Raw genomic sequence first — 53384 nt, 5'->3', positions numbered from 1 at the left:
AGACATGCATATATTTTTAAACCAAGATATAACAGTATATTTATTTAAAATGCATCTAATATAGTTTTGAAACTATATAATTGTTCTACTCCTTAATCATTTGATGATACACTGGTTATTCAAATATAACTTAACAGATCTATCTAATTTAAAACTTTATTCACACTCCAGATGCTGTTTTTATATCTAACTACTTTAAATTCACGCTGTAGCCACACACATTATGGCTTTTATTTTTATAGTGGTTTCTTGAGAGTCCTCTTCACCGATATTTTGGTAGCTTCGAGACACTGTTACGTCATGGCTGGGTAATCACTAACATATTAATAGACTTTGGGATGAATTCAAAGCTGTAGCCTGCCAGCAGGCTCCGAGTGCAAACGTACACCCATAGATAAAAGCTAGATTCTAACTGTGTGGCATCCAGCATTGTGTTTGACAATTAGCCAATCCACTCTGGGTATCACTGGACTCATATGCCGTACGAGGTACAAATATTGTTATAAAATGTTAGTAACATTTCGTTTATCCCATAAAAATAATATATATAATAAATATATTCAATACTTCATACTACGTTATAATAAGTTTTCTGGTAATACAACCTGGTACTTATTGTGATAAAGAGCTTGTTATGGATCATTATATTGAGTGTTTACACTAGCCTAATATAAATATCGAATGGAAATACCTATTTGACAAACTTCTGATTATTCAACTTAACAATGTCGACTACGAATGGGAAGTATCGTTGTTATCTACAAAATCACTTGATACATTTTAAAATCTCACAAAATACCAAGAATAGTGTACATTCTAACAGACCACTTCTTCTGCGGTTATACTTCACCACCTCTAAACTGTTTATTTGTGGCTTGTTTAAACTTAATGCAAATTTACAACAGACAACTTTTACATATTTTATTATTTTATACCTTCATAATTTAGTTATGTATTGATACAAAGGTTTTATTACTACAGATTATATGTTCGTAATGAGTACTTTCTTCTAAGATTTAACAGTTCAAGCTAACGCCGCTGAATTATACAAAAATTCTTATCCTTCACTGCTGAAAGGAGTTATTTATATATATATATCCTTCCCCGTTCTTGAAAGGATTTTGTTTTTTGTTGTTGTTTTTTTTTAATTTCGCACAAAGCTATTCAAGGGCTATCTGTGCTAGCCGTCCCTAATTTAGCAGTGTGAGACTAGAGGGAAGGCAGCTAGTCATCACCTCCCACCGCCAATTCCTGGGCTACTCTTTTACCAACGAATAGTGGGATTGACTGTCACATTATAGCGCCCCCACGGCTGAAAGGGCGAACACGTTTGGCGCGACGGGGATGCGAACCCGCGACCCTCAGATTACGAGTCGCACGCCTTAACACGCTTGGCCATGCCGGGCCCTACTCTTCAAACGAGGTATTATGTATATATATTCTCCCCAATCCTAGGAATAAGGTATTATATATATATATCCTTCCCCGTTCTTGAAAGGAAATATTTACTTTAAACATGATAACGGCTTCTGATAATAAAACTGTAAAAAAACATTCTTATCGATTAATTCAAAAATCAATTCACAGTTTTTCATCCATTTGCTGAGCATATTGTAGCGAATTTATATTTATTGCTCAGTTTTTAGCTTAAAACCACTTTTATTAGTTTTCTCACAACTTACAACGCTAAAATTAAAATCTTGGATTCTCTTTTCTGCCGTGGACAAGGCAGAAAACCCAATGTGGCTTTGGTCAAGATCAAACAAACTTACAAGAAGTTGTTTACTATGTTCTCTTTTCGTAGCATCCAACTACGGACAGACACGTACGTTTGGTTAAGTTTTTAATTTTACATTTATTATAATCTTTTTTTTTTTTTTCTTGGTGGAAGGGATACTATTTACTAATCTTTGTACTATTATTTGCTATTAATATTTGTTAGTATTTCTTAAGTGAATCAGCACGTGTGATTAAAAATATTCTTTTTATTCTTATTTTAGCATAAAATTTGCTATTTACTTATAGCCTTGTAAAGCCTTCTGCTTTTACAAGTTCTTGAATTAGTCATTTTCCAACTTCCCTATGATCAGTGATAAAATTATTAAAAGTACGTAAGTATTGTTGTTTTATGAGTATAAAGTATATTTAATTAGTAGTCTTAGTATTAATATCATTATTTGTTATTTGTACTAATTTAAACCACCTTAACTTCTATAATCAATAAATATTTGAGCTTTACTGTAATTCGATATTTTTTTTTGTAAACAGAAGTTCGAATAATGCAAGTAAACATGTTCAGTTCTACACTGTATACCATAATGATAATATTAAAAGTATTAGACCGAGCAGTCATAAAGTAACTGAAGTCTAGATTCAGTAAGAATAAGAAAATATGGAGGAAATGTCTCCACTATGAAACACCAAGAATATTGAGTGGACCTAGAGAGATTTCATTAATTTAAATATGATGAAGACTGCCAGGAGAATGTAAATAAGAAAAGGCAGTACAGGTCAACACAACAGGAGTCATAGAATAAGTAAGTAAGCAGAGCTCAACAATGATCATAACGACGGATAGTTTAGTCAAAAACTGCATTACGTCGTAGATAGAAACCAAAACTGGGCAACCTCCAGTTCATTCTCAAGAGTTTATTTAGAAGTAGTGAAGATCATAACAGGATCATTTTTCTGACTGACTTACTAACTTTTATCACAATACTGAATACATGTCTTGTCCAAAGAAAATTGGTAAAGTTTCATGAGACTTGAAAGCTCATTTGATAGCAACCAACACTGAGACCAGAAGGCATTCAACAAAAAAGTGGACCCCATAACTTGCAAGTTGTAAACGTAGTAGAACCTAAAAAGACCTCCGAATAATGTTGTTAATGAAATATCATTTTAATCTAAGGAAACAGAAAGAGGTTGAACAGAAATCACATCGGATAATTGGAATAATTAAGGATAGAATGGCATTGCGAAGGTGAAATGAGCCCGAAGGTATATGAAATAGGCAGATGCTAGTTTAATAACTTGATCATACAATAGTAGAAATCGTAATATAATTAAAACCATCATACTTACGTTGAATACATGATGTTAGAAATAAATATAATTTTTTAAGATCAATAACTAATAATCCAATATCCAATAGACAATAGTCAAAAATATAAAAGGATCTATTAAACTGTTTAAATATACAACAATGGAATTCTATTTCATTCCATTTTATTCGAAAAATTAAAATTTAAAAATTAAATAAACCGATATCAATTTGGCCAATATTCTCCAATAAATCGTAAGGGTTTTGATGTTCGCTATCATTTATCATAGAGCAATATTATCACAAGTATTGTAGATGTAATAGTCTTGAACTTCGAACATATCCCTAAATTACATTTTTGATCATCAGTCACATACAAAGTTTTTAAAATGAGAAAATACATTACCACACATCGTTTATCTTCAACATTATCATATTATCTGTCAGGGTGTGCTTGTTTGTTTATAAATGTTTCTTGCCATTAAGATTTATGTACCGACGAGAAAACTAGCCCCAATTACTGGCTTGGGTATAATTAATGAAACATTGCTAAAGTAACTTTAGTTTTCTTTGCGACTAAAGAGGCCTGCATTACTAAAAGTATAAAGTCAATGCATTTTGTGGACAAATGGCTCGGAAATTAATTGAATAAGTTAATCAGATTTAATACGTTGATACATAATGATAAAAAGCTTATAAAAGTGTTTACAAATAGATATCTGCTGTTTCATGTTTTTAGTTATCTTAAAATAAATGAATTCATTAGACAATATTAAATATTTTTTCACTAAAATGGTTTGCACTCCAGAAACTTTTCAAAGCTAACTATATAGATTCTAACAAAAAATAACTTAAATAACGCATAAAGATAATATTGTATAGCAAAATGAATAGAAACGTCTATTGTTATAACTCAGTCCACATAATCTTAATTTAGAAAAATACAGAGAGAAAAAAGAAAAGGAACAAAAATTATTAGGAAGTTTTTGATTGGTCGCATTGCACCTGTAATCTTGAAGTATAGATTTTACTTTCTAACAGATGTGAGGTTCGGCATGGCCAGGTGGTAAAGGCACACGACTCGTAATACGAGGGTCGAGGGCTTGAATCTCCGTCATACCAAACGTGATAGCCTTCTTAAACATAGGGGTATTAAAAATTGACAGTCAATCCCACTAATGAGTTGGTGGTGGGTGGTGATGACTAGCTGCCTTCCCTCTAGCCTTACACTGCTAAATTAGGGACGGCTAGCGCAGATAACCCTCGTGTAGCATTGCGCAAAATTCAAACCAAACAGATGTGTATTTTCATCTAGTATTTAAATATTTTGTATTTCTTTGCAAATAATATAATTAGTGTAATTTTATATTTACGTAGAACCACACCATTTTTTATGCCTTCGAAAATTTGGGTTAATACAGTTTTCAGCTTTACTTTTAACCGTCTCTTACTTCTTCATTATTATTATTATATTTTTTTATGAATTTCGCGTAAAGCTACTGAAGACTATCTACGTTAGCTGTCCCTTTTAGCAGTGTAAGGTTAGAGAGAAGGCAAATGGTCATCTCCACTCACCGCCAACTCTTGTATTACTCTTTTACTGACGAATAATTGGATTAACCGTTACTTTATAACGCCACCACAGCTGAAAGGACGAAAATGTGTGGTGTAACAGGGACTTGATACCGCAATTCTTGGATTACAAATCAATCTACTTAACATTCTGGCCACCCCAGACCTATTATTATTATATATTTTCATTATTCATTAACATTTCCCAAATGGATAGGAACATTTTTATTAGAAGTACAATTATTTTCATTCTTATTTTAATACATCTGAAATGTTGTTAAATATCATGGCCTTATAAGCAGTTAATGTGTCAAAAACTAAGTTTGGTTTACACTTGCGTTAGACATCAATATCCATGTAAATTACATACATGTGGCACCAATATCATTTGTAGCCTAGATACATCCAACATCAATATCAATTAACTTAGTTATTAGTCACTCAAAAACGTTGTATCTTATATAACTTTAGGTTTATACAAAATATATTGAGTACGAATTATAAATGACTTTGGAATGTATTTAAAGTAATTACATTAACAATTTCACGCTTGAAATTTGGTAATATTAAAACGTTTAAAAGGAAGTATAGTCTAACACCAATTTAATATCTTTTATACTGTATTTGTGTATGATATAATTAGTAGTCCAAGCCCATGAGTAATTCCTAATAATGGTACAGAGGGTGGATAAGTTTTGGCTTCTTACAAGTTAATTTACTGACTTTTCTTTATGTCTTTATTTCCTGTCCAGTGTAATGTATATTGGATTTTTTCCCTACAAAGAAGGCTCCTGCTTCTATAACTATCTTACTTTGCTACATCATTCAACAAAATGATTGCATTGTGTACAGAAGTAGATAATAACTCGAGAAAAGCCAATTACCTCTTCTGTTTACATAGTCCTTGAGTTATTACTAGATGATCAATTGACAATAAAAGGTCAGTTGTTCCAAGACAATACAGTTTTCTTCGTGGAAAAACAATGATTAAAGGGATTCATAATTCATCAAAACCACAAATATTCAAATTTTCAAATTGGACGAAAGTAAAAATAGCAACTATATAGAAATAAAATTAATTAAAATATTGCTCAAACGTAACATAGAACTAAGTAAAAGCCAACATTTTGAAAATATGTGTACAAACTATAATTTATTAAACCGGTATATAGACAGATTATGTTCTTCAATGTTTATTAACTTTACCGAATATTTCCTGTAAAAACAAAAAAAAACAAACATTTCCCTTTTTCTGATTCTTTTCTGATTAAATCGTAATTTGTTTGAAACATTTTAATAACTGCTTTTTCTGCTGGTGAGATGTTATCTCTTTCTAGGTAATTCTTATGTGTAATTAGAATATTTTTTTATACGGTGTTGTACGAAGAAGATATTTTACTCTATGGTTGTTGATGTTTTGGCGGTTGATACTTATGTGAATTAAACGGGGGTTTGTTAGGTGATTTTGATTATTTATTTGATAATTTGTATTCCCTCCCCTATAGGGTCTAGGTAGGTAAAGGATGGACGAACGTTTTCTGAAGTATTTTCGAATTTTTCACTTGTGTCTTCTATAGTTGTGTGTGTGTGTAGTAGTAGTATTAGTAGTAATAGTAGTAGTAGTTGTTGTTGTTGTATCAGTAATAATCACTAACGGAACTAAACACTCTCATAGTCATAAACCTCAATTATATAGAGTCCCTATACCCCATAAATAAAATTTACCGATAAGACTCATTGTGTCAGCGTATGATTCTGCAACAGAATCCACATCCTGGTTAGTAGATAAACTGTTTAAATAATGTTTAAAATATGCTCTATCTCACAACTTAATGAATTTTAGGTTCTTTTGAAACAACAGTAAAACAGCCTGAAATAAATTAGGTAATTAAATAATGAGAGATCCCGTTTCTAAATCATTATTTCGCATGTACATATATCAGAACAAGTATTTTAAAATTACCCATATATTTCACAGATTTATTTTCAATTTTGCAAAGGTAAAAGAAAAATCTGTGGTGTAGAGTACTTTTAATTGGTGATTGATTTGCAGGTTTGTTTCATTTTATAATTTTGTGCTAGTCATCCCTAATTTGGCAGTGTAAGACTAGAGGGAAGACAGCTGGTCATCACCACCCACCGCTAACTTTTGGGCTACTCTATTACCAACGAATAGTGGGATTGACTGTCACATTATAAAGCTTCCACGGCCGAAAAGGATAAAGGAGTTTCGATCTTGCGATCCTCAGATTATGAATGGAGCGCTATAACCACCTGGCCATGTCGGCCCCTTTTTAAAACTCTTGTGTTAGTTACGGATAAACGAGTCAAAGAATCCAGCAATACACTTTTCAGATCAGTTCTAAACATAATACTTATATGGGATTGTGCTTTATTCGCTTACTATAAAAAGTTTTAAAATATATTTAAAATTCTAGAAAACGTTTAGAATTACTAAAATCAGAAACTTTTTAACATTAATATTTTTTCACAAGTACCACTTAACGCTCAATTCTATAAAATTGATCCCCGTGTTTTAAGTCATTTTGATTTAAATTTTTCGGTAGTTTCAATATATTTACATAACGGTTTATATGTATTGAGTTGTGTAATTAGCCAGATAGGTAGAATAGAATTTAAAGGTTCCTAATAGCTCAGCGATAAGACTGAATAAGTTGGCAGAACAGAGTTAACCTATGTGTAGCTTCGCTCTTAACAACAAACAAAAACTTACCTCATTTACGTTACTAAAGTAAGGTAGTTCACTTTAAGTGATACCAAACAAAAATAATATATAGTAAGAGAAAGGAAGATATTTGTTGTAGATGAAATCGTGGTGTCGTATCTGGATAACAAACAAATAGTAGATCACCTGTACCTGATTAAATGTAGAAATCTTGTATGAAGTAATAACAATACAAAATAAATACTTTAAGCGGTTACATATCAGTGAAGTATACTCTTTTCATATCTCCCATTCTTATGGAGTTACTGTATCATCTATATGCAGAAGTATGTGCTCAAAAATAAAAATAATAATAATTATGGAATATTTTAAGAAGACTGCGCCCTTCGATTTACATATCATCTCTAACTAACGCCTCTAGTAGTAACTGCTAAAAATACTCCCGAGTTTGATTAGTTTCATTTTGTTTTAAAGTGTTTTTTATGCTAGCTAAATACACAGCACGATTTGAAGTTTAAAATAATTTGCAAAATTTTCCTTAAAGCTAACTACAATGATTTTTACATTAACTACCACAGAAATAGAATTGCACTTGGATCTTTCCCTAGTCAAGTCAGCGATACGTTTATGGAATTTAAACACAAGAAAGATAATGGCTTTTTGTGTAACTTTGCTCTAAAACAGTAATAATAAGGTTTGAATATATATCATAATGTACTCAGATATAACAAAAGTGCTTCAGATGTAGTCAATGTAAAAAAAAAATCTAAGCGATCACATGGAAGTATCAAGTGGAACTGGTATAAAAAATGGTCAATTCCACCAGACTCCACAATTCGTACACGTATTGAAAAACCTACCCGTCTTGATTTATCTATTTTATATGAATTCCCAAATTTAACTACCAGCACAACTTCAGCACAGTTTAGTTTGTTCTAAGTACTGCATAATATCGTTGCATTATTTTATCCTTTGTTTATTTGATTGTCTTTTAACTTATTTCATACTTCTATTCTTTATTTACATTACTTTTATAGACTGTTTAAAATTTATATGTCTGTACCTAATAATTTACCATGTTAAATATAGCTTGATAAAGATGGAATATGTATGTTCCAAAACGTCCAAGAATTACATGTTTGTTACTGCACATACACGTGTAAAATGTTCATTGTTACTACTGTCCTCCAGTCATTCATCATTAATTTAGAAACTTATGTTTTGGGAATGGTAGCCGCTCATTTCAAAATTTTTAAATCTATTAATATAATAGATTTAATTTTTCACGTGCGTTTCTTTGCTGAGATCGCAATATACTGTACATTTACGATACTGTATTTAAATATTTGTCATTCCAAAACATGTTTTTCTTCTCATTTAAGATTTTTTGTCACTTTAGAGTGAGATCGCTCCTACTTTTAGGACCTGTGCCAATATAAGCATACTTTACAAGGGAAGCAAGACTTATTTTTTATCAGTCGTAACTCTCAGTTTATCCTGTTGTTTTTTAAAACTGCATCCTCAACAAAATCGTTCAGCTCCACTGCAATAATGCTAATCTCTTGCAAGAAACAGAACAGTAAAGGAAGTGTCAAGTTCATAGGAGACAATACTGTTGACTTGACAGCGACACTTCCTGAAGGATTTAAATAGACGTTGTTCCATAAAAGCTGTGATGTTAACAAAGGGTTTTGACAAGCACTTGGCACAACGAAATGTTAAAACCATAATAATATATTTAAATAATTGCACAGGCCTGCGATGGTTGTTATTGTCTTGAAATGTTTAGTGTTCTACAGTAATTACTGTACGCTGAATTCTAAAATAATATCCATTTTTCTCGATCACGTACAGGATTTTCACAAAACGTCATATGTACTTTTACGTAAGTGAATACTTTTCAACGAAATCGGGTCACATTTGATTATGGTTAAAATGTTGACAACCATTGTCTATAATTTTATCTAGGCTAATTGCGACGTGATAACCTTAGTGATTCTTTTGGAACCCAAGAGAATCGCACCGTACGACGCCATTTCTGAATAGTATTTGTTACTGCATTTACTTTGACATTATTTTTGCTTTTCAATATTATTTATTCGTAGCTATGGAACAACGTCTATTTAAATCCTTTAGGAAGTGTCGCTGTCAAGTCAACAATTCTTTCAGCCGTGAAGATGTTATATGTCACGGTTAATCCCACTATTCGTCGATAAAAGAATAGCCCAAGAGTTGGTGATGGGTGGTGATGACTAGCTACCTTCCCTCTAGCCTTACATTGCTAAATTGGGGACGCCTAGCACTGATAGTCCTCGAGTAGCTTTGCGCAAAATTAAAAACAAACAAACAAAAACCTTTATTTACCTATGAGAAATGTTTAAATGGAAAGTTAAAACCTTTAATTTAGTATTGAGTGTGTGTGTTTTCTTATAGCAAAGCCACAAAGGGCTATCTGCTCAGCCCACCGAGGGGAATTAAACCCATGATTTTAGCGTTGGAAATGCGGAGACATACCGCTGTACTAGCGGGGGGCATTTAGTATTGACGTGCAGTGGAACTTCATGAATATATGAAGCACGCTTACATAGGAAATTTCGTGATAATGAACAGTCATTTGCAATTTTTTTTATATTCTCATTTAAAGTTATTTTTAATAGATTAAACGTATTTTTTCTTGAGTTTTTTTTTAAAGCTATGACTGCCTGATGTAAGATATGCTTATTACATTTACTGTCCTATGTACATGATGTACATGCAATATGATATTAGTGGCAAAGGATGTAATATTAAATCTTTAAAAGCTTCAACGTGGCCTTTTATTGATTACCTTACTACCATCCTTCCATTAAAATGAGGTTCATATGTTGAAGAAAACATATTGTACTGACTTATTTGAATGAGAACCTCATTAATCATTCAGATATTTAATTAAGAAATAACATCAAAGAAAAATAGTTTTTTCCTAACAAAATAAAAATCTGACAAAAATATTATCAGGCGATTTTTCTTCAAAGAACAGTAAGTTTCCGTGGCACGTCTTCGAAGCTGTGAGCTTCTGCACCGCATCTATATACTACAATCTCTATCCTCTTGCAAAATAACCTACATCGATGGATTTTAATGTTCAATATATTATGTGTCTTTCCAAAAATATGAAATAAATAAGTATTTTTCAAACAGTGGTTTCATGAAAAAAAATCATTCCTTTCATTGACGAATACAAATTTTACGCGTTTAATTAAAAACATTTATCTTAAGCTCTTTCATTTAGTCAAAGGCAGCATTATCATAGATTTTTCCACATTTCATTAGATTGTCTTTCAATTTGTTTTTGATTCAACAACGGATGCTGCTTCATCAAACTTCTGTTTATTTCTCTACATAAAATGAAGAACTGACAGTTTTTAAAAACTTTATTGGAACAATACGAGGAATGTTTTCGTAAAATTCATCAATATTTCGTTTTCGTAATAAAAAATAATTCACTACTTTTGCTTTATGGGGTACATATGGAAAAAGATACCCTTTGTTGCTACGCGTGATAACTTTTCTATCCATAAGTCTTCCATTACAAGTGTATAAAATCTAAGCTTATACACAGAATTAGTCGTCTTACGTAAACGTTTGTGTGCTTAAAGTAATGTACACATTCGTATCTAATCAGGTATTGATGATTTTACACATTATTTCAGAGACATACGGCCAACCCAATAAATGGATTGGGAAAGTAAAATTTGTTTCTTGTTTCGTAACCCTTAATTTCTTTCTTGCTTTTGAAAGTAAGCACATCGTTAGCGATCAAAATCAGTTGTTTGTTTTCAGGTACTATGTGTTTTTTTTGTTTACAACTGAAAATGTGTGGGACTTTACAAAAAGATTTCGAGTGTTTGTTTTGAATTAAGCAAAAGCTATACAATGGGCTATCTGTGCTCTGCCAACCACGGGTATCGAAATCCGGTTTGTAATGCGTACGTCCGCAGACATACCACTGTGCTACTGGGGGGGCTGAAAATTTCGAAGAATGATTAATTTTTTTCTAAATTTAGATAAATAAGAAACATTTAATTTATATATCTTTGGTATTTCTACATCTTACGTTTTACTTTAAACACATTTATCAAATATTTTTTGTAACTGCATTTTGTTATGAGATTAATTTGCATAATCCTTGCGCAGCTGTATTGGAGAAAATACACCCACAAAACTGTTGATTTTGTTCTTGTTTTTGTGTTTGTTCTTCTCTTGTTTTATCCTTGGAATGTTTAAGCAGTCAAATCTTGAGCTTAAAATTATTAAAAACTATTATCCAAATTCATAAATATATCGCCTCTTCTCAAACATGTAAAACAAATGAGACGAACCATTTCGTCTCAGGAAGAAGAGAAACAAAATAGAAAATGTGGTTTTATATCTCATTAATTCGTTACACATTTTACTCAATTAAGTACTAATAAAAAGTTTAATAAAGTACACCAATGCAATGCTTCGAAATGCAAATAGTGAGAGACCAAGTACGCTCTTATGGTAAGAAAGAGATTAAAATATATGCTTACTATTTTGAAGCTTTTAGGGCTGTTATATTGAAAGAACATAGCTTTTCCGTTGAAAATAATACTATATCAACGAGAAACGAAGATATTATACTGATTTAATGCCTTTTCTATCCGAACAGAATTGTACAGGTTATTTTACCTAACAACTACGTCGTGCTATAAACATTCTATCCTTGCTGCAACCTACTGTAGCATGCAAACATAATTTTATATATATAGATAGATATAGACAATAAAATAAAATAGACATATAGCTGGAAATTTCAACAAAACTTATGACTTCATTGAAATATATAATAATATTTATTTATATATATATTTGATATAATATTTATTTATATATATATTTGATATAATATTTATTTATATATATATTTGATATAATATATATTTATATATATATTTGATATAATATTTATTTGCTCTATATTTAAATCCCTCGCTTGTTTGTTTTCATCTCGTACCTCGTTATATTTTACTACTGTAGATGGATGCCAGGATTATGTTACTCTTTCCTTGGATTCAACACGACGCCCCACTTGAGATATTGATATTTGTCTACAGATATATCGTTATATATATATATATTGCTTTTCTTGTGCACTCTGTGTTATTTATAACATTACTTTTTTTCTTATTTGTAATACATTTTAACTTAGTTAACATTTAACAATAGAGTAATACTTCAATCATATGAAACTTCGATTCGTACTCTATGGTATATAATTTTTTTTTGGTCTATCTTTCCAATTTTGTTTTCAGGAGTTTGGTATATCAAAATCGCGGTATTTTTCTCTCTGTTCATATAATATAGATCCCGAAACGTTTTCCCTACTGCAACCACTCTATTGGTTTTGGACATAGTGCTGTACGATAACGTTAGGGTAGCAAAACTAAAATGCTTAGAGCTTCTTTATAAGCATTGTAAAAATTACATATATTCTGAATTGAAATACCTGTCTTCAGCAAACAAGAAGAGAATCTGGCAGTAAAATTATAAGACTGTCCAGATTATTAAAATAGTTCAGTTTATGGAATAGACACCACAACCTATAGAAGACTAGTATACGTTATAAATTTTATTTTCATGCTTTTCTTGTTATATTAGAGATAATTGCATATATTATTAATTCTAAAATTTTAGATAGAAAGAATGCATAACATATCGTGTTATTTGTAGGTTTAGTATATCAAATCCAGTTAGAAGTATTTTGATTATTATTTATTTAACAGAATCAACATTTTCAGTGGTTTAAAAAAAAGCAGTTTTACATGATTAAATTGTAGAAATTTGTGATATTTTAAACAGGGAACAATCAATAGTGGATAACAATAAACAGCAACCATACAATGTATACAACCTAGGTTGTTGGTTTATGGACGTAATTTTTACTGATTTTTTTCGGAAGTAATTTTCAAGACACCTTATTTCTTTCCATAATATTAAATTTGACGGCTCATTGTCTTATTTTCTATTTTCGACAATCGACTCATCAATAACTAAATATAAATTCTAAGTCCAGAAAATATTCATAAGTATTGTATAACCTTTTCAAAATTTATAAAAGCAGTGTTTAACCAGTTAAAATTGTTTTTTGTTAAACACGCATGCGCTTATTATATAAAACTGTAGGAATCTTAGCAACGAACGTAGCTAGTCAAAATAAAGTTAATGGTATAAACTGAGTCTCTCAGAAATGGCGGACTTCAATTATATTTTATTGAATTGTCACTAGGTGATTTTATTTTGTCATGAAGAATCACTTGATGCAAAATGTATTAAAATAAATCTAAATCAGTGTAACCACAAGTGTTCACTTGAAATGTATATATGATATACGTATCACAATGCATAATAAAGGTTATAAAACCTTCAGTTGCTTAACAGTTAGGCCCACTTCTAGTACAGCGGTAAGTCTACGAATTTACAATGCTATTAAAAATATGTAGCTTTGTTTCGATGTGGCTTGACTATAAGAAACACACACAAACACAATGAACAGTTATAGAGCTACATGTATATATATATATGTATATATCATGGGCTAAAAACACAACCAGTGTAAAGATTCTGATAAACAATATTGCGAGTGCCTTAACAGAATAATAACATGAAGAAAATGTTTCTTTCTAAAATTATTCTTAAAAAAATGTAAAATATAATGACAAATACGTTCTCTGTTCGTAGCGTATGGTGAGAGTTACCTAGTCGTTATGAACCGTTCAATAACTTTATATATTCTGCAGCAGAACGTGGAATATTTCAACTGCTCACAAACTCATTGATTTTCTGAAACTCTTTCGTTTCACTTGTAAAACGCTCTTCCATTCAAAAGATAAGTTTAAAATATTTTTATGCATACTTGTTGTTCAGTATAGTCGGAAAACCAACGAAATTTGGTAATGAAAATTTAATATGGGCTAAATCTGCCTGGACTTTTAGAGTAGGATATTGTTTCTATCCTTACGCTGCCACCAGAACAGGATTGGTATACTTCTAAGCTGATATTTTGTAGTAGACCACAAAAACTGGGTACTTAAGAATCATCATTTTAAACTAACTCTGATAAGTTGATTCATAAAACGTACATAGCTCATTGTTTGCCCAAGCAACAACAGTTCTCTAGTTCTTCCAATAGTTTTCAAGTTAAAGATTGTGTATGTTTAAAGAACAGTGAATGTTTATGCTAACTTGTTTTTTGTTGATGAACAGATAAATTATATTAAAATAACAATATTTATATTACTTCGCTTTCCCATACTACTAGTTTTATTAAACGAAAGCGCAGTTCAAATTTTTGTTTTTAAAGGTTTCAAACCATTTCGGGCAGGACCACTGAAAACTTGACATATAAAAGGCAGATAAACGTAGCAAAAGTGACATAAAACAGACGGGAAAAAAAATCCAATAGAAAACTTAAAAACAAAAGTAGACTCAATAAGCCAGAATTCCATTACATGTTTGAAACTTCTGTACGAAGTCAGAAATAAATAATGGAAACGAAGGTAAAATTCCTTAGTTAAAAGTAAAAAAAAAAAAAACGATAAGAATTTGTAACATGTGAGTTTTTTTAACAAAACGAGCAATCATAACTAAATTAGAGAATAACAAAAAACAATTAAAAGATAAATGAAATTTGCAGTTAAGAAAAAGAAAACCACTGCCATAAAACAAAGTAACTCAGTTTTTCTCTTCAGTAAAGAGTGAAGAAAATCAGGTATCTGATTACCAATGTATAAAAATATTTTAACAGACAGTTTTTAAGTAATTTATTAAAATTAATATGTAGAAACAGCAGGTAAATATGATATTAAACTTAATATCACATGCAGCGTATAAATATATTACAATTAATGTGTGCATATAGTACGTAAATACTTGGTAAAAGCTTACAGGGCTATACCGATCACTATATTAATAATTTAAATTACCATTTTCTTTATTTAAATATTATTCTATTCATAATAACAATCATTTCTTTGGCTCTTCTTTTGTTTCCAAAAATAAGAAATTACTTAGAAGAAAAAAATTTGTTGTTTGTCTTATTTTTATTTTGCAATTGTTGTTATTTTTGGAGTACATAATTCATAGAATAAGTAGATTTGTCAAGAATACTTTATAGCGTCTTCCCAAGTCATTCAATGGTGTTCTTGCGAAGACGGGGTTTCGATACCCGCAATGGGCATTGCACCAATAGCCTAATGTGCAACTTTGTACATAACTACAAACACACTTTATAGCGCACAAACTTATCCATTAAACTAGAAATTTTATAGTTTGGTTCACGTAGTTAAAACCTGGCTAAAGAAACATTATCTACAAAACTGAGTCAAAGCTTTAAAGTTAACACAGTAAAAAAGGAATTGATAAAAACATGTTCAAGTACAACGAAATTCATTCCTCTGTATTTATTCATAGATAACATATGTTTGTTTGTTTTGTTTTTGGAAATTCGCACAAAGCTACTCGAGGGCTATCTGTGCTAGCCGTCCCTAATTTAGTAGTGTAAGACTAGAGGGAAGGCAGCTAGTCATCACCACCCACCGCCAACTCTTGGGCTACTCTTTTACCAACGAATAGTGGGATTGACCGTCACAGTATACACCCCCACGGCTGGGAGGGCGAGCATGTTTAGCGCGACGCGGACCCGCGACCCTCGGATTACGAGTCGCACGCCTTACGCGCTTGGCCATGCCAGGCCAGATAACATATATATACTTGTAAGACTATTTCGTCATATTTAAGAAAAGAACATTTGTTGTTCAGAAGAGAAATGAATGTAAATCTGTTTTTCATTAGAATATAAATAAGGTTTATTGTAAGATGAAGAATAATTTATCGTTTCGGGATATCCACACCTTGTAATACATTATTTGTTTTGCATTTTTTTACCATAATCTAAGAACTGAGAATGCAGTTTACAAGTTAGCTTTCTGAGTGAATTTCCGATTGAAATTGAAAACTAATTCCTGTGAAATTATTCATATATCGGTGAAAAAGTAATTTAACAGCAATATTTTACCGTATATCTTGGCTACATGGACACTTCCACTGTTTAAAGAATGAAAATCCCAAATATGCTACATGACTTACAACGGTTATATTTTAAAATATTTTACTTTCATATACGTAATCGTGCCTCCTTTTCTAAATTTAAAGTTTCTGTGGATTGTGTCTATCTGGAGTGTAGAAGTAAAGAACAATTCTATTTCTGCTAGCTAGCTTGACAAAAACATTTAGTCCCCGATGGAACAGCGGTAAGCCTACGGAATTATAATGCTGAAATCCGTGGTTGGATTCTCCGCAGTGGATGCAGCAAATAACCCAAACTTACTTTGGTCTAATGACAAACTAAAACCAACAAAACATTTGTAAAAGATAATGCAAGTTCAGGAACTAGTTTCGGACGTTGAAATATATTACTAAGAAATGCAAAGATTAGTACTTTAACTTATGAGACGTTGTATGCTTTTAGCTTTTTCGTATCCTGCAAATGCATTTTTGTTCAAATCTTAATATTGTACTGATAATAATAAGCAATGTATTCTTGTCTTGCAACCGAATCTAAGAGTATCAAAAGTGTGTCTTTTAGGTTGAAAATAAATTATTTCGGTATTAATCCTTACAGCAAGCCTATGCCTAACTGATTATTTATTTGTTTCAGAATTTTATGTAAACCTTCACAAATGCTTATCGGTTCGTAGCTCTTCTTACTTTTGAACCAGAAGGGAGCAGCCAGTCAGTGACATTCACAGTCAACTTCTTGGCTATTCTCATGGTATCAAATAGTGAGATTTAATCGGTATACTTATAGTGTACTCATGGTCCTAGGGTAACGAGTTGTTTTTGTGGCAGTCCTCAGACTCACAGCTTGAACACGCTAAACACTAGACTACTTACAACCCATACCTACTTAAATGAATATTGCGCCCTAGCACTCACATAAGATGGTTCGGAGGAGTTTTACAATTCAAGTATAAAAACATACTTTTGCAGGCCATCCATGAATTCAAATGACCAACCAGAAAAAGGGAAATAGTTCCTTTTTCCTGTTAAGTTAAGTGTTTATTCAATTTAAAATGCAACAAATATTTGATAGCTCAGATTTGAAGGATCTCTGTCATTACACCCTTGTGCAAATTAATTGAAACAAGACTAAAAATTTAGATTTCATCTTTTTTTGCGTTTTATTTCTAAGAATTCAAAAATTACTCATAAATTAATACATGATATGACCGCCTTTATTTTTCAGAAGAACATTAATCCGCTTTGGCATCGAGTCCACAAGTTGACTGCAATCTTTACTGATTTTTGGATCGCTGCACCACACCTCAATTATGGCCTCAATTAGCTTATGTTTTGTAGTACAGTCTTTTCCTTGAAGTCTTTCTTTACAAATCGCCCAAAGATTTTTAATAGGATTTAAGTCCGGAGAGTTTCCAGGCCAGTCCAGCACCTTTATTCGCGTTGTAGTCATAAAATTCTTCACCAGTTTCGATGTGTGGCACGGAGCCAGATCTTGCTGAAAATGCCAGATCCATCTGGAAATCTCTTTTTCAATTCTGGAACGACCCTTCTCTGCAAAACTTCGATGTACTGTGGTTTCGCATCATACCTTCTACGATATATAAGCCTCCTAAAAGTAGCTGAAAAAGCCCCAAAACATCTTTTTCAAGAGATGTTTTACGAACTGATTGATGTGAGATTCTTGAAGTTTCTCACCTGGAGATCTGCGAACATGCAGACTTCTTTGACCCTGTACGAAGAAATAAGTCTCGTCACTGAATAACACCTTCTTCCGTTGTTCTTGCGTCCAGTTCTTGTATTTTAGACCCCATTGATACTGTTTTTTCTTCATTGAGTTGGTAAGAAGTTGTTTTTTGACTGATCTCCTTGCCCTTCTAACGCAATTTCGAATGACGTAATATTACTCAAAATTTCGTCGTATATCCCAAAAATAGATCAATCGTACTGAAAAACACAGCTAATGACGCCGCCTGTGTGAAAAAATGACTATTAAAGGAAATCAGCGGGTCCAGCGAGCCTACACAGGCCGCCTTGTTGAAAATATTGTAAAATGACCATTTGTTTCAATTAATTTGCACAAGGGTGTATTAGAGAGAGAGTCCATTAATAATCTAGAACATATGGAACTCAAGAAAAGCTTTATTCATGACCCAGCCTAACCATAAGTTCCAACTCAACCACAAAAAGATCTAATCTGAAGTTACTAACTGTATATATCATTAAAACTTTTAAACGGCAAGTCCAACAAGCCTTAGTTAATATACGTATGCCAAAAGATAACTCAGCAATTTGAAGTACAAGCGATGTATATATATCAGGTCATCCCTTAAGTAACGTCCTGTTTCAGGTTCAGAAAAATAGAAAGGATTTCAAATGCTTTTAATATTATTTAATCAATAATGTATGTTTCATTATTATTAATTACTTCCTGCCAACGATTAACAAGCTTCTAAATGCCACTTCTATAAAATTCTTGGAGTTTGGAGAAAAAGAATGTAGAGAGGGTAATCTTCATGTGTTACAAGCTCGTTTATATTAAGATAGTTCTGCAAACTTCGGAATAGATGATAATCAGATGGAGCGATGTGAAAGTTTTTCCCATTTTAGCTTTTCAACCTTTGCAGATGTGATCCTTGTCATCTGGGACCGTGTATTATCCTGGTGTAACACAACACCTTCATGATTGATCAAAGCAGGCCTCTTTTCTTTCAGTCCAACATTCAAGCGCTCTAACTGTTGACAATAGAAGCCTGATGTAATCATCACACTGAGTGGCAGCAACTCAAAATGTATCACACCAACAATATCCCACATAACGCTTAACAAGACTTTTCTAGAGTAAAGGTCCATTTTGGACTTGCTTTAACCAATTTACCTGCACTGAGCCATTGTCTGCGGCACTTAACATTTTTATAAAATATCCATTTTTTATCTCTAGTCCATAATCTGTCCAAAAAAGGCGAATTACATTCACGAGAGTGCAGAGAAGAGCAAATGTCCACTCTTGCTATAAGATTAGCTTCTGTAAAATCATGAAAGACCCATTTTCCAAGTGTTGACACCCTTTAAAGCTGTTGCAGATGACGTTGAACTGTTGAATGGGTTGAATTAAGCTTCTGTGCTAGTTCTCCAACTGTTACAGCACAATCTTCATAAAGTGCAACCAGCAGCAAGTTATCATTAAACTCAACAGGACAACCTAAACGTGACGCATTATTTAAGCGGTAGTCACCTCATCTGAACTTCTGAAACCACCTTCGACATTTTCTTCACTGAGAGACTCTGCACCATAAACACCTTGAATGTTTCGTGTAGTTTCTGCTACACTATTACCTTTTTTTAAACTCATAAAGCATTATATGCCTAATGTGCTCTTCAGACACATCCATCTTCATAAGGGTTTATTTGATTAATGATCTGAAAAAGTGGAGTTAGATTAGTTTCTTTTATTTGTCTGAGCATTTTTATACACGTTCTACTACCTATTATAGTCATTAAACCTTTCTACAAAGACAGAAATGATGGTGCACTTTCTGTTGTCAAGCAAATTAGTAGCCTGAAACTTAACTTGTTATTCATATACGTTGTCACATGATTTAATGTATAATCAAATAAAAATACTATTTCCAGTCTTGAATGACTTCTCGGATCACTGTTTCTCAAGAAACTAGTTCTGCACATACTGTATCGTAATAAGAAATAAACTTTAGAAATCACCTGTAACTTTTACGGTGGAAAACTATAACAACTATGTTTATTTACCTTTCCTATGTAGGTTGTGATTATACAACTACCTTGGGCTTCTAGCATAAAAAAAAACACGTTTCAGTACAAAACACTGCTTATCAGTTGAACGCAAAGGATTTTATAACTCTTAAGCGCTACATAATAGTTTGAAATTCTGAAAATAAAAGATTATCAGATTGTGATTACCAAGAGTTGAAACTCAGCTAAAACTTTATTAACAACCTGGATTAGCAGAAGTTTCAACTTAACTAACTTTATTAATTACCTAAATTACCATGAGTAGCAGTTCAACCAAAACCTTATTAATTATCTAGACCAGCGCTTCTAAAACTGGGGTCTGTGAAGGTATTCCATGGGCTTCACGAGTCATGTCCGATATTTCCTAAAATGTTATTTACAGAATATAAATATGTTTTTCATAAAATTAAATTTTATATGTATTAAGACATTTAATATTAGAAAACTGTCTTTCATATAAATGATTTTTTTTCAAAACAAAAATCATCAACAGGTTTTGGGGTCTGCGAAAACATTTTAAATTAATAGAGGTCCTCGGTTACTACAGTTTGAGAGCCAGTAACTTAAGTTATAAAAAGTACTAACTTAACAAAAACCTAATTCATTACCAAGATTGTCAGGAGTTGCAACTTAACCAAAACCTTATTGATTACCTAGATTACCAGTAGTTGGAAGTCAATCCAAACTTTATTAACTGCCTATTCTACAAGAACTTTCAGCTTAATCAAAACCTTATTGATTACCGAGATAACTAGTAGTTGGAAGTCTTTTGTTTGTTTTTGAATTTCGCACAAAACTACTCGAGGGCTATCTGCGCTACCCGTCCCTAATTTAGCAGTGTAAGACTAGAAGGAAAGCAGCGTATTCATCACCACCACCGCCAACTCTTGGGCTACTCTTTTACCAACGAATAGTGGGATTGACCGTAACTTTATAACGCCCCCACGGCTGAAAGGGCAAGCATGTTTGGCGCGACGGGGATGCGAACCCGCGACCCTCAGATTACGAGTCGCACGCCTTAACACGCTTGGCCATGTCGGGCCGACTTGGAAGTCAATCATAACTTTATTAACTACCTATACTACAAAAAATTTCAGCTTAACCAAAATAGTATTAATTACCTAGATTAAGAGGTGTTTTATTTATTAATTACCTATCGTTAATAACTCGAAACTGGCTCGGCTGCTTGTACAAATATATATGTATGTTTTATACTAAAAAGAAATATTTTACAAAATTCACTTCTTGATTTTCTACACTTCATTAGTGATTTATTCATCCGTCAGAGATCTTTAATTAAAGAACTTCTTGTCCTCTAATAAGTCTGGTCAGGTAATCAGTAACAATTGAAATATCGTTAAGGAGTATGTTCTTTGTACAAACACAACAGTAGGAAAAATGGACCTTTGTTTCTACTGTGTTTGTATGTAGTATGGATTTCAATATTTGCCTTTTGCTTATCTCAGCAGTGACATAGGCAGTTTTTGCAATCATGTTTCTATTGTTTATTGCATTAAGTTCACTATAATAATACATTTTCGAACGTTATTATTCACGCTTTCTAAAATATTAAGTTTTAGATGTTGCAGATATAAAAAATATCAGCTAACAGTTTAAACAACTGAAAGTACCACATTCTTCATGTCTCACAAACAAGGTTTTCTGGACTAACTTTAGCATTGTAGGACATCCAATAGTTGTGTCAGTGTTCCTTGAGGTAAATTAACTTTACACAATATGTTTCCTCACTTCGTTAGGTAAATTGATTTTAACATTTAAATAATGGTCACAAGGGCTATGCAATGCAAATTATTAGGCAAAACACTGATAGCCCATTGTGTAGCTATGTCTTTAATTCTGAACAAACAAGCAAACTAATAATTCCTTGAAAATATATTCTTCTGTGATGGTATTTCTCGTTAATTCCTCAAACTTGAAAATGTTCTCAACAACTCAGGTTTTGTTAGGTTTACGCGTACAAAACTTATCAATGATAAAACAAACGTTCTTTTTAAAGCTCATTTTTTGTTCCTAAAATCGCTTCTTATAATCTGATTTTGCCAATACTAACATTCATAAATTTTATGTACGTGTAAACTTATTAAAGAAGTGTAATAAAGCTGAAATTTCCTGTAATAATGTCCATACAAACAGAAAAGAAAAGTTCGAAACTAGACTATCGTTTAATAGCTCTGGCTTGCTGGGCGTACATTCTCATACGTAATCAAGCGAGTCTATATACATTATGCATATGGTTATAAAAGCGGATTATTACGACATAGATCTTAGTGCACTCGCTTTCAACAGATTTTTATGTGGTATATGTGCTAAAGTTTGCCTTTCTTATATCAAAATCGATATTTTTTTTCTACCTTAACTACAATATTTGTAAATGTGTGAAATGTGTGGTGTTTTAGGTGACTCACCAGGTGTGAAAATACAACCTTAACACAGTATTACTCTTATTGAACTCATTTAGTAATTTTTAATGCATCTGTATATGCCAAACTGTTTAGCAGTATATCATATTTTCCTATAAGTTACTATGACTTTTAAACATTAAAATCCCAAACTTTATACACATGTTTCCTCAAATATATGTTTGTGTGTGTGTGTTATGCGAATGAAAATGCTATTCTAATTACAAACAAAAATAAACAGCATATAAATTCGTTGGACAGATTGATGCAAAAAGAGATATAAATTGTATATCTTAAAAAGTGGATTTTCAAAATATTCGTCCAATGCAACACTATAATGGCTTGAAGAAACTAATGAACTGAAATGCTATATTTAAAAAAACTATAGAAAAGAAAACTAGATTTAATAGATTAATAGACAAATATGTTTGCAATAGTGAGTCAGTAAAAAGATGCACACAAAAAATATATTTGATATTATAATACATTAATGTTCACGCTCTAATTTTTATTTCTATACGTTCTGAAAGTACAGGTATTCGTAAAAATACACTATTATTTAATAAAGTGCTGTTTATGCAAAATCTTTTGTACAAAATAAAAATACAAATGAAATAAATTTGGATCGGCTACCGTTACATCTCGTAACTTTGAACTCTTAAGTATTTAGACAACTTAACTATTTTATTGTATAGCAAGGAAACAAGGGTTAGCGGTCCCTAGTGCCAATGTGGTATTTCTGCGGACTTACAACGCTACAAACCGGGTTTCGATACCCATGGTAAGCAGAGCATAGATAATTGATTGTGTAGTTTTGTGTTTAATTAAACACAAACAAAACCAAGTAGCTAGCCTACCAGGACTGTAAACCTGTGGGTCCATGGTTTACATACTGTTGCTACAAAATCATGCCTTGCACTTTATTCAGATAGTTGTTGTTTTTCTTAAATAACATTCACGGTCAAATTCCACTATTCGATTAGAGTATCCCAAGAACTGACTGTGAATGCTATCACTTAGCTTTCTTTAAGTTTATTAGTTCAAAATTAAGATCAACTAGTGCAAATAGTCCTATTTTAGCTTTGCGCAAATATCCGAAACAAACAATTATTCAGTCACAACATAGAAAAAATATTAATCATAATTAATGTATAACCTCACACACATAATCTCATAGCCTTATTTATGAATAAACAAATTCCGTATTCATATAATTGTGTGATAAATATTTGTATTCATGTTTATAAAATAGCGTGAGATTCATTAGTTAAATTAGTTCACTTATGGCCAACTCTAAGTGTATACATGATATCAAATACACATTAATGCACGTAGAGTTACAATATAATATCTCAAATGAGAAAATGAGGATATATCTGCGGAATTACGTGTCTTAATTAATTTTGTGTATTAAAATAATGATTTTTAACGACATAGATTACCGATTTCTTTGTTTTAAATCAGCAAAAATATTCATTTTCAAATGAATCTTGTTATGATTTAGGAAATTAGACTTCAGTTTACTTGCTTAGCTTCTCGTAAATATTTTTAAACGCCATTGTTGCTCTATTTCAGGAACTGTCTGCCTCATAATTTATTGCAAGCATTCTTACTCATTTATTTATCTGATGATCTAAAGTATAGTATTAGAAAACACTACAAGCGCTTTGGAAAGTCTTTCATTACTGATAAATAATATTTCATTTCTAAAGCCTGTTAAAAGTGACAATGAATCAGGATTAATACGTATTTGTGATAGAAACTACCTTTTAGTAGTACAGATAATAATGTAAATATATGGGTGAGTTGGGATAAGGATTCTTCTGCGGTAGGTGTCTGTGATTTGGCGACAAATTCGACAGTAAATGAACAGCACGCACTCCGCTTGCTTTTCAAATAACATACATATTCCAAACAAGTTTACCATAAGTACTAAAATCCTATACACTTTGGAGATCATAATTCTTTCTGACACACTATGTAGTTCTTTTTTACTTGTCAAACGTCCACTTAGACCAATGCAATTGCTTTAAAGTTCAGTTGACAATTAAACTATTTTTCTCTATTTTTAATTGAAATTACAATGTCGCGTAAATTACCGCAGATGTATCCTGAACTTCCAATAATCTTCTGTCTTCGATAAAGTCCACACAGGCAGGTTCCGCTAGGGGCCCGGCATGGCCAAGCGTGTTAAGGCGTGCGACTCGTAATCTGAGGGTCGCGGGTTCGCATCCCGGTCGCGCCAAACATGCTCGCCCTTTCAGCCGAGGGAGTGTTATAATGTAACGGTCAATCCCACTATTCGTTGGTAAAAGAGTAGCTCAAGAGTTGGCGGTGGGTGGTGATGACCAGCTGCCTTCCCTCTAGTCTTACACTGCTAAATTAGGGACAGCTAGCACAGATAGCCCTCGAGCCTTTGTGCGAAATTTCAAAAATAAACAACAAACAAAGAGGTTCCGCTGGTTTGGAATACCCTTCAACAAGACAAATTATTCTCATTATCTGTTTCAAACTGTTAATTTCACTCTGACATATCAACCGTTTGGCCATTCATTCCCACGACGGTTGACTTTACACTTTCTCACTCTGACCGAACTTCTCTTTCACATGACTTTACTTTTATACTGTTTCTGTTCGTCTGGTCGCAGCTATTGATACGTCTTTCACTTAGGTCTTCTAGAAATCTCCACAGCCTCGACATCAATGGATTATAAATACAAAAATAAATTAATACTTACTACCTACACTAAACAGACTTTTGTATCTGATAATATTCATGCTAAAACAAAGTCAATACAGCTGCCGACATCGAGAAGAACATATTAGAATACTTAATTTCTTACATCACTTCAATTTATTTCCCATTAGATATTACTTTTTGGGATACTCTGTAAGAAAATCTAAAGGGTATATATAATCTTTACTGTAATACATCAGTTTAGTAGTTAATATTTGTCTGTTGTTACATGATAGAAAAATATACAAAACAACAAATCTTTATAGTTATATAAGTGTATTTATTTCTTCACTCACTCCTTGACTCCTGGTAAAAGTAGACATTAGAAATACACATCAGTTGTTTTTTACAGATTACACGATATCACTGACGTTGAAAAATACCTAACTGTACAGGATTAATGTGTAGTTTATTCAACTGTTGTTCAAATGCTATAACGAGGAAGTTTTTCCAGACATATCTACCCCCCAATAAGCGCTTAGATATTGAATATAATAGAAGTTGTCATAATCCACGAATAGTTCCAAAGGGCTAGGTTGTTATTTATTTATAGGCAGAGAAACTAGGTAGTTCACCTAGAGAATGTATACTCCAAATTTTAAAGATTGGAAGCAACCGTTTGCCTTAAGAACTTATGAATTAAAGCAACGGAAAAAATGTAACTTCTCAGTCAAACTATCCCCTTTCGCAGTGGCACAGCAGCATGTCTGCGAACTTTTAACTTTAGAATCAGGGTTTCGATACCCATGGTGGACAGCGCACAAATAGCCCATTGCATAGTTTTGTGCGTAATTACAAATTATGTACAACATCCACTGATGAAGAAGCCTTTCGCCTAATACCAGGGCTCATCAGACCGTAGCAGTTTTCGGACGGAAGTTATATGAACATTGGAATTAATAAGAACTGTTATAACGATACGTTACTTATAACTTTGACACCTTTTGAATATTTGTAAATTTTGTTTCTCTAACTTATTAGTTTTTCCTTATACCTTTGGTTATATCGTAAATAATTATGTATACATACATATGTCATATATGCGTACATACAGACGTATATGTTTATTCAATGAATAATGTAGATAATATATACAGAGAAAAATTAACTTTTATTATTTTTTAAATCCATTGAAAAAATAAATACAACACTTACGATCAAAATATAATACAGTACAATTAATAAAACAAATAAACTAGTTTCTTTAATTTACTTTCTTAAGAATTCCTTTAAACAATGTGCATCTTCTGTTATTAACATGCACTATGAACAGGATAGTTTGTCAACATGTCAGACAATAACCTTTAAAAGGATGAGATTTTTCGTTTTTATTTGCACGTTTACTCTCATTAGGGCATCACCTTTTTTTCAGTAACATTAGCCAATTACTGTCTATCCTTTAACGCTTTCAGTAATTCTTTCGTAAATAAAGATTCGGATACCAGAGTTTATATCAGTTAGGCTAAACAGATATAAGTGTTATATTAATAATCAATTCGAGTTTTTATATATAATTCCTGATTTCTATATGACGTAGGTAGTTTATATGTAAAAAAATGCATTAATCAGATCTCTATGATCAATATGTCAGAAAAAGATATAAGTGTCTTACTCATTTTCCAGAAAATATATACATATCTTCAAAAAGGTTATAACAACTTCACAAATTTCTCTTACGTCAAAATAATCTTACATATAAAATAAATTTAAAATGTGTTTTTATATAATTAACTCATACACACATTATTAAAATGATTAAAACAACTAGCCAATAGATTAATTTCAAATAGACCAACGACATTATAGTAGAAGAATATTGAACTACTTTGGTGTCCATGGTTTTATTAGGTAATTAAACAATATTTCTGTAGAATATCGTATTATGAAGTTGTCATTTCCAAACTCGATTATAAACAGTCTCTTTCTCTTTTTCTTTGCTCCCTATCCCTTCCCTATACGCTGGTAAGACAGCGGTAAGATTGTGCTAAATCCGGGATTCGATCCCTGTAATATAAACGTGGCTTCGCTCTAAAGCAAACAAATCTTTTTTTTCGATCATCAGCAGGCCTGACATAGGTAAGCGTGTTAAAGCGTTCGACTCGTAATCCGAGGGTCGTGGGTTCGGATCACGGTCCCAGCCGTGGGGGAGTTATAATGTGACAGTCAATCCCACTATTCATTGGTAAAAGAGTATCCCAAGAGTTGGCGGTGGGTGAAGATGACTAGCTGCCTTCTCTCTAGTCTTACACTGCTAAATTAGGGACGGCTAGCACAGATAGCCCTCGAGTAGCTTTGCGCGAAATTCCCAAACAAACAAACGATCATCAGCGAGCTCTCCCGGAAATGTCAATAAAATCTTTCACAAGTACATTACTGATCGATTTTCCAAAAGTCATATATTAAAATAATTTGGTTTTAACATATTTTACTAATCTACTTTTCTCTTTATTATTTTTGGAACGTTTTAACATCAACAAAGTGACTAATTAAAAACCCGTTCTTTTACATTATTATTTATATAATTACAGAATTACAACATTATCATTTTTATTTGAGATTACGAAATTTCTGTTTCGCTTTTACAAACCTGTGGTAAAATTCAGATTAAGAAATATTTTAATAAAAAAAATTGTTAGAAAGACCTTATTACCTGCCAGTACCTACTTTTTAATTGTGTTTTTCAGAAGTTCTAATAAAGTTAGAATAACTTTAATGGGTTTGTCCTTTTTTAATATCGTAAAAAATATCAATAATTTGTATATTTAGAAGCTTTTATCTATTTGTAGTCAAGCGTAAAGTTTCACAATAGGTTATCTATGCTGGGACCACCACCAGTATCGAAATCCAATTTTTAGTGTTATAAACATACTGACTTACAGCTGAGCTACTGAAGGTTATTTGAAAGGTTAAAGCCTTGTAAAAGATAATTTAGATTTTATGTTTAAATGACGTCACCATATGCAAGTTTTAAAGACTTATTACAGTTTGCTTCTTTCTAAGCATTCTGGATTACATTATGTCTTCAACGATCTTTCAAATAATGAGGAATATACAATGATTATCCACATAGGATATATTTAACTCTGGTGTAGATTCTGGTTCTATATTATAAAATATTACTCCAATATCAGTATTGAATGAATTTGATTAAATTAAGTTGGTGTTTTTCGTATTACATCAAGGTTATTGAAAACTAATTTTGCTTATATTTTGAAGCTGAACCATTCTGTCTCCCACATTGTAATTACTTCCTTTCGACTGGTGGTCTTTCAGTAATTGTTCAGTCTATTCACGAAACTAATCATCTGGCCTTTTGTTACGGATGGGATATTTACCATCTTGTGATTCTCAGCACCGATCAAAGATTTTACAACTTAAACATCAATCTAAAAACTAGTTGTTAATGGCCCTTACTCTTTGGATTACTTGAAAATATTTTCTTTCAGATGTTACTCTGTTCGACAAAGTCGATATTTCCGCCTTGCCTTTTCTAGCGGTATCACATTATGTCCTCAGTTGGTCTCTTCGTGTTATAACTGATGTTTTTTCTTACGATCCTGTTAGTAGCCATACGAGAACGTCTTTTGTTTCGGATAGTTTTTACATCTATCATAGTTTTCATCTTTAAGACGATCTGGATAACCACAACGAAGAAATTACTAGTACTTTCATCATGTTTAAGCGTTTCTAAAAATTGATAAGACTTGATGATTCACCTTGAGTTTCTGTTGGGGTTGTTGTTTTCAGAATTTTATTTTTATCTCGCTTTTTCAGCTAAAAATTTATAAGTACTTGGTTTCTTCTATATTACTTAGAAACCAATTACCACTATGTAGGATTTCCCTGTGCCCTTCAAATTATTTCGAGAATACCTAGGTTACTTCCTGTTCACTAAAACATTTGACATCAATTTATCAAAAATGTATTTTTTCTCAACCAATTCCCCCTTACTAATAGTTCGAGTCAAGTCAGATAATTCACTGTTAAAAGAAGTATTAGCAATATCTCGTAATTCCCAGGCAAAAATTATAAATATAGAATTTATTATAAGCTAGAAAACTGCAAATGTACACGTGAAGGAGCTGCTACTTAGAGATTTAAAATCAATTCTGGTTAAACTTTCTAAAATCTTTCGAAATTTGGAAATAACGCTACATAAAAGTGCCGAAACGAATTTAACAAAGCGATTCAATTTGAAAAGTTATACGAAAAGTTACAAAATTGTTGCAATGTAGTTTAGAGAGTTTCTTTGAAATTGCTGACCATTTTGTTGGTAAAAGTTGGCAATAGGTGTGTGCCAGTGAGGGCTTTGAAAATGTTGTCAAAATAATGCTTTTATTCCTATAAAGATTTGAAGATAAGAACGCACAAGTTTCTAAGTGTGATAAAGTGTGTATTGTTATTAGCGCAAAGAATGAATTATTGCAAACTTACAATAATTTCAGTTTATATATCTTGCGTCAGTTTTGACTAAATAATAGCTATTTTAAAAAGATTATTAATAAGCTGCATGCACATTTAAATAAAGATAAAACACTGAAACATATATAAAGCACTGTTTTTACTAAGCGTGATAAAACTTAATTTTTATCTGTCAAAATTTTTTGTTAGAATGATGCATGAGATCATGTTACTGATACAATAAAATCATAGAACAATATCAGTAAATTTCTTCGTTATGCTATTTTACAATTATCTGAGATTTCTATCTTCTCTATATATGGTTCATACAAGTGATAGAAAAAATATTTGATATTGTGTTTAGCAGAAAAAAACTTTGATACTTTCATTGTAAATTTTTAATATGAAACATGACCACTATGATCACAAATATTAAATGATACCAATCAATGTCAAACACTACTGTGGCATGTGAGTTGAGTTTCGTATTATTATCGCCAAATTAAAATAAAATTAATTTCAAACTTTTTCGTGTATTTCTTCACCCTGCTTGCGTCTGATTTACGCCTTAACTTAGAAAGGTTTATTTGATATTTTCAAATCCAAAAACGTTTTACCTTCAGTTACGAGAGTAGAAGAGTCTTGCGTAATTATCAGTTTTTTTGGCTTCTGATTTTGGCGACAAGCCAATTTACGAGCAGTTAAATTTATAGTCTTAAATTAAAATGGAGACGAAAGGCTTTGTAAATAAACCTGAAAATTGTTATGTTTGTTTGTTTTGAATTTCGCGCAAAGCTACACTAGAGCAATCTGCGCTAGCCGTCCCTAATTTAGCAGTGTAGGACAGAGGGAAAGCACCTAATCTTGGGGTACTCTCTTACCAACGAATAGTAGGATTGACCGTCACAAGATAACGGCGAACATGTTTGGTACGACCGGAATTCGAACCAGCGACCCTCAAAATGTGAGTCAATCGCCCTAATTACCTGGCCATGCCAAAATTTTAGTTTTAGTGAACGGTCCTGAAGAAGCTATAAAGTGAAACGTTGAGTGTTTAAGTAAATAAAAACAAAGGTTTTGGCTTTATAATGTCGTTTATTTAAAATATTACTGAATAAGTTATTTTGGTGGATTATGGTGTCAATCTGCTTTCTTTTGATCAGTACTTAAACATTAAAGACGGTTATGCATGAACCCTATTTGTCTACAAGGTGCTATTTAAATTAAAAGTTCAAATTCCATTTACTTTAAAAAAAATTTCGTCATCACAGAAAATAATTAAATAACATTAGGATACAAGACTCCTACAAATCGTTTTTGTTGTTTTTTCTAAATTTATTAATGAATGCCAAACAACCTTATGTTAGTCATTAGAAGCAAGTTATTAACATAATTATATTTGGTAGGTGTAACGGATTTTCCATTATACGTTTATTTTAATACCTACGCTTGTTTGAATAAAGTTTTTTTGTGTGCATGTGAGGGATACTGTTGGCTGTGTATTGCGCAAGTCCCGCCTGTTCTATAAATTTGTAGAAGATTCTTGAGGTACGAATCAACACCATTTGTTTTTAACTAAAACGCTAGAGCGTTTACGAACATTGTTGAAGCTTCGTGAAGCTCACGTGATTCCTATAAAAGCAACTATCCGAGAGACAGTAATAGAAGAATATTGTTAGTCAGTGTGCTATAGGCCTCGAAAGCTATAATGGTGATTAACGCTTATTAATAGGAGAATTACAAAATTGGACAAAATGTTTTTAAATTTCGGAAATTAAAAGCCGTTCAACTTCAGTGAATTATTTCGAACGTTATCATTTCTACAAGAACACTAAATATCTTCCTCGGTGAGAAGTACGTCTTTGACCAAAGTGAGTCAACCAAGCTTGGCGAGGTGTGACAATATCAACTCGTAATTAATTTGCTCATCGTGGTTCAGGTACTCATCGATAAAATAATTAGTTCTATAGCGGTTCTAAGACTCAGTATTGTCTGTAACTTTGTAAAACTCTTGTATATGAACCATCATTTGTAATAAGTGTTAGTAATAACCATTATCATCAATTGTATTGTTTTTGCTTGATTATATATGAAAATATATATTTGTGTTAAAAAAAGAAAATTTTGTTTACCAAAATTTGTTGGCAAATATCATAAAGTTAATACATATTAATATTTAATTAACTTCTACATTAAAATTAAAATTTCCTGGTATTTAAAATAGTAATACATAACTTACGTAACATAATAAATCGTAGACTCCTCCGAGAAAAAATATAATTCGTAACAGTACCTTATGAATGTAATAAATGAATAAAATTCTGAGCAGCCTAGCTAAAAGAATAGTGAATAATAAAAGGCAGACGTTTAGATCCTTGTCGCAAGTAGTTTTGTCTTTTCCTTCTAATCAACTACGATTATTTTGTAAAATAGGTACAAGAATTAATTAAAGACATTGCAGAATGGCAAAATCGAATTAATGATAACTAAAGTAATCAATTATTGTACTTGAGCTAGAATTGATCCGTAAACCTAAGAGCTTAAAAATAGAACAATATCTTTATGATTTTAAAAACATATTTTTTTAAATATATAAGTTTATATTTGCCATTTACATTTGGAACCGTGGTTGCGTTATAAGAAGTATGGTTGAACTTCTCTATTTGTTTATAACAACTTAGTAGCTGGTAGTCAGTGTTGTTGATGTGCTGCTTTCCTCTAATCTATCAATTAATAATTGGAATGATTAGAACAGTTTACCCTTTTGTATCCTCACACGAATATCTTAAAACAAACAGAAACCAAATTTACTTGTTCATCAGGACTATCAAACAAATCATTAGATTGAAAAATTTCTCGCCACAGTTATGACTAAGATTAGCTAATAATATTAAATTAACATAATTTTCCGAAACTCCGTAGATATTCTTGGAAGAAATGTGTAGAGCCTGGCAAGAAAATAAAAATTGTTGCATACAAAAGTATTTAATAACCATTTTGAATTAAATGTTACATATTAAAATATGTGTATTGTAATTTTTATCCTGTACAATATGATTCATTAGTGAATGATTTTTTCAAATTACTATAAAAACGTGTATACACGTTCAAAAACGAAACTTAATGTCTATAAAACAAGCAAGCTCAATAAAACAGGTGTGGTATTCATGTCAAATAAATTTTAGTGAATTAACTCTCTTGCTATTCAATTTTAGTTTGAGTGCACAGTAAACTGGCCTTATAATTTGGAAGTATCTACTCCATAGAGTTTATTTCAAAGGACTCTACAACATTTAAGAAGAAATTATTTAATTTTGAAATAAAAAATAAATCTTTGTTAAGAGTGATACTCAACAGGGGTTTCTTTGTTTGTTTTTAATTTTGTTCAAAGCTACATAAGGGCTATTTGCGTTATTCATAATTTAGCAGCGTAAGACGAGAGAGAAACAACTAGTCATCACCATCCACTGCTAACTCTTGGGCTACCATTTTACAGTGCATAGTGGGATTGACCATCACATTATAACGCCCCATGGTTGAAAGGGCAAACATGTTTGGTATGACGGCAAATTGAATCCACGACACTCAGATTACGAATCAAACACTTTAACCCGACGGAATTTAATAATAGTAAAAATTATATTAACTATCTGGGGTACTGTACCCTGGATAGCTATTGTGTATATTTATGAATAATGAAAAGTTATCTTAGAATATAAAAAGTTATTTTCTTTATATATAAGCTAGAAAACCCAAAACGCCTATAAAAACAACAAAACACAATATGTGAAAGTGTAAGATCTCATCCATCTCTTCATGGACCCAATAAACTTTCATGCCAAATTAGTTGAAATTCCATCAACAGGGGCGAAGTAGTGATAAAAAACCTACAAAAACAATCATAAAAACTGTAAAATGCAAAATTAAAAATTTGTGTGCATTTCCCCATGACCTAATAAACCTCCATAACAATTTTGGTGCAGATTTATCCACATCCTGCAAAGTATTTACATAGACATGCAACAGACAGTATTATTATATTTATATAGATAGCGCCAGTACATTATATCCGCGTGTGACGTACTAATGACGTCATATCTGAGCCCTGAGAATGGAGAAAAATAAAGATTTTCGTGAAGGGATAAAAATTTCGCGACGTTGGGGTTACACATTGCGTAATAAAAGCGTTTTCTCTAGTATCATATAAGCAAGAGTTCCATTATAGTACGATGATTAATATACTTAAACCACGATTAAATAAAATAAATAGTATAGTTAATTTGCCTATTATTAAACCTATAAGCGTAAGCCCTTTGTGAATAACCAATATCATTTTTAACTGAAGATAGGCTGGGCCTAGTCTGAAAGCTTAGAAGTTTTCACTTTGTCTTATTTTTATGTCTTTTCTTCAATGTTTTATCATAACATAATACTAATATAAAGATGAAGGAATTTTAAATAGTATATGTGTTTAAATATTGGAAGTTTGAAGGTTGAAGTTTAAGATTTTACCTATATTATGATGTATTATAATTTTAATGGTGTAATGACTGAGAAGTATAATTTATTTTTAAATTTTACCTAGAAGGCCTTCGTCTCTTTTTCGCTTACTACAGCAACGATATATTAGTTTAAGTCCCAACTGTAAGATTTGGGTAATAAAGTTTATGGTGTAATGGTGTACAATAGAGAGTTTCAGTTAAACCAGGTCTGATTCTGTTGATTAAAACAACAAGAATTATAGCCAGGCTAAGATAACATCAAGCAGTTGACTTTGGCTTCAGCTACCCCGGATGTTGTTCGTTATTGTCGTTATGATTTAGTTTCTCTGGGATTTTCAATTTTAATAGGATAGTTTCAGAGTACTAGAACGGATAATTTGGCGTCCTTCACTCCTACTGCAATATAGTGAACAACCCAATATTCATAATTATTTTGATGTATTAGTAATTATCGTAACAGAACAAATATGTGAATTGTGTTTATTTATATTTATAATGGGTTTTAGAAGAAATAAATCAGTTGCTGCCAATAAATTTAATCGTTTTACTTTGTTGGTGTTTAGGAAAATTGAAAATTACATTTTAAATATACAAAAATAAACTGGATGTAGATTATTTGGAATAATATATACTATACACAATTTAAAAATATATTATTGAATTTTGAAATAAAACAAAAAAATTAAAAATGATAAAGTAATTTAAAGACAGTGTCAAGAAAAGTTGTTATTGCTGTCAAGGTTAATAACATAGGCCTAACATTCTTCAATGAATATAACATTGAAATACAATTTATGAATACAAATAAGCAGAAAATTTTCACTTTAAAATTTAAGTAGTAATTAATTCGTAGTAATTGTAACACCTGACAAGGACAGTGGTATATTTGTATTTAACAAAGTTTGTGAAATTGTAAATTATTATGGTGTATTTGTGAATTTGAAAAAGAAAACAAGAATATTCGATAAAATTGAACGATAATAATTTGGTAACAAATTATGACTATTAATTGGTTTCCTTACAGAGACTATATGTGACATTCCTAATATCATAGATAAGAATGTCTTATGAGACTAATAGTGTCAGGAAAAGGAACATATAACATGAGTTATCTGTGTTTTTTTTAAAGTTAATTTGTTAGAAACTTTAGTAAGCAGCGAACACACCATAAAAAAGAGCTTTGAGCTTTTATAAGAAATAAAAAAATTCTCTTTATTGAAAATTTATAAAAATTCAGAGTGCAAATTTATAGATTCATGTAGCAGTATATAAAAAACTCTATATCAAAACGAAAATAACCAAAATGACTTCTGAAACGTGATTTCAAGAGCTCATGAGTCATGCCACTACGAGTTACTTTATATTTAATAATGAAATTCATGATAATTTAGACAGGGTTACTATGGAGTCAAGATTAGATCCATCACTTGAAAATGTGCTTATTTTTTGTCATGAAAAAAATGGCTTGGCAACTGTATATTACAGGTTATATTTTTAGTTTTAAATATCTTTACCAAATTGTATTCTTATAGGCAAAGTGGTTGGAGTGTTCGACTCGTTATCTGAGGGTCACTGGTTCAAATCCCCGTCCCACAAAACAAGATCGCATTTTCAGTCGTAGGGGGACGTTATTGCGTTCGGTCATTCCCAGTATTTATTGGTAAAAGAGTAGCCCAAACGTTGGCAGTGGGTGGTGATGAATAGCTGCCTTCTCTTTTGTCTTTCACTGCTAAATTAGTGAGTAAAAAAGCAACAATAATAAGAACAAATGAAGCTGCCTTAATGAAATGTAAGCTCAGTATTTATATTTTACTTGTGCTGTAGTTTCATGAAAAATTGTGTATATATTGGAACTTCGTAACCTCGATCTATAACATTTCTTCTAACGCTTAACTTTAGGGGCCCGGCATGGCCAAGCGTCTTAAGGCGTGCGACTCGTAATCCGAGGGACGCGGGTTCGCATCCCCGTCGCGCCAAACATGCTCGCCCTTTCAGCCGTAGGGGCGTTATAATGTGACGGTCAATCCCACTATTCGTTGGTAAAAGAGTAGCCCAAGAGTTGGCGGTGGGTGGTGATGACTAGCTGCCTTCCCTCTAGTCTTACACTGCTAAATTAGGGACGGCAAGCACAAATAACCCTCAAGTTGCTTCGTACGAAATTTCAAAAAATAAACAAACTTTACTTTGGTAGGTTTGTATCTAGCGCCATCTCTTGACACACATAGAAACATGAAGCTTCAATTTTAATTAAATACGAGCGTTTCCAACATAGTGTCTAAGCAAATAAACCGTAATGACAGCATAAAAAAGTGAAGTTGCCTTAATATCATAGTATATTTTAATAATTTAGCTTTATACTAAAAAGAAATAAGGTATTTTTCTTACTTCTTTATAACTTCTTTCTAATAGGATGCAGTTAACGCTACCATTAAATTCTGCAACATTGTTTAAATGACATGAACTGCCTTCACTCCTTCCTTTCACAAAACTAAAAAAAAAAAAAAAAATAAGGTGCAAACATAAAAATAAAAGAGAAAAACTACAGAGAATATACAAAGTTCCGGGAATTCGAATAATGGTAGAGCACAATTATCTTTATAGTTAGAGTTTGAGAATTGATGCATTAAACAAAACAGAATTAGCTGATTTATTAGGTTGAGGAATAATTCGTGAGCGTTTTTAAATAATTTCATTCAAGCATTACATGCAAGACTATACAATACTTCAATGCATGAACACATTACACCCAAAACATTTATTATGATACTTTATTTCATGTAATACCTAGGTATATAGTATGCATTGTTTTAAACGAAATTGCAAGAAATTAAATGCGAAAAGCAGATGGTGTCGAAAATGTTCGATTTTGTCCACTTGACATTCCATTTAATGAGCTGAAAATGAAAGTAAAAATTAAAGACATATGAAAATCAAGCACACCATCTATTAGAGCAAAAAATTATCTACCAAATGACATGAAATATTTTGCGAAAGCGTTTTATTTATGAATATATTTTTTTAACTTGAAAAAACGCTCACGAATTATTCCTCAACCCAATATATATGAAAGGAATGAATTTTTTTCTGATTTTAGTGTTTATAAATTACCTGAAAAGAACACAGAATAAAACATAATTTACCCGACAATTAATGCTTATAAGAAATTAGATCAAAGATAATTGGTTTTATCTTGTGATGCTTATACACATTTTGTAAAAATATGTTTTTACTGAAAGAAACAGAAATTAAGAGAGTAAATTACATCACTAAACATTTTACTCGAGCGAAATATAACTAATAGTACCATTATTTTTATAACCAAACGCAGAACAAAATGATTACATTTCCGTTTTTAAACGCTCAAAATTGTGATAAATCTTTAAAAAAAAGCTTTGATTTTATTTTCTTTAAATATTTGAATAGTTTCTTTTACTTTTTTCAACAGCTAAATAATTTCAAGTCAGAACAACGAAAGTGTAATTTTGGTGTTTATATTTTTGCTCCAAAAAGTTTGATTTGAATGAGATCACTTTCTACAGACATGAGGGATTGCGTTAGAACAGTTTCGAACACTCTTTCATCCCTCGTCGTTAAACATGGGCAAAGACGAAATTAGAAAACCAACAACCAAACCTCTTTAGTAGCAGACCACTGTTCCTTTTAATGGTTTTGTGATGTATTTATTCGAATACCTTAAGATACTTTAAGTAAACCTTCAAAATAATAATTCCCTTCACACGGTAACTCTATAGTAAACCTGAAGATTCCTCATGCTAAAATTTGGGTTTCGGCAGACAGAGCATTGACAGCCCTTTATGAATCTTTGGGCTTTACAAAAAATAAAACTTAAAAAATATATTAAATTCTTAAATAATACTTATACAATAATAATTATTTGATTATTATTCAGCTGTAAATCTATCTAACATTCCGTGTTTGTTTTGTTATCAACCGCATAAACAGCAGTAAGTTTACAACTTACAATGCTAAGATCTGAGGTTCGATTCCCGCGGCGTAGACGGCTAATAACTCGATGTGGTTTTGCTCTGAGAGATAAATAAACGTTCTTATTTATGTTTACCATAATTCCACTCTTTGTTAAAACAACTGGGTGTCCTGGTACACTTTGAGCTTTGAAGTGGCAAAAATGTTCCAAGACCAATTTCATTCAGTAGTGTACATTTTGCAAATTTCTTACGATGAGTCGGTGGTAAGTTCTTAAACTTACAACGCTAAAATTCAGGGGTTCAATTTTCCACTGTGCACTGAGTGCAAATAACCCTTTTGCTACTTTGAACCGAGAAAACTACAACAACAATTTTTGCTTATTTAAGATTACTTTAAAATTCTAAGTAAAATTATGACTTTTATCCGCTGTTGGTGTTAAGACTTACTTGATGATACAAGCAGTTAAAAATGAACATGAAGAATAGGTATAACTCTGACTAATTAGAAGTATTACTCAAAATGAGTTATTGCTGATGAAGTGAAATCAATAAACTCATTACCTTCTCAGTATGAAAATCGTAAATAGTGGAGGATGAAGTAAATCATTCAGTTACATTTGTGACAAAGCAAGCATATAAACACGTTACATGAATTGCGTCTTAACTTTTCAGAAAAGAACACAAGAACAAACATGTGTTTAACAGCACATAAGCTAATATGAACATGTTTATGTATTTAGTATTCAGAAAGTCTGTTTGTTTTTTGAATTTCGCGTAAAGCTACTCGAGGGCTATCTGCGCTAGCCGTCCATAATTTAGCAGCGTAAGACTAGAAAGAAGGCAGCTAGTGATCATCACCCACCGCCAACTCTTGGGCTACTCTTTTACCAACGAATAGTGGGATTGACCGTAACATTATAACGTCCCCACGGCTGAAAGGGCAAGCATGTTTGGTGCGAGAGGGATTCGAACCCGAGACCCTCGTAGTATCCAGAAAGACCTAATATTTATAAAACATAACAAAATGTATACTTTCATTACGTTTCAAAATTAGTCATTCTTTTCCAAAGCATTTATTTGAATATGACGATGGAGGATGATTTCTCTGTCACTATTATGAATTTTTAAGATTTGGTCAAAATACTTGAAATGTACCCCAAGAAGTCTGTAGAGAAGCGTGAATTAGCATTAGTTACTCGTCATAATTACATACATACAAACAATTATCTTCACGTATATATCAGAGTCATGATAAGAAAGAAGCACGAAATAAATCCGAAATTACAAGTTCACAGTATTAAAGGTTTAAACGACTTTAATGCGAGCTTTGCTGTGTAACTTTGACAGTGAAATAGCTTGTTTGTGTTTTATATTCACACATCTATCTTTGCAATTATGTTAGGGATAGATATGCACTATCCCTAATTTAACAGTTGGATTGTACCATTATTCTTATAACGCAACTACAGCCCCAAAACGTGAAACGCGATTTTGAGATGCAAACCATGGATCCTCAGAATGATAATCCACTAGGTAATGGTCTTAAATAGTACAAAATGTTCATTTAAAAAATACACTCGTTTCTTCATAATTTGTTTGATCCTTGGTTTTATATATTTTTATTTCGTAGCTTCTAACACATGCCACGTTAATAAATAGTTCCTTGATATTACTGCAGGAAAATGCATTTCATTAAATCTCTTAAGCCTCTCAATTTAGGACTAAAATTTTCAGTTAGAGGTGAGGTTTACATAAGCAATTATATTGAGTAATGTAATGCTCTTGCCCATTAAAAACACTAAACGTCAAATCTCTAACCGTCTGTAATTTAATTCTTTTCACACCTGTGTTTAACTCCGGTTTGCTATGTCACGAGCAGATGAGAATGGCGGCATGTTCTTCCTGGATAAAATGCCAATTCATCGCAGGTTAACTTCAAGCTACCTGCTAGTATCCATTATAAACCTCAATAAACTGTAAAGTATTTTACTTATTGACATAAGAATAACATCTCCAATGATTGGTATTGTAGACTGTACTTGAAAAGAAACTCTCTTTATTTCATTCATATCGTTATAAAATTTAGTTATATCACAGTTTGGAACGTTAATTATTTTATAAAATCCTTAAATGTGTTGTCATGTTCAATAAAAAATGAATAATAATTTATTCAAAGCCGAAGTACTCTCATTTCGCAAATTTCCTTCACATCCATTGTGATATGAATTAAAGTCCCAAACTTAACCTTTGCACTTTGTTTATCATAAACATCCTTACGCATGGTATTCTTACAGTTTCGATTTATTAAGATTTTCATGAATAGCGGACTGTTACGTTTATAAAAAAATTTTGAAAAACCTTATTGAAAAATTCAAAACTTTTACATTACACATTGTGATCGACAATGTATGTATCAAGTGGTTTATAAAAGTAAGCTACCTACAAAGAATAAATGCATTTATTATTGTATAAATAACTATCAAATATAGAGGATATTAAGTACACGTTAGCAATATCTTACTACTTGATTAATTATATTTCAAATATGTATCATATTTTCAAATTTAAATATTCATATTGTATTGTTTTAAATATATATTATAAACAGCTTTTCGGGCCCATCACTGTTAGTTATTTGTTGTTTCTTCAATGTCAATTTAATACATATATATATAGACATTTTCCATTAAATAATGATGTCATTTAATTTGGAATATTATTCATAAGTTTTGACATTTGATACAAGTAAAATTTTCTAAGCATTTCCTTTTTCTAACTTTATGAAAAACAAAACTGTATTACTACTTTTCAATTTGTTAAATAAATCCTCCCCTTTGTGTTATTTTCAACTTTATACCACAACATACGTTTATGTTCCGATTATAGCAAACATGTCACAAACATATTTTCAACACCGTCAGAGATGAAAATAGGAAATAATCTCTTCTTTTATTCCAAAATCTTCCAAGGAAAAGCTTTCTCGTCAATAATATCATGTGCTTGGTTGCTAAGCTATATAAATAATACGCTTTTTTTCGTAGATTTCACGATCAAACGCTACAGATCTTACATCGTTAAAAAGGCCTTTGCTCAAGGAGTCCATATCGCATATGGGCTTTTTCAATCAGAATTATCTTACTTGTTATTTCCTTAGTCAAACCTTTTAATGCAACGAGTATGGTATAAGATGGCTCAACGTTGTCATCATGTGACGACTGTCTTCGACTTCAACTTTGGCTTTTTTATTTGCAAACAATATGTAACCCGTGATAACGAGAAAACCCACTTGTAGAGAAAAATATATATGTAAAAACGGCTGGTTTGGGTTGAAAAAATTTTATGTAGAGGAGTGAACAACGTTTCGACCTTCCTCAGTCATCGTCATGTTCACAAAGAAAAAAAGGTAACTGACCGATAAATATATTTATATTTATATTAATAAATACAATCGAACATCTAAGCACGCCCTCCACATTCCTCCACTCAGTTACACGACCCCCTTCAAACATGTGGTCAGCTATCGGTCAGTTACCTTTCTTTCTTTGTAAACCTGACGATGACCGAAGAAGGTCAAAACGTTGTTCGCTCCTCTACATAAACATTTTTTCAACCAAAACCAGCCGTTTTTACATATATAATATGTAACCCGCAAGTAATTTCCTTTAAAAATGTGTATTGCATTACACATTTTGTTTTGTTTTCTCGACGTATTTAGGTCTGAAATACGCATGCGCAATTCATTCGAAACTATACGCTTTGTCAACACACATTAGCCTTTCAGTTACGTTTACAACTCGAGCCGGTAGGACCAGGTGGTCAAAAAGCTCGACTTCTAATACAAGTGTCACCCGTTCGAATCTCCCTTACACCAAACATGCTTACCATTTTAGCCGTAGCGGCGTCATAACGTGACAGCCAATACCACTATTCTTTAGTGAAAGAGTAGCCCAAGAGTTGGAGGCAAGAGGTCATGACTAGCTAGCTGCCTTACCTCTTGTCTTACATTGCTAAATTAGGGATGGCTAGCGCAGATAGTCCTTGCGAGAAATTCAAATACTTACAACAGTTAATAGATTATGTTCTTTTCTTTCAAATTTAATATCCCAAATTCTTACGCATGATCTAAGATAAAGATTTTTGTGGCATTATATACTTCTCCGTTAGCATTGAGGTTTTATTGAAAAAGTAAAAGACGTAGCGTTTTCTACGAACTATCGAATTATATTTTCGTAAAATAAAATGTAAATATTAGTAGTCAAATAATTGACTTAAGAGTGCAGTCTAGTTACATAGAATTATATTTTATACTTATTTTATACGTTGTTAGAATAATAAAAAAACATGATTTCAGAATGTTATATGATTGTATTTACGTTTATCCTACGGTGTTGGCAAGGATAGTGTTGTAAAATTAGTAATTTCGTTTGGCCTTTCAAATAAATTCAGAGTCTTAGTTTTCTAGTTGTCTTTCTCGGGAAGACTTCCAAGGTCATTGTTGTTTTCATTCGCCTTCTGGCAGCTTCACTTCATTTGGAATATAAATTAAATTGTGGCAGTTTTCTCTTCAAAAATGTTTGTATTCTAGCTCAATCCAAGTTGGCTGTTTTATTTTTTCTAAACAAAATACTTTTTTCACAGAAAAAACAACCTGTTTTATAAATTGAATTTTTTCCGAACTTTATCTGGCATTAAACTGCCGGCTAAAAATATAATAAATTCTTCAAGTTTTAATTTTATGGATAAGCACAGAAAGTTTGATCTTATTTTCTAACTCTTGAATTTACATGTATATATATTTAAGCATTGAATAAATAAAACAGATAAACTGGCTTTTAGATAAAATATTGCGTACATTCTTCTAAATGTGGTAATTAAATTACAAGCAACATAACTTACCTAGTGTGCTATGTTCCTTCTTGAGCATTTACCTTAATAGAATGAAATAAAATATTTTTGGTTTTAGTTTTATCACATATTACTTTCAAGAATTAATTCTGTAGCTTTAGTTTCATACAGCTTCGTTTTTATTGGTTAAAATAACCGGTCGTACAATATAAAACCGTTGTACTACAAATTAAATTGTTGTAAATTTTCGTCTCTTTGAAGACCCACAAAATAACTCAGGTAATATTTTGATAGTTATGCGAATTATTACTTCCTACTGGCAAAATGATTTTGTTTCGCTTTTTTTCTACTTTCTAATGGGTTAATTTTTAATTTACATTTTTTTAATTCCTCGCAAAATGTGTTTCCATTTAGAGGGTGTCCAAAAATGCATATATCGAAAGAAAGTCGAATCTTATTTTTTTATTATCTGAGATAAAACAAAATGCAAAACAAAGTATCTTCTTGAGACTTGTAAGTTTTACTTAACTCCATTAATTAGCTTCTACATGTCTTTCATCATTAGCTAAAATCAATTTAATTCAGGGTTCAAATTTTGAGAACAAATTTTTAAACACAACTAAGGGAGGGTTAAGACAATATCACGGACACGAAGTTTTAGTTCCTCAAGAACACTTGAATTGTTACGATAGATTTTTATTTTAGAAAATCCTCCAAGGTAAAAGTCGGAAGAGTTTAAAGTAGGGGAGCTTTTCAGAAATTATCATTATACTCTAAAACAGGGTTGGTTCTGAAATCTGAAATAAAACCCATTCTTAAATAATAATGATAAATAATTAACTCAAATAAAACTTACAAACTATCAGAAAATATTTTTATGGATTTCGTTATCTCAGTTATTACAATTTTATTCAAATTTATTTTTGATTTATTAAATTTGAGGCACCATGTATTATAAACCTGTTGAAAGCATGTTCCACTTATCAAACTATTTATTAAACTAGTTAAAAGAGAACTGCATACAAATCTAAGTGTGAAATGAACATTTAATTGTTCAAGCACACTATTAATAATTAAATTTAATTCGAAACAAAAATCCTTACATGTAGCAAATAATCGTATTCTTTTATAACAGAGGTCGGCATCTTCAAACGAAAATAATAATAAAGTACAAAAAACGAGAGGTACAAAACGAAATATAAACGATCACTTGTTGAACTACAAAAGTAAATGCGAGGGACTACAAAAAATATATATTATAATTAAAATTTTATTTTAAAAATTATATCTTTTTGCTTTTGTTTTTCAGGTTTAGTTGTTCCTACTAACATTTACAAAATTATCATTGTAATCAATAATAATCTATTTAAAATCTAAAAATGAAAAAGATCATTCTTTCTTCCTTAAATAATTCAATAGTTAGATTATTTCGAAATTCTTATTTATATATCTGTGATTCTCGAAGATATAACAACAATTACAAACGATTATTAGTGTTTGGTACATAAACACGAATGTAATAAACACTCATGAAAATAAATTGTTATTAATATTTTTATCAATTTTGATTTTATTTTCAAGACGTGACAGATACTAATTTTAAGAAATAACATAAATATTAATTAGTATTCTCAAGGAAAGGAATCAATACTGAATTTGAATGTTTTGTAACTGAAAAAAATGGAGAGGGCTATAAGATGTATATTTTACTTACAAGCGATAACCAAAAAATTGCATTTTTAATATGGATATTTTTCATCTGCAACTGAATTACCACAGAGTATTTTTGGAGACATAAGCTTTTATATCATTGTTATATCCTTGCTTTTTCAGTATACTCGAATTCTTTATCGGCCAATATGTGTGATTTTATTATTCTTAAGAATATTTTTCCTACCTTTCATCCAGTGTTAACGTGTGGCTTTTATTCACCCAGCTTAAGACTTCAGTGTATTGTTTACTCTTTAAAGGTTAACCAAGTTTAAAGATGGAATTATTTGTTTGATTATAAACCCATTTTTATGCTTGAAATGTCACGATTCGTCTTTTATCGTATGTTGACATGCTTAACCTCTTTTGTGTGTGTGTGTGTGTGTAATACAGTCATACAACTACGGAAAAACTTGAACTAATCTTGTGTACGCAATAGCTACCAGATAATCAAGTTGCAACTAACTTGGTAAATACACTCGGATGATTAAACAAATGTAATACCAGCAAGACATAATTCAAAGATGCCAAAGGAATGCAGATACATTTTGTGCTGTACAAAATCAGAACATAAAGAGAGAAGACCCATACTGGGATATAATGATGAAGTGAAAATACACGTTTGAGAAAATGTAAGTTCCGACTAGAGATGGCGCCACTTGAACTAATATTCCAAATGCCCTGCGTTTGACAATACCTTCCAGTTGTAAGACTGGTAGAATTAATCTCACCTACGATCCTCCTTCATATCATATTCATAGTGCGTCCTTGAACATACCAAATTGTGTATATGTATATACATATATAATAGCCAACCATTTGTCTCTCTGTTTCACTTTGTTTTTCCTGAACTGTTAATTGTAGAAATAAATTATGCATCAAAATGTTTATTTTTTTAAGAGGGGATATATTACAGAAATATTATCATTTTTGCAATTCTAATATTTTATATCGATATAAAAATTGATCCATCAGTCTTTGTATATTAGAGATTGAACATGAAAAACTGATTAAGAAGAAAAATGAAAATGTTTCTATTTATGAGGGAATTTCGCGAAAACAAACAGGAAATGTTTCGAAGATTGTTTGTTTCTGAATTTCGCGCAAAGCTACTCGAGGGCTATCTGCGCTAGCCGTCCCTAATTTAGCAGTGTAAGACTAGAGGGAAGGTAGCTAGTCATCACCACCCACCGCCAACTCTTGGGCTACTCTTTTACCAATGAATAGAGAGATTGACCGAACATTATAACGCCTCCACGGCTGAAAGAGCAAGCATGTTTGGCGCAACGGGGATTCGAACCCGCTACCCTTGGATTACGAGTCGAACGTCTTAATCCACCTGGCCAAAAGAATGGGAAAAAATACGTTAATAGAGAAATGTTTATGAATACCTATTTGCTTTCGTTCACTTTATTTTTATTTATTTTCATGCTGGCATTATATACATTCATGATTTTATTATATCATGCCGAATATATTGATTTGAATTTAATTGAATATCTCCCCTTTAACACTTCTTAATGAAATGACAACAGTCAAAAAAGCTTACACTTTTGTAACGGACTTTTCTTTCCGTCATTGTAATGACAAAGAATGGTGGCATCTAGAAGAAAGATCTCAGAGGCTACTTAACGAACCTGGGTGCATTATTATACTGAATATATCCTTTGTATGGGAATTCAAATATTTTTATAAACAATGCATTACAGTCAGTAGTCTATGCTTAAAAACAATGGCAGTTCAATTTTCATTATTGGAATAACACATAGAATGACAATGTATGATTTCAAACGACCTACTAGACAATCATATTGCACATATGCTCTGATTCAAAGGTTTGGTTGATTACACATTCCTAAAAAAAATTACTTTTGAATTGTTTTAATGAACATTTACTAGTACGTTTATAAATGCTTAAGACTAGAATAGCAAGAAATGGTAATATTATCTATGTTACGTCCTCAAAATGCTCTCATCTCAGTATTATATATGACATGAAATACAAGTCATCGGTGACTCTTCTTGTGAATTCAACAATGAATTGTAAGTAAAACTTAACTTACTCTTTACAGTATAGAACATGTGAGTCTTAGTGGGTGAGTTATCAACAAGAATACAAGATTTTTTCTAATCATTTCTGTAGTTTGTAACATATCTACGGTAAACTGGAGACAATATATGTAAATAAGTAAATTCGAAGAGTGGTCAAACTTCCATTCCCATAGATGCGTGTCCTTATTTTAACCTTTTTTATGTTCATAGTGCGTTAATAATCTCAAACTTTTACAGAATTTTGCGCAAGCTACGCAAAAACTATCTGAGCAAAGCCGTTCATAATTTCGAACTGAGAGGCTAAATTAAATGCAGCTGGTGAGTATCACTCACCGTCAACTCTTTAACTACCCCTATCTAACTAAACTGTTTGATTAGAGCGTCACTCTCGTGCTACGTCTATAGCTGCAAAGCGCTGAGAGCCTTCGTCTTTTCTTTTTGTTTTTCTTGGAAAGGTTGTGTGAAGCACAAATCCTCCTATTAAAATCTAGGGCAACCTAAACATTAGCACATGTCAGACTACCAGCTTTGTTCTTGTGTTTTTGGCAAAGTTACGTTTCTAAATTATTTTCATTGTATCAGATTCTAGATTTATTCTGAAATAGCAGTTATATATATGTAATTAAATTTTAGAATATTCGATTTAATGGTGAAAGATGTACACGTGTATTTAGGTTGTGAGAAACTCGCATATTCACTTATTTTTCCCACAATTATGGATGGTGTGGAAAGTAACCAGTACCATTTTTAAAAAATAACAATGTCTCTCATGAAAATAAATTAAATTGATAACAGTGTCTCCCGTGAGAATGATTCTTTAACATTAACCCACTTGTTTGTTGTTGTTAATGTTTTTTTAGTACATTACTGTACAACGAGATTGTCTGCACTCTGTCCATTGCATAGAATTGAATCCCTGATTATACCTTTGTAAGTTTAAAATTTATCGCTCACTCAAGTGCGAAAATTTATTTACAAACACAAAACATTTTACCAAAATGTGTCTATTAAATATCACTGACGTTAATTTCAAGAACTCGACAAATAGAAACAAAAAGTTAGTCAAAATTATATTGTACCGTAAATTTTATCCTAATGCTGTGAATTAATACAAAATATCACAAAGCTCACTTATGTTATGATAAGGGCGATCATTCACAGCAACAAAGACCATTTTAATTTGCCCGGCATGGCCAGGTAGTTAGGGCGCTCGACTCGCAATCTGAGGGTCGCGGGTTCGAATTCCCGTCACTCCAAACATGCTCGTACTTTCAGCTGTGAAGGTGTTAGAATGTGACGGTCAATCCATCCCACTATTCGTTGGTAAAAGAGTATCCCTAAAGTTAGCGGTGGATGGTAATTACTAGCTGCCTTCCTACTAGTCTTACACTGTTAAATCAGGGACGGCTAGCGCAGATGGCTCTGGTGTAGCTTTGCGCGAAAATTTAAAAGAAACATTTTAACTTTAAAAAATTATGATTTAAAATATAAAAAAGACCTATATAGAAAGTGGTGTGATTAAATCTTTACCCAAAGTTTAAGAGTGTCGAAAGTTATGAAATATATCAGTTCCATTTGTTAATATCAAATCAAAGCTCATATACCAAAATATATTATCTTGTTCACTTTCCAGGTCAGCGTGAAACATTACGTCACTAATACATTTCTAGCGGTTAGCGTGTCAGAATATGAATCCGAACTCCATTGCTGTAAATCAGTTCTTTGCACTTTGGACCTTGGGTGCGTTATAAGAATGACAGTCAAGTCCCACTATTTGATTAGCTGACGGTGAGTGTTGTTGGTCAGCTTCCTTTTCTCTAATCTGTTACTATAACATTAGGAACGACTAACACGAATAGCGTTTTTGTAGCTGTATGCGCACTTTTTAAGGACTATATAACTAACGTGGCATCACTATATCTTTTTTTTTCCGTACATAATGTAGTAATTTGCGCCTTACTTAGTATATAAATACAGGACGAGCTTTCGTGTATATTTTTAGTTCGTCCTTACGTGTAAAACTAAATCTTGATTTGGCACATGTTTCAAGAAGTATTGTCACGTGTACTCCTCGTATCAGTCTCTCGCATAGTTCTACCATTCCTAACTCTGCACTACTCAATGCACCATTTCGTTAGATTTAGAAATATACGCTCTCATGTAAAGGCTGGTTTATTATGAGTCACATTGGTTAGATTTACTGAACGCAAACTCTTGGCTTATAATTATTTACTAATGTGTGCGTTTGTGTGAGAGTTAACTATGAACTGCTGCATATAAGTATATTGCAGTTAGGCTTCGCAGTAGAATATTATTTCTTCAAAGGTTTGAAAACTCCGCATCATTACAATACGTGAATATGGAACTAATCTATCTTTAAATTGTAAAATGTTTTGTGTCTATTAACTGTAAATTAATTTCGTATGTGAAATCTATTTGTTTATATGACAAGCAAGTGATGAAATATGTTTCGTTGTTGGTGTTGTGTGCCCACTCCTGACCAACTGGCTAATGACGACGAAGAGAAACACGCAGAACTGAAAGATATTCAGCCATTCTCCACAGAAAACGAAGTCAACAGATTGAGAGGACCTTCAATCAACATCACTCCTCCAACACCAGAGGGCGCAACAGATAATTTTCGTGAGGAACGTTTTCAAGAAAAACTTCGCCAAGAAAAAGATTTGTTAAACAGTAAAAGAACAACTTGTGACAAATTGACTACCAATAAACAGCAACCTAGGCCTAGCAGCTTAGCCTGCGACTTTATGACTCCTAAAACAGAGCTTCACACAGAAATAGAAAAGAAAGAAAAAATGCGAATTTATGAGCGTGAGAAACACATCCGTAAAAAACTAAGTATTGAGAGAAAGATATTAAAAAAAGAACTTAAGGGGAAAGTTGATACTACGATCTGTTATGAAAATCCTTCCAAGTTAGATTGTGACATCAAAGAAATCTCAGTCTGTTCTAGTGAGCACGTCTCTACAGGTACTGATAAAGAAACATGATATTACTAGATGTCGCTTAAATATGGTAAGCAGTGATGTTATTGATCCATCAGAGACATAAGTGTGAAAACTTTTAATTTATGACAAAATAATTTAAATCATGAATAATTTGCTACAGGATAATTACAATTCCTGAACACCTTGATATTTTTCTGAGAAAACACCTGACATGAAATTAATAACTTATTAAGAGGTAACTTACAAGTCATCGAAAGATCTAATAATTCTTTGAGAAAGCTATCTAATAAGAAAATTATGAATTAGTGCCAAGTAATTTGTAATTTGAAATTCCCACTTGTTCATAAGAAAGGCATTCAAAGTAAGGATGGAAGAAGAATTTTTTTATAATTAAACCAATATGACGCTTATGTTCCAGCAAGAGTCCTTATCCGTATGGTAGAAATATAACTTTATATGATATACATTATCAGAACCAGCATTCATGTACACTCTGGACGTTGTTCGCCTTTATAAAGGGTTCAAAAGATCTATTCATTACCACAATGTTTTTAATACTATTACACTACTTTTTGTATTAACACATTATTTTTCTCGATGTTTATCCCGCCAATAGTACGGAAGAGAATTTGTATAGTTTGCTACAATTTAAATAATAGTACCCATCTTTTCGTGTATGATTCAGGAGTAGACGGTTTTCACACTTGTTGTAAATAACCGAACAGTTATGATTGAAGAAATTAGTCAAATACAATAGGACCTGTCGTCAATCAGGCTTTACAATTTTGTTCAATCATTTTTTACCTCGGTTGTAAGTTAGAGGTTAACATTCACATGTTTCATAACGATAGAAGGAATTACTACCACTGATAGACTCTGATGACAGAGGTGTTCGAATAGCCGGTCAAAACAATGTATTTGATGATCTTGCTGGACAAGCCACCTGCTACGTCCCTTTCATAAATTTGTAGAACATTGCTTCTGTCCACTGCCTCTCAGACGAACCATAATGTCACTAAATTTCTGCAATTGTAAGGTTCAAGGAATCATCTGACATAGTCACACAATCGGCTCAGCTTCCATATAAACGAATTGTTCAAAAAAAACATATACATGAGGTCTTTTAGCTTTAGTTGTACTGGATAGCATTTTTACTTTCTTTTGGATAATGCCGTTAAAATGTATGTATGTGTAATGACTTTATGACTGCTTCATATCACAAAAGACAATAAACCACTACTAGTGATATAAGATTTATTATAAATTTGCATTTGTGTATAAGCATTGTTAAAGTTCCTTTGTTTTATTGCTGCTGCCCTGTATAACATTGTGAAGAAAATACTCTTTACACTTGTTCTTTAGTTAATTTGTTTAAATCAATTTGTTTAATTGTGTCCCTATTTAGAAAAAAAATAATTTTGTCAGAGATTTCTTCGTACATAAAAACTGAAAAAAATTCTTGGTAATGTTTTTTTTCCTGGGATACATAACACTTCTCACATACATTCGGATATAGTTTTTGCATTTTTTTTAATAAGTGTCAACAAACCTAGTGGATTTTTTGTGACTAACTTAAACTATAAAAGATCTGAAATCAATAACTGAGAAACATCAATAAACCTGAAATTTCATTATTTGGTAACCAGAAAAAATAATCATCATAAAAACATAACGAATTGAAAAGTTGATGGTATAAATTCCCTCGCATTTTATCCACAAGTAGGAAGTTAGTATCAAAATGAAAACAGCTTGTACATAAGGACAATAGATAAATTCAAAAATAAAAAACAGATACATTTTCTATTTTTTAACTGTTATGCAATACAAATAACTCCTTCTGTATTATAAGTTACTCCAGGGGTGTGTAACCTTTCATACAGTGAGAATTTTTCTGGAGTGTTTGGCAAGCAGCTACACATTCGGAAAGTCGTGATAAAATTATAGTCTGACGATATGTTTAAGTACAGTAACACTTTGTTTTCTGCATAGCACACACATTTAGCTTTACAAAGTTTGGAGTACTTCTTTTGTTTGTTTAAAAACGTTTAAGAAAATATTTGTGCTAAATCTAAACCTAAGATAGTATATGTATAAAAGGAAACACTGTATAACATTGTAAAGTTCTGATTACCTTTTTAGTAAACATATACGTTTAAAATTCCATTTCGATGAGCAGTTCGAGCCATCCTTACATAAACCAAACCAAACCTAGAAAAACAATTTAGTTACAGTACGCTTCAACTCTACATGTGCTTTGGTGCTCAATCTGAGACTGAAAGACATGAATGACTTCACAAAATAAAGGTCTCCATGCATTGCATGTGAAACTATTTATGCTTCTCTCCTGTGTCAGTTGAATATCTCCGATTCTATTTTAAAGAAATAGTATACCAATCAGCAGTAGTATAAATATTAAATACTGCCGTGTTCATACTTTCTTCGAGCAAGCTGATAATTAATTAATGATGTCAGTTAATACAATGATTGAACGTCCCACTTAACTTTGTCAAAACCAGCAAAAACTGGAAGTCAGTCAGTACAATTAAGATGTAACGAAGAAACTTTCAGAAATATGATACATTAATGGAGTTTGTGACTTTAATTTCGAGAATTTTCAACATTTTCTTTTTAGTTGTATTTCAACATATCAAAATACTCACTTAATTACTGAAATAAACCTTATAACTGAAACATCGGGCTATAAAGGACAGTTAGGCATTAAAGAAAGAGTCTGACTTTTTATTATTATTTCATACTTCATGCAAATACGGTTATAAATATCAATTAGTATCATTAAATATCGTTTGGTATGGACTGTTTGTATCAAATGGTTACTTAGGTTAATGACATTTAAAAGTTAAAGCTGATGATTATTTTAGCCATGTTTTTGTTACGTAGCGAAAAACCAACTTACAACCTGTATGGTTGTGGGAATATAACCCATGTATTCTATGCTTTCGACATGAAAGGTTAAATATTAATTACCTTTTGTTAACGTAAAAGTGCAAAATTATATGAATAGATAGACAGATATCTTTAGCTTCAATACGTACGTTTGTTTCTTTGGTAAATGATGACTATATGAAATGACAAGAAAACAAAAAGCAATAAACACTTCGCGAAATGCTAAAATTAATATTTATTTTCAGTTAAAATTTAATGCGTAAGATAAAAATCAATGTAAAAGCCATATTACATTTATTAATAAAATAGTTTGTTCATCATATTGTGATGATAATTTATTCTAGTATATTTTATAAGGGAATTTTCAAGGAACAATTATCTTTTGGTATTTCACTTCACTGAATTTCATACATTTTCAAATTTAAACAGTTTTATTAATTGAGAGTATTCCTACATCCGTTTTGTTATTGATCAAATATTATAAGTCTTTTATGAGTTTATAACTGTAAAACAAAGAGAAATAAAGATATTTTACTCATTTGTAATAGAAGTTATTTTTCAGAAATGCCTCATACTATTAGTAATTAATATGTATAAAATATAGAATAATTTTGTTCAACACTGTTCAGGACATTTTGACAAATCAAAGTCTCAAGTATTTTATTACGTATTTATAATTTAATTAGGCACGATTGTGAAACACAAGTAATTTGTACTACGTTACTGATTTTTGCTCCACAATGCACAACT

The 53384-nt window shown here is 31.7% G+C and overlaps 1 protein-coding gene across 2 annotated transcripts; it reads left to right on the top strand.

Annotated features, from left to right (window-relative positions):
- The first annotated feature begins 352 nt into the window (after nt 1-352).
- LOC143223182 (uncharacterized) lies at nt 353-53175 on the top strand. Of its 2 annotated transcripts, none has more exons than XM_076450761.1 (3): nt 353-488; nt 48395-48549; nt 49214-53175. In XM_076450761.1, exon 3 carries the CDS (start codon nt 49227-49229, stop codon nt 49770-49772), a length of 546 nt encoding a protein of 181 aa, XP_076306876.1. In that variant the 5' UTR covers nt 353-488; nt 48395-48549; nt 49214-49226; the 3' UTR covers nt 49773-53175. The 2 variants fall into 2 exon arrangements, with proteins under 2 accessions (XP_076306876.1, XP_076306877.1); XM_076450762.1 differs by having other exon boundaries at nt 364-488; nt 49218-53175.
- The last annotated feature ends 209 nt before the right edge of the window (nt 53176-53384 follow it).

This window comes from Tachypleus tridentatus, chromosome 8 (assembly GCF_004210375.1).
Source record: "Tachypleus tridentatus isolate NWPU-2018 chromosome 8, ASM421037v1, whole genome shotgun sequence".
Taxonomy (NCBI): Eukaryota; Metazoa; Arthropoda; class Merostomata; order Xiphosura; family Limulidae; genus Tachypleus; species Tachypleus tridentatus.
The sequence above is the reverse complement of the archived record's forward strand: the minus strand, read 5'-3'. Positions and strand labels throughout refer to the sequence as shown.

Coding starts and splice junctions, on each gene's coding strand:
- LOC143223182 (XM_076450761.1), top strand. CDS start 49,227: ATGTTTCGTTGTTGGTGTTGTGTGCCCACTCCTGACCAACTGGCTAAT.